General features: G+C 39.3%; 4 protein-coding genes, 1 long non-coding RNA gene and 1 other non-coding gene across 11 annotated transcripts; 2 read left to right on the forward strand and 4 right to left on the reverse strand.

Moving 5' to 3' along the window:
- Nucleotides 1-5,203: 5,203 nt before the first annotated feature.
- On the reverse strand, nt 5,204-5,276 carry TRNAR-CCU (transfer RNA arginine (anticodon CCU)). The gene has a single exon. It is a non-coding gene; the product is annotated as a tRNA-Arg (tRNA).
- Nucleotides 5,277-5,383: 107 nt separating this feature from the next.
- On the forward strand, nt 5,384-8,026 carry LOC126600880 (uncharacterized). The gene is made up of 7 exons (XM_050267582.1): nt 5,384-5,701; nt 5,782-5,875; nt 5,961-6,022; nt 6,175-6,294; nt 6,401-6,513; nt 7,253-7,352; nt 7,576-8,026. Exons 1-7 carry the CDS (start codon nt 5,392-5,394, stop codon nt 7,668-7,670), a joined length of 894 nt encoding a protein of 297 aa, XP_050123539.1. The 5' UTR covers nt 5,384-5,391; the 3' UTR covers nt 7,671-8,026.
- A 378-nt stretch (nt 8,027-8,404) lies between these two features.
- On the reverse strand, nt 8,405-19,275 carry LOC126600873 (ubiquitin C-terminal hydrolase 12-like). Of its 6 annotated transcripts, none has more exons than XM_050267574.1 (32): nt 19,045-19,275; nt 18,745-18,811; nt 18,375-18,519; nt 18,116-18,273; nt 17,029-17,294; nt 16,710-16,928; nt 16,523-16,631; nt 16,313-16,428; nt 15,913-16,011; nt 15,305-15,414; nt 14,429-14,503; nt 13,949-14,027; nt 13,707-13,853; nt 13,554-13,634; nt 13,324-13,443; nt 13,095-13,217; nt 12,566-12,643; nt 12,363-12,451; nt 12,170-12,278; nt 11,934-12,002; nt 11,704-11,814; nt 11,559-11,614; nt 11,283-11,460; nt 11,084-11,185; nt 10,921-10,992; nt 10,551-10,616; nt 10,072-10,137; nt 9,750-9,836; nt 9,467-9,583; nt 9,275-9,349; nt 9,089-9,175; nt 8,405-8,972 (listed from the first exon to the last, which is right to left on the reverse strand). In XM_050267574.1, exons 1-32 carry the CDS (start codon nt 19,072-19,074, stop codon nt 8,931-8,933), a joined length of 3,348 nt encoding a protein of 1,115 aa, XP_050123531.1. In that variant the 5' UTR covers nt 19,075-19,275; the 3' UTR covers nt 8,405-8,930. The 6 variants fall into 6 exon arrangements, with proteins under 6 accessions (XP_050123531.1, XP_050123528.1, XP_050123530.1 ...); XM_050267571.1 differs by having other exon boundaries at nt 18,375-18,522; XM_050267573.1 differs by having other exon boundaries at nt 18,745-18,814.
- A 1,296-nt stretch (nt 19,276-20,571) lies between these two features.
- On the reverse strand, nt 20,572-21,128 carry LOC126600893 (uncharacterized). The gene is made up of 2 exons (XR_007615618.1): nt 21,071-21,128; nt 20,572-20,905 (listed from the first exon to the last, which is right to left on the reverse strand). It is a non-coding gene; the product is annotated as an uncharacterized LOC126600893 (long non-coding RNA).
- Nucleotides 21,129-28,629: 7,501 nt separating this feature from the next.
- On the reverse strand, nt 28,630-30,671 carry LOC126600876 (cytochrome P450 82A4-like). Its single transcript, XM_050267577.1, has 2 exons — nt 29,672-30,671; nt 28,630-29,297 (listed from the first exon to the last, which is right to left on the reverse strand). Exons 1-2 carry the CDS (start codon nt 30,641-30,643, stop codon nt 28,674-28,676), a joined length of 1,596 nt encoding a protein of 531 aa, XP_050123534.1. The 5' UTR covers nt 30,644-30,671; the 3' UTR covers nt 28,630-28,673.
- Nucleotides 30,672-35,936: 5,265 nt separating this feature from the next.
- LOC126600883 (interactor of constitutive active ROPs 1-like) lies at nt 35,937-36,942 on the forward strand. The gene has a single exon (XM_050267589.1). The coding sequence runs from the start codon at nt 36,165-36,167 to the stop codon at nt 36,810-36,812; it is 648 nt and encodes a 215-aa protein (XP_050123546.1). The 5' UTR covers nt 35,937-36,164; the 3' UTR covers nt 36,813-36,942.
- Nucleotides 36,943-71,466: the final 34,524 nt, after the last annotated feature.

Consider the following 71,466-nt stretch of genomic DNA (forward strand, 5'->3'; position numbering starts at 1 on the left):
AATCCCTTGAGGAGTTGTGTTGAGGTCTAAGGAGTCTTCTTCAGAGAAATCTTTGCCCGAATATAGTTTTGGCATGCCTAGTGGGACTCCATTAGTCTTGTATGCCAAGAAGAAAGAGGAAGGAGAAAACCTTCAGGTGGAACACAGAATACGGGCCACCCTAGTGTTTACCAAGATCTAGCATGACAGATCATCTAGAAGATTGCCCCTCTTTACAAGGACCAGCTATTGTGGGAAACCTAACTTCATCTGAGAAATCAGGAGGGAAGGTGACCAATGAAGACTTGCAAACCACCATGGTGCAAGTGTTGAAAAGTATGGAGAAGATCTCTCTGAAGACTAGAGGAAAAGTGAGCAGACTTTGCTCCCTAACAAGAAGTTTGCATATAAGACTAGATCTAGTGTACTCTACTCCAAAAGACATTTATGCTTGAGAAATGATGAAAGAGTCAAGTCTTGAGAAGGAACCAACTATTCACCTATTTCCCTTACTCGAGGAGGAGAAGGAAAAAGAAAAAGAGAAAGTAAGGTCTAAGGCTAGCCTGCCAATACTAAAAGAAATCCTGGAGACAGTGTTGCCCGACCCATTATTATCTTTACTAGACAGTATGGGGCAGACCGAGCTAGAAAGGAAGAAGTATGGGATGCCCTATTTAATTGGAGAATCCAGCAGGAAATGTGAGCTCACAATTATGGACAAACCTTTCCTTTATAGGCCACCACCATTGGCTAATAAGGGAGGAGGGGCTAGATGGAGGAAGCCCGAACGAAAAAGGAAACTTTCTTGGGCAATGATCGTAGCCCGAAGTGGCTCCTCATACGCCACCTAATAATACAGTCAACCAGCAACTCAGATAGGAGTTAGCCGAGTTAAGAAGAATGGTGCTCCAGAATGCCCAACCTTAGGCTCGCCCACTATTTAGGATCACCTACCAGAAGTCATATCCTAAGTATATTGATGAACAAAATCCTTTTTCCCTTAACTTTAAGATGCCCACGTTCCTCACTTTTAGTGGAGAACATGGCAGTGTGTCATCTAGAGATCACATTTTCAAGTTCTCCAACCAATGCGTGGCATTTAAAGACAATCCTAATTATAACTTAAGATTGTTTGGGAACTCGTTAGTTGGTCTAGCATTTCAGTGGTACTCTTTGTTGCCCCATAATTCTATTGCCAACTGGGGGCAAATGGAGATGGCTTTCCATGAACAGTTTTATAGGTAGAGCCCGAGATGACTATCAATGATCTAGTGGAGGTGAAGCAATATAAGCATGAGTCTACAGACGATTTCATAATGAGGTTTAGAAAGATAAGGATGCGGTGCCAATCCCCTATTAATCATGCCTAGCTTATATCCATTGCTCAGAAGGCATTAAGGCTGTCTTTAAGGAAAAAGTTTTATGAGGTACAATTTAGTGAATTGCAAGAGTTGGTGATTGCTGCCACAAAGTATGAGAAGCTGTTGATTGAAGAACAACAAGTGAAACACTCATACAAGGTTCCTCCTTTCTACAAAAATAAAGTTGCAATTCACCAAGTAGATTTTGAAGGAGCAGAGCCAGAAGAAAGTGATGGTCATGGAGGAGAGGGAATTGAGAGCAGAGATGAACACCCATTTTAAACCTTTAACAGTGAAGGGTTTAGTCCAGCCAGTCAAGGATCAAAATGTGGTGATGAATGATGGTGGGTTTGTCCCTATGAAGTCCCTTAAATAACAAAGTTATTCTTTTGATTTAACCAAGGCCTCAGAAATCTATGAAGAGTTGGTGCGTGCAAGAGTAATTATACCTGACAACACCAAGAAAATGCATAAGTTAGAAGAATTAAGAGGAAAAAAGTATTGCAAGCTGCACTATACCTTCAACCATTCATAACTAACTGTGTCTAATTCAAGGATTGGATACAAGACCTCATAGTCAAGGGGAAATTGTTCTTGGAGAAACCCCAAGCTAATATGATGATTAATACATATCCCTTCCCAAAAGCCCAAATAAACATGATCAACCTGACTTGGGCTGAGAAATAAAAGGGAAAAGCCATTTAGGATGTGAAAGTAGAAATAATGCAAGTTGATAGACCAACAGAAGGAACTATCAAGTTGCCTGAGAAACCCAAAGCATCTATAATTAAAAGGTTGGTATTGTGTAACAAGTGTCAATGTGAATGTGAGCTAGAATTGCTAGCATTAGGAGCTATTATTGATCAAGAATTGATCAGAAAAAGAGAGAAAGAAGAGCAAGAAACTTGCAGAAGCATCATGCAGGTAGCTGAGAATGAGACCTCCAGAAATGTTTTCCAAAGGTTAGAAGGAGATTCTGAGCCAAAAAACTTGTCTGAGGTATTCAGAAACCACAAAGCCTCAAAAGAGGTGGAAGATAAATAAACCAAAATACCAAGAAGGGTGGATGTTAGGCCTTCCGAGCCAAGTTATGAAGGTAGTAGTGTCAGGATGAAGGGAAAAACAAGGACCTTAGTATCCCCAGTCACCAAGAAGGATTCTGCCCGACTTAGGTGGAAATGGTAAGTAGTTGGAAATGATGGGAGACCTATCAAGGAAATATGAGCTTCTATGATTAGGAGAGTCCAGAGGTAGCACAAAGCTCATATGAACTCACTGAAAGTTCCTACTACATCAGAAACCTCTGAAAATGTGAAGTTTGAGAAAGTACCTTATGAGGGAAGAAATCAACTTTATTGGAGAAACAAGAATGAGGTAGAAAAGGCTAATAACAAGACTGAAGGAGAAGGAAATCATGTGCCACAAAGCTCACATCCGAGAAAATACAGAATCTTGAGGAGATCTCAAAAGGATATGGTAATGATGCCTACCCTAAAATGGAGCCCAGAACCAATTTGTTTTGGAACTATCTCGCCTGAAGAGAGAATGCCCTCACCGTTGTTGGTTGATACTCTTTGCAAAGTCTCAGAGCAGGTGCATGACTTTGGTATAACTCGAGAAGAAAAGTTGCCTGAGCTAATGTTCTTAAAAGAAGCACATGCCTGGTTAGATGAATTCATAGACCACATTTGGGGCAAGAATGAGGATTTACCTGAACCTAGCAACTTCCACGTAAACATGATATATGTTCTATGTGCCATGTTTTGAGCTGAGCCTGATCAACCTGCCACGATGGAAGGTGATTACTTGGCAACCAAACCTATAATGGCACATGTTAGTATTGAGGAAGCAGGAAGAGGAGAATTGGGCAGAACAGACTTGCCCGAGCTTGCAAAGAAAAAGTCTGAAACGGTGCATTCAGATAAGATAATCTTCAGCAGCCCGAGTTTAGCCCTAGCTAACCATTTCAAGCCCATATATGTAACTGCTAATTTGGAGAGAGTACCCTTCAAGAGGATCTTAATTGATGGAGAAGCTGCGGTTAATGTAATACCATTAAAACAGATGAAGAAATTAGGAAGAATTGAAAAAGATCTTAGTCTTTATCTTTTCTGAAGCCATTACTAGAACTTATGGAATATTGCCTTTGGAGGTTGACTTGGATTCCAAGCAAATCATGTTAGCTTTCTTTGTGGTGGACAATAGTTCTACTTATAGAGCTTTGCTTGGTAGAGATTGAATTCATCAGAGTCTCTCTATACCATCCACTTTGCGTCAACAAGTAGCTGTTTACCACGAGGAAGGGATTATGAGACCAGGATTTTGGAAAATGGTGGAGGCCGAGTCACGACCTTTCCTTCCTACAACCAATGTTGCAGAAGTTAGTTTCTACAATCCCAATGTTGGGATTATCCAGTGCTTAAGAGCTGATGAGAACGACCGCTCGGCTAAGGTAACGACACAAAAGCTCTTGGAACAAGGATTGTTTCTCACAAAGGAGGAATGGGATATACCCCAAATTATCCCAACTTCCCAACATCAGTAATGTCAGAATAAAGAAGAAAGGACCAAGTAGTTGCAATAAGGTCCTTAATCAAAAGACTGTTGGTGTATGGGAGAGAGAAAACAAGAAAGGGAAAGCTCGGCCAAAGAAGAAGATAAATGGAAGGAATAAGCTTCAAGCAGCTAGAACAAGGGTGAAAAAAAGTTTTTTAGGAAGGAGTTGGAAGCAGCTATACAAATGGCTGAATGTATATATGACTTGGATTGGCCCGAAGACACGCCTGATAGTCCAGAGCTGGTTGAATTTTGGTGTGCAGAACCTGACAAGCCACCACCAGAGGTGCAAGATCCCTTAGAAACCATTGATTTGGGAACTAAGGAAGATCCAAGGCCTATACAGATCAGTGGCCTGTTGGAAGCTAAAGATCGGGCAAAGATAGTCAGTCTTCTACACGAGTTTAAAGATTGTTTTGTTTAGCATTATACTGAGATGCCAGGTTTTGATTGCGAACCTTAAGACCTATACCTAAGGCCCCACAAAGGCACATTTTAGAACTAACTTTGTTCTCTTCTTGTAGCACATCAACAAGTAAGAGCCCGATTACACGTATAAAGTGTCAATCCCTTGGGGAGCTGTGCTGAGGTCCAAGGAACCTTCTTCAGAGAAATCTTTGCCCGAACACTGGCCATGAGGTTTTATTGCATGAACGGATGATGAGCGTAATATGGAAATTTAATTCCTTTTAATTATGGCAGTAGCACAATTACTTGAACATACAGAAATGAAAGGGATGGTTTCTTGTGATATCTGTGTCCATATGGATTATAGCTCAGTGTAAAAAAATGATGTGATGCTTGCCAGAAATAACAACTCCTTGAACATCCTAGTGTAAACTATAAAGACGGGGACTCTTGCGAGAAACACATAATTGGTGTTTTTTGCACGAAACATTTCAAAGTGCTTTTGGAGCTTAAAAATATTCTTTAAAAATGTTTTCAGTCATTTAAAAAAATACTTCCACTACGAGCCGTAGTTGATCCAGAGGAAAACACTAATCAGCATAGCAAATCTAATCCAATTACCTATTTCTAAAGTTACAATAAACTAGAAAGATTTTTCGGTTTGTTCGAACGCTTGTAAATGGGTAAAAAGGCGAATGATGTGTGTTTTAGTGTGTGTGTGTGTGGTCGAAAGGCCACGTAGTATCACCGTACGACATAAATTGTTTGTAAAAAATCACATGAATGTGTTTTAGTATTTGTGTGTGTTGTCGGCTGTTGACGTGGTATCACCGTACGACATAACTTGTTTGTAAAAAATGGCATAAAAAGCTAAAAAAAAGGGAAAATAAAAATTAGTTCGCGCCAGGTAGGGGTCGAACCTACGGCCTTCTGCTTAGGAAACAGACGCTCTATCCACTGAGCTACAGGCGCTGGTTAATACGACATACCCTATAAAACTTTATAACCACTACTACATTTACTTCCCGCCCATTTAATTCGAAATGAAATATAAGGGAGCCAAACAGGAGTTGAGAACTAGAGAGGGATGGAGGAATCGATTCGGAGCTTGTGCAAGGGCGTGGCGTCCTTCTGCAACCACCTCCAGAGCAGCTGCGACGCCCTCAAAACTTCCGTCGACCGCCGCCCCATCCCTCTGGATACGGCGTCGTCCACCTTCCTCCAATCACTCAACCGCCGCGTCTCCGCCGCCAGCACCCAACTCAACCTCCTCGAAACGATGTCGTTCGGCACCGTCTCCTTCGAGGAGCTCTTGGGACACTGCTCCGAGGTCTACAAGGACAACCAAACCCGCCTCCTCCACCTCCAACATCGTCTCTCCCCCTCCTCCGTCGCCGGTACTAATTTTCTAGCCAGCCAAACACGCCTTTAGATTGTAATTTTTCATAATTTCTAATTAGTTATGGTTTTATTGCAGAACTTGAGATGGACGACGATGAAGATTTTACATCGACGCCGGTTGATGAGGAGGACGGATTCGATGCACCTGTCATTGATGAAGAAGAAGATTTGTATCCTTATTTAAGAATTGAAAATTGAAATTTATAAAATTGGGAATTGGAATTTCGATTTGTGTTTTCTTAGTGTTTCGATTAGATTGGATGAGTCTCTGAGTTTGAAGAAGCTTGGGCTTTCGGATGCATCTCTTGCATCTTTAGGTGAGAAATTTGAAGTCAAAACCCTAAATCTCTGTTTGTTTGTGATTTCTAGTTCACAATGCTTGAATTTCGGTTTCTTTATCTTCGTAGTTTCTGTTTAATTTTCGTCTTTGCAATTGACATTTTCAGTTCTATCACTCATTATCTTGCAGCAAATGATAAAAATGAGGACACTGATGTATCTATGCATGTGTTGAAATCCTTAAAGGGGTCATATGATCCTTCCACGAAGACCTCAGGAGCTTCCGGAGATAGATTGCTATCTGATTTTGGTATTTAACTGTGTCTTTTATAGTATGTTTCCATTGAAAACCATCGATTTAGCTTGGAACAACATCTTGCGAGTATTGCCCATTGATGTCGGCATTGCTAATGTAGGTGAAGTTGAGGATAAACCAAAGCTAGCTGAACTTCCTTTGCCTCTTGTAAAGGTGTCCCGGGATGATTACGAGAGCCTTCCTTCCTACATGAAAAGTTTAGCACCTTGGGAGGTATGAAATTGCTACATGTTTCTTGATATTGCATTCTTGTTTTTTTGCAAGTAATGCATCCTGTCCGCATTTGGAATCCCCACGTTGATAAAATATAGAGAGGTATATCTATCTTAGGAATGGACTAAATGAAGTTTTTTAAGAAAAGACAAGAAGATAATGATAGGAATTTATATCATTCCGAAAGCTGTAAGATGTTGGATATCGAATTTTACAGTTTCAGCTCTTAAGATTTACTTTCAGTGTTAATTGTGCTTGAGTGTTAAGAATGATATCCTAAAGATTTCGACTTTAGCAACCCCAAAGGTGATAGAGCACGAGAGATCTCAGTGTTGTCATTGTTCATCTTCAGGTGTTGAAACGTTATTTGAGGATGTTGCATGCAGATTTAGGCATTGTTCATCGAGTTCATGAGTATGTATGATGCACTGTGTAACCCAGATGATTTCGATATAGTGTCTTCATATATTCATCTAGCTCTTGCTGTGTCTTCATCGAGCAAGAAAAATGAAAGGAAATAAGAATGACATTAGGGTAGAATAAGATCCGTGGTGAGTTGCTGACAAACTGACCGTGCTTTCATGTGCATGTAGAAACTTACGAGTTTTAGTCTTAAATGAATACATCAATCCTCGATAATTATCGCAATTTGCTTTATAGTTTATGCATAATGTCAATTTTTCTGTTCATTTTGTTTCCAATTTCTGATAATTTGTGTTGTGTTGAACTCGACTTTAAGGACCTGCTTGCCGCTGTCGAGAAGATTAACTCAAGCCTGAAACAGAAAGCGAGGGGGACTAATTTCTTCCATCAAGATGAAATTTCATCCTTGGGCTTAGGCAAGTTCTTTCTTTCACTTCTTCGTAGGATGATTTCACGCAAGAACTATAGCATTCCTTCTGTGCATCCATACTTGTTGGCATATGCGCACATATTTCATTTGAAATCTCTTTACCACCAAACTTTCATGAGGCAATCCGACTACTTTTCGTAACTCCAAAAGGTAGATTTTTACAGATGTCAAATTCAGTGACCTGATTTGGTGCTGTTTCATTGATATAGGGCCGAAAGCGAGATCTTACTTGCTGCTGCTTGTACGCATGAATCGATTGGTTGTTGAGACCGTAAATGGTTTAATCTCATACCGAGTTTTGTAATGAGATGTGTATTATATCAGATGGAGTTCATACACACGAATATAGTCCAATGGAAAGGGGCAAAAAAAACGCCAGCAATCTTGCTGACAGAACTGGGTGAGCCGTTTACGCACTTACGCAAGGAATCGGCGGATTAGTTGTTTAATTTCTTTTTAAGGCCCGTCTGAGAACCGTTTCATTTTTAGTTTTTGGTTTTCACTTTTTGTGTTAGTGATGGTGAGAGAGCATTAACATACTAGTACATTTTACTTACTGGTCCTGCACCCGCATTTCTTTAACGAGCGGTTCCGTTTACTCCCAATTCTCGTCTTTGGACACTCCTGGAAACTCACTCAATTGAATTAATTTTCTTTGTACATCCATCTTCTCATCTCCTTTCTTCGGGTTATTCCACATATGGGCATGTAGGGATGGGCAATGGGTATGGTAGCGGGCAACCGCAATTAATTACCTATAACCGTTAAAGAGCTATAACCATGTACCCGTATAACTGTTAAGAGCTATAACCATGTACCTGTATATCCGTTAAGTAATCGTAACCTCAACTGTCCCTATAGGCATTGCCTGCTATGACTAGTGGATTGATCCTAACCTGATATAAATTTGTTTTGGCGTTGTATAAAAGATGAAATACGCGTGCTCATTTACTTTGGTATGTAAAGCAACACGTCATACACTGCATAGATGAACTGTAAAACGGAAAATAAACAGATCGATACATACAAACACGCCAATGTGAAATCGTAAATCTTATACAATCTGAGAGCCAGAATTCTGAACATGCCAACCATGCTAATACAAACCCGTTTCGCAGTTTTTTGTTTCCCAAGGCCTTCACGAAAATGAGAGAGAATTAATTGAACATGAAAAATAATATTACGGAACAATCCTACATGCAAATGCAGCCAACTGTACCCGATATACATGCCCTCAAAATCTCCTTATGTACTCTGCTAAAACTACAACGGAGCTGTATAAGGAAAGCAACCAACCTCCGAAAGCAAGGCGGTGCCTTCAATAAGGAGGTAAAGAAAACAAACAACAGAAACAGAGCACATCTCTAGCAGGGGGAGATGATCTTCCCCTTCCCCAACCACGTGAATGAATATTTGATCCCAAACGACAACAATCGATTGCTGACCAAATCACCCCTATATGAGCTACATCTCGTTTGCATCCTGGCTATTTTCCGACTGCCTCCGTGGCACTGAGGGATGCTAAGTACAAGCTGATGCACCAGTCGAGGACCATCAGCTCTTATTAGTTGTATATTTTAACCGGCTTCTCATATGTGTGACGGTTCTGCAAAATATTGTGAGGTGAATCAAAACCAAGAAATGGGAGGTATCCATTTATTTGATAACACTATTTTGGCATAAGAATGTGAAATTTGTATAACACCAAGAGGCAGCACTTACCTGATTTGCTGCATAAGCTCTCTTAGGAGCATTATCAGAGTGCTCCAACCCAAGGTACTGCTCCCATGCACCATAAACATCTCTTCTCTGAGAAAAAACAAAAACCATAACAGTGGAATTAAAGAACCGGCAAAGCAATAACGGCAATATCCATAAGCGCAAAATTACAATAGACCATAGACATACCTGAAAACGGCTGGAAACAACATCAGAATCCTGCAAGTACTCTGGACGACCAAGTGACAAGAATGCAAACTTCCACTGCACAACCACAAGGGAAATAGATGAGGAACAAAATAAAGAACTATTAATTCTAGCGGTAAAACAAATCTTTTCCTCCAGCAATGTTTGAATGTATATAAGGTGTGGATCAAGTACCTTGGTGAACTCCTCATCGGGGACCTGCAATTTTTTTTGTATCCGTTCTTTAACTTCAGCTAAAGTTTCACCTTCATGGATGACCAAGAAGAAAGGTTCCCCAAAATTTTGTACTTGCTGTTGAAATGTACAAAGAACAACATTGTTACTAAAATCTTAAAAGTTTTTGAATGAATCACTCTTCATCTTTAACTGAAATAGTAATCAAATGGTTCTACCAAGAAAATATCAATTAATAAGCGAAAATTCCACTTTCAAAAATTTTTATTAAAATTTCCCATACCATCTGGTTCTGTGCAGTGTCCTTTGTAAAGTGGTAAACATGAATCAAGCGATCATGGAGACCCAAGTTTTTCTCTTCTTCTGGAATCTGATGCACAAGAAACAAAGAAAAACAAAAAGTCAGCTGCATAAAGAGCACTGGTAAAAAAATATCAATCCAATTCAGTCCTATAAAGTAGTAAGGATGCTAATCCAGAAAGGGAAAACCAATTAATTACAGATCATGCCCATAAAACTACATCCGCAGTCTAAAAATTTTCAATTGAATAAAGAAACTTCGCAAAATAAAACTAAATAAAGAAAAGGGGGCGAAAGGAACTTGCCTCCTCTGCACGCAAAGTCCAGTACTGGTCATTTATATTCTCAATTTTCTCACCATGTGGGAAGATCTGAAAACAAACGGAAGGAACTGAGTGCGACTACAGACTAAACTATATACATTAAATTGGAGGGAATAATTTCTGATCTCAATTTTCTCACTATGTGGGAAGATCTGAAAACAAACAGAAGGAACTGAGTGCAACTACAGACTAAACTATATACATCAAATTGGAGGGAATAATTTCTGATCTCAATTTTCTCACTATGTGGGAAGATCTGAAATCAAACAGAAGGAACTGAGTGCAACTACAGACTAAACTATATACATTAAATTGGAGGGAATAATTTCTGATACAATAAGATCCTTTAAAACATGCCAAACATTACAAATGGGGCCAAGCTAGATGCATATCATTTCTGGGAAAAGTGACCCAAAAAAATTTTACCTACACGCCAATACAGCTGATATACAAGTAATTACCTTGTAGATCTTGTGATAGAAAACCTCAAGCAGTCGGAGTTCTGCGTTTGGATGAGACAGTTCTACCTGTTTCAAGTGCACCATTGAGTAAAATCTATTATACTGAACTTTTAAAGAAGGCAAAGATAATTATTTGAGCATCTAAATATTTTTTCAAGTTATGATTATCAGTGGAAGCTGAGTGAAATCCATTATAGACAGCTTTAAGGACTTAAAGTACAAAAACCTGTAGGAAAAAGGACACAAATTTTTAATGAAAGGTAATATAATATGTAGTGCACTGCATCGGTGCTACAGATACATCAGGCTAGTAACTCTAAAACGAAAAGAAAACACATAAAATTTCCAATATGATTGACAGAAACCATACCTTCGTTTTAAGTACATTAATCACATCCCCTACAGTGCTCTGTTTGGGCAATCTAATATTGTGAATCACCACCTGTAAACATATCACTCAAGATTATGATCTGCACAGTGATGTAATCGCCGTCCATAGCCAGAAGGTGTTGAAAAAAAAGTCTCACTCATACCTCATCTTTTGTAGCATGATGAAAAGCAACTTTTAGATTTTTTAGGCCTTGCAATTCTGGCAGGGGGATGTCCAAGACTTCATAATACAAAATATCAGAGCTCTGAAAAAGGAAACAATAGGCATAATTAGTAGCCACACCACATGATGCTTATGAGAGTGAAAATTAAACAGAGGAAGGTCAACAAAGTGCCACTTACTTGATTGTAATGAACTAACATATCAGTTAAATGCTCTACTCCCCGAAATTTAATTGGTTGAGGCTTAGGTTGCTGAGAATAGCAGTTATGTGCAGTGAGTCTGATTTTGGTGGGATCATCCAAACCAATTTGGCGAGCCAACTTCTCCACCACATCATCGTAAGTGTGTTGCTTTGACCTAAAAAATAACAAGAAAAAAAAACAATTAGGGCACTGAATAATAAAACGATGATGGGCTGTTCAACTATGAGGGACAATGGTTCAGGAAGTACTTACAATTCTAAACTGAAATCCTCCTCCTTAGGTTTCTCCAAAGAACGGAAATGAACAACCTGTAAAGTATCAAATCATTCAACATGGTTAGGTTTAACATTCAACAAAATACAGCTATAAACAAATTAAATGTTTCGACAGCTTGTACCTGGCGATTGTGTACATATTCCAAAAACGAAGGAACATCAGGATATTTACATTCTTCTTCACTTTTAAGAGGAGTAGACTTCTGAAAGCAAATAATATCCCCATCTTCAATCTGGAAAAGGAAAGCATCCAATGGTTAACTAAAAAATACCTAGAAAAGCATCAAAATGTTAATTCCTACACCAGACACATACTTACAATAGACCAAGCATGCAATATAGCAACAGTTACCTGACTTAATCGAAATGAGGTCTTCTTGTCAAGGTGTTCGCACATGATACAAGGCTCAAACTTAATTTCCTGAATTTTAGCACAAATACATACATAAAGTTTGCTTAAAGTTCGATAGCAAAGAATGCAACAAATTATATAGTAAATGTAAACATACATATATAGTCTACATGTATGTATATATATGTGTGTGTGAGTTAGGACACAACAATGCTACAAAATTAAGTGAAACAAACCTCATAAAGTTCAATTTCTTCCTCAGGGGCAAAACCAGCCAGTTGATTTAATTTTCCTAAAATCTCTGCTGGCTTACTAGAACTCTTCACGAAAAACCTACCAACAAAACTGGAAACAGAAAAGAAACTTAAGTTAGCAAACAAAAGTCAACAGAAAAAAAAAATTTAGCTAAGCAGAAAGGGCAGGAGGTACCGTAGTTCTCGTTTCTCAGGCTCATAAAGCTTAAAGAAAAGAAGAATATCTTCCTTGGTTTTGTCAAGCGGAGGAATAGGACGTAGATCCTGGAGAATTTATAGAAATAATAAAATGGAAGAAAAGATCCCTTTCATACACAATTAGAACTGCAATAAGCCTCACTACACAGGTAGTAACAAGAATAGAGTAAGACTGGTTACCAGCCCAAATGCTACTTCCAAAAACAGCTTTAGCTCTGCATTGTTTGTTTTATTTGATACCTCTCTCAATTGTCCAACCTGAAAAACGCAAGCCGTCATCAATAACTTGGCATAAGGCACCTGGACCAAGCTCTTCTTGGCACCGAAGTGCAGTTAAAAACACTCCAATCAATGGTTTATCACTGACCAACATAATTTTTTTTGTAGTTGAATAACTTCATTTGAAACTGCCTCAAACAGTACTGAAATAAGAATTATTATCCGAATTCCAAAAAACCCATACATTAAGCACTTAAGTAAAAGAGAGAACAATTATAATCATGCACCATTCGTTCATAAACTTGAGCAGTTCAGTGTTAGACTCTACAAAGACAACATTTGCCAATAAATCCAAGTGGGAGAAAAGTAAGAATAATAAGAAATTAAGAATTGGGAATTACAAAGAAAGCAAAAAATAATGTACTTAGGCAAGGAGCAAGGCATCTTGAATTGAAAATCTATTCAAAGGTTGGAAGTGCAAAGTACATACCGATTGTGTTTCTTCCTGAGGTGTCAATGGTCGATTGGGGCGATATGTGTGGTTTTGTCTCTTGGCCCAAATCCAGAAACGCTGAAACTGCACTGGTATGCCAAACGCTTTTGCAACCTCCTCCTGTTAACCATGTCAAATTTAGGAATTCCCATACTACATAACCCCAAATAGGTAGAAAAGAATAAAGAAGACATGAATGCACAAAAGTCAGCCTGTACTGGTGTACCTTGAAAAGATTAAAGGGCATTTGTTTCTGAATACGGAAACTATGAACTTTGTCATGGTCCACAAGGTCAAAATAAATATCCCTTCCAATTTGTTCTGTCAGATCCTCATCTCGAGCAACCTAAACACATCATTAGACTTTGCTATAATTTTTTTGTTCCACACCAAATATCTGTACTACCACACCTGAACAAGCAATGGTGAAAACAGGGATAAATTAGAAATCTTTACCTTAATAATTGTATAGAGGTGTGCTTGTGCCTTATATCTCCTTTTGTCCTCTTTCTCTTCTTGTTCTTTCTTCAACCTTATCTGAAATAAAACTAGAATGTCAGTTTAGTTTCTTAGTTGGACACTGGAATCCAGAATTATGTTTGATGTTACCCTTAGATGTTCGGCTATGTCTTTCTCATCCACGTTACATATTATTTTGTCCTTATCACTATCCCGTATATACACAAGCATGTATGCATTTGAGTACTTTGTAAATTTGAAAGGAGTATTATTGAAGCCAGGATTGGTCTGTGGCAACTGTTGGAAAGAAACAACATTAGGTCAGTTGACAATTAAGAACTCCAAAGTTAAGGAGAATTATAGCAGTTGAGATACAGCCAAAAATAAACTACCTCTTCCTCACCACCATACTGCTCTTCTAAAGCCCTCTTCACATCCTCTTTTGTCACACGTTCATCATCAAATTTGTACCTAAAACAAGACATGACAAATTACATCATCAACATATATGAAATGCATGCACAAGAACACTCAGTCATGCATAAAAATCCAAATAAAGAAATACTAACATCAAAGTAATAGTTGAAAAAAAAAAAAGCATATAAGTTATAGCAAAACAGTTGCTTTCTTTAAAGTTCTCAATCAGGCAGTCAGGTAACCAAGTTATGGTGCCAGAATCCATTGGAAAACCAATGTAAGAAACATAGATTCCAATAAAGCCTACTTATTTGATCAAGGAGTAACAAAAAAAAGTAAGAAGCAAAGCAAAAGAGAAGCGTTAGAGAATGTCTGTCTGTGCACGTGCTCATGTGTTTTTCTATGTGAGAAACTGTAAACAATTACAGAGAGAATCAATTCCAGGAGATCAGTACCACTGGTCAGAGAGGGTTGGTCTGATGAAAGCGTAGTAATGTCCACCATGCACCCCACCACTATGAACCAAGACACTGCAACAGTAGTTAATAATCATAGTAAGTAACCAATTACAAAGTAAAAATTACAAAGCTCCACATAACATGAACCTAACACGCAGATGCAAAAGCAGGTTCGAATAACCGTCTTCATATATGTCAGGATTTTTTTTCAATTCTATAATCACTATTGGGCACAATTGACAAATTAAACCTGAAACTTTTCTCATAATCCCGCCCAATCAACTAATAGTACACAGGCACAATGCCTCAATAGTCGTAGGCATGAAGGAACTTTGATAAATAAGGAGACTCCTAGACATCATGAATGACCATGGATCAGATAGTTATTCAACGCAGCTTCAACTTCAATGGAAAAGATTTGATTTATCCACTGGGGGATTATATGTCAAGGTGAAGTAAAATTGAGTATGCTACACTCGGTTAATCACTATAATCACTATTGGGCACAATTGACAAATTAAACCTGAAACTTTCATAATCCCGCCCAATCAACTAATAATACACAGGCACAATGCCTCAATAGTCGTAGGCATGAAGGAACTTTGATAAATAAGGAGACTCCTAGACATCATGAATGACCATGGATCAGATAGTTATTCACCGCAGCTTCAACTTCAATGGAAAAGATTTGATTTATCCACTGGGGGATTATATGTCAAGGTGAAGTAAAATTGAGTATGCTACACTCGGTTAAAAAAAAAAAAAACATGCAGAGTGCATGCAAAGGTCTGGAAAGTAAAATTCATTGAAATAACATGCCAAATTTAGGAAACAGACGAATATTATATCAATAGTACATGGCAAAATAGATACCTATGAAGGGTGTAGAGGTTGCGAACACTCTTATCTGAGTCAGGTGATAGATATTTTCCATTCTCCCTATCAAGGTCAAGTTGGAGAGGAAATTCATAGCGATCATTTATCTGCCAAAAACAAATAATACAACATTCTTACCATGATAATTTATTTGCTTTCCATTTAAAAAATGTTATTATCACACCAAACAAACATAACCCAAGGGGTAAAACGAATTTCATTAGTATATAACTTCGAAATTCACTAGATTGAGAAAGTTCAACTAAATGGGGGGATCACTTCTTTTCCAAAAAGAAAGGCAAAAAAAAAAAAAACCAATTAGTGGGATAAGACTTGGTTGTTGTTAAAAAGGCAAAATAAGAACCACATAGATTGGGTTTAATCGATCTTTCAGCATTCAGTCATAAAGCAAAAATTAAAATCAACATTAGAACCATTAGGCAAAGGCAAGTCGTTCACCTGAACTTATACAAAATTTGAAGATATATATTTGACATGCTACAGTTTTGTTTTCAACTAAAAAGCTGTTCATTACAATTCCAATGCTTCATGTAATAAAACAAATAGATGAAGCTGAAGGAGGAAGATAAACTTCCAGTACAAACCTTAACCATTGTGTCCCGCATAAAATCATACTCAAATCGCTTTAACTGAAGTTGAAGAACGGGAGGGAAGTCAATAAATAGGACACCCTTCTTAGCATCCTGGAATAACATCCAAATTATTTGTTTAGAAAAACATTTAGAATAAATAAGAATACTGCCTTCAGCAGGTGATTTAATGGAAAGAAAAAACTAAGGACGGCATCCAATCAGAATTTAGAATATAACATGCATGATGCCACCCACAAATGTTTTGAGAACCACATTAAAAATTTCACTGGCAACAGGAAATAATGTAAACCACTAGTTTTAGAAAGAGGTTTGTCAAAGGAAGCAACTAAGAGCAGCTTCAGATCATAATTACAGCATAACTGCAGTCACCGATAGTGATTCAGTAATTAACCTGCAAACCATGTTCTTCGGCGTGGTATTTATTGTCACCCTCTAGACGTTCAACTTCCACATACTTGTCAAATGAAGCATAAACATCCCGGCAGCCTTTCACATCAAGCTGGAGGTCTACAAAGTAAAAAGAAGAAACCAGTGGCATACACTGACATTCACAAAATATTTCCAACTCTTAACAATTGAAATTTGTGCAAGAAAATATTACCATAAAATGATTCTTTTCTTGTAGATTTGTAGTCCACGTTGATGCATTCAATGTAATTCATGTGATGTCCTTCAAACAACTGCTGTATTGTACCCTCCACAACAGTTCCCTGCACCCACGGAACAATTTTCACGATGAAAAGGAAACAAAAACTACAATCATCGTCAAAACTCAAAGCTTCGCATACCTTCATTTTATCTTCAAGCTTTTCACAAAGAACTCTATTAAGTTCCTGCACATCATGTTGCATAAAAGAATCATATGTATCCCATCCAAAGGACTTGGTCAATTCTTTGGTTGCAACACTGCTGTCATTGTATTGAAGCTTATAGAACAAACTTTGTAGTGCCAAAGGAATGCTTCCTGAAGGCATGTCATTCTCAGTTGTTGGCATATGATACACGGCCTGGTCAGTAAGTCCAAAATTGAGGTAATTCTTTTCATATAAAATTCACAAGAAAATTCATGTTTAGCTTACAACGAAAACAGGAGATCACGTAAACTACCTTTCTGAAGTACGGTATATGGTACAAAGTCTGGAGAAGAGAATTCATATAACAAGTTGCTCCCTGATTCTTGAGCCCAACATAACCAGTTTCCTTTTTCGAGTCATATGACCAGTAATCAAGAACCTTACGGACAGCAACCTCAGCTTCAACCACAACTGTATCGTTCACCAGATATCCCCTACTCAGGTCATAGAGATCACCAAGAAGCATGAAGGAAGTGAATCCCCAGTCACTTTCTCTTGCGTTGAACTGGTGTTGTGTGTCTGCAACATCATACAACAATTAAGGACAAAAGTCTTCAAAAGGTCTAGAATATGATTAAAGTTCGTTCAGTTTTGGTTAAATGCATTTCATATCATTGTTCTGCAACATAGGCCACACCAACAAAATACAATTCGTTATCATTTTTTAACTTCACTGCTCCAATTTAATAAGGTCACCAGACCACCTCAAGCTCATCTCTTAAGAAATGGAAACCCTTGATTTAGTTAGCATTTTCATCCTAGAATTCTTGCTTAATTGCACACAGTTTCCAAGTAAATTCTTCCTGTTTTTACTTTTACTGTTAATCTATATTTGACAGCCAGATACCTAAAAGGTCCAATCTATTTGGTTTTCAATTAACTTCGAACATCTGCTGGTACATTGTACTCCATAATTTTTCTTTTCCCTTTTTCTCGAACTTCAAAAATCCCAAAACAAAATCCCCATGGGCACATGGTCAGTCCATGGTGCTGCTGCCATCAGCCAAGATGTTATTGAGAATGGGGTGGAAGAATTTTCTTTACTCTATAGTTCTGATATTTAGAGGAGTAAAATTAGAATTAAAAGTTCACAATATCTAGATTAGGGTGATCAACTAGATATTGAATGCGTTTAAATGACATCACCTCAGAAAAATGAAGTTGAAAACCAGTACAACCAGTTCAAAGATAAAAAGTTCTAATTAAAAGCCTTGGGTGTCCATGACTACCCAACGACAAGCAAAGCTCTTATTGAAAAAAAATTGAAAACGGAACACGACAACCAGGCAAAAGCACAAACTTGAATGCTAAAAGGAAATAAGCCTAGTAAAGGAATATACCCTTTCTTATTGAGTACTTGGTATGGATCTGATTAACTACAGCCAAGCTGAAGTGCGCATATCTACTCCATCCATATGGCAATGTCCCAGAATCTGCCACATCCAAATACATTGACAAGTAGTCCACATTGTTTCCCTTGGGAAATATCAATATCCGCCTGATCAAACAAACCAAAAGCAAGTCAAAATCCATACAAATATAAGCCAAACTTAAGCTGTAAAATCAGTTTTTGACATCTGGTAGACAGGTGAAAAATACCATTTATAGCCGCCAACAACGAATGTGTCAGAGTAGTGCTTCTTGGTGTTCAACCTAGTAAAATTCTCAATTGTCCAAGTGAATTTCATCGTTGGAGGATCCTCCACTGGCTGACTATCAACTGTACTAGCTGGCTCCACTTGGGCTACTACCAACACACCAAATACCATAATTTCAAACAACATAACCAAAAACCTACGGAAAATGCAATCACTTGCACTCTAATCAAACCCCGTGATGCCAAATTCGCACAAAAATCAATTCTTTCAAATCAATTACGAAACAACTAACGCTTCGAAACCACACCAAAAACACAAACTCAAGAAATTCAAACAGTAAATCGTCGAAAAATTGCTAAAAAAAATTAAACCTTCCATAGGCTGAGGGCCTTCGACCACATCCGAGTGCGGCACAAGCATCTCTTCGTCCTCTTGCTGCTGCTGCTAACAAAAGACACAGAAATCAGAGCTCTGATCGACAAAAACCTAACCCTATCCTACTGAATCATAACCCTAGCAGCAAATCCATAAGTAGGTGAATTCCCAAAACTCAACCAATTCGACACCGACGATCGAGCCAAGAATCGTAGGCGATCAGAAACGAAGAACGAAGCCGAAACCGAACGAAATTAAACCGAGAGTGGAAATGTAGAGGAGGAGTCGGTACTCACATCTAATGGTGCAGGGGTCATCATAGTCATTGCTGCCGCGCAATGAACCGTCCGATCGACGAATCAGAGAGACGAACGATAACAGTAGAGAGAGAGAGAGAGAGAGAGAGAGAGAGAGAGAGAAGCGGGGCTTCGTTTTGAGAGGATTCCCGAAAGAAACTGGCTCCGAGACAAGCCGCTCGCTGAGTGCAAACTCCAGGGAGGGGAGGGGCGTATCGGGGATTTCGTGAAAGTACGGGGGCAGTTTGGGATATGAAGGACGGAGAGCCGTGCGTTTATGTGCAAGAGGAGTGAGATCTTGAGCGTGTGCGAGGACCAGTGGGAAGCCGACAGCTGGGGTGGGATGGGTTGGGTGGGGTACAAAATAGATTACGTGGCAGTATCCGGAGGGTCACTTGCGTGCGCACAGGCAAATGGCGGTTCATGATCTTTCCTCGTACACTGGTATTTTAAAGCTTTTGTTCAAGTGGTGATGTCATAAATTCATAAATAATTGGAAGCTTTACACAATTGGCACTGGACTTCTCCACTTTTATACAATCCACCAACTTTAATTTTTTTGTTCACATTAAATTTATTTAAATTTAAATTACAGAAACGAGGATACAAACTTTGATGCCAAGGGTGAAGCATACTACTGAACTTAGGTGATATATTATTAATTTATTATTGTCACAATTTTAAGTTTAAGGGATTTTACATGTAATAATTTTTATAAAATTTTGACGATAAATGCACAAAACTGGTGGTGGAGGTGGTATTATTTTGAAGAATGATGAAGGTGAATTTGTGGCAGCTGTTGCCTACAGATTCAATGATGTTTTTTTTTCTCCGGTGCAAGCAGAGGCACTCGCGGTGAGAGTTGAATTGGCTTTAATGGTGGATAAGGAGTTTCATAAGAAGAAAAAACTTGAGAGCGATCGCTTCAGATCATAACGGCATTGCACAAGAGTTATGCTACAATGTATGTCATAGGACCTATTATGGAAGTCTCAAATGTGCTGCAAAACTTTATCACTGAGGCCACTTCTTCCCACATTTGTCGACTTGGCAATGAAGTTCCCATTGTAATATGTGATTTGATTAAGGAGATCTCCCTCTCTTATACTTCTTAGCATTTGAGCATTTTCTATGAAATTATGCCGCTTGAATATATAAAAAAGAATCTTTTATGTTATTTATGACTTTTCACGTTTAGTTTTAATGAAAATTAGGTAAAATTTTAATCATGTTAACTAGTAAACAGGTTATTCGTGTCATCTAGTGTTACGTACATAATAATCACGTTACATTAGTGTTTTTAGAATTGAAACTCTCGTGTTCGCTTTTTACCTTAATCGTGTTTCGTATACAATATTAATTACATTAGTTATAACCGTTCGAATAATTCATACTTTAGCTTCCAAATTCTATGTTGATTCGATATCATTTCACCTTGATGATAAACTTAGTCTAGTAATAGTATAGCGGAGGAAGGATGACGATGAAAAGATATGCAGAAGAAATGGATAAGGAAATACGCACAAATGAAAGCAAATTGAATGGTTAGTAAACTACGTTGAGTACTAAGCAAGCAAAGCTACCTTACGACAAAATCCAAAGTTTCTAACCAAAGTTTTATTCACACTTAAAAGCAATTTTTCAGTATATCTACAGAACAAGCCTGGCAGTGAAGCATTCAAATTTGGAAAAGCTATCTGCAAAGCTTTGTTAAGAAGCTCCATTTCATCCGCTGCAGTTTTTGGATTCGCGGTTGCCTCTGCTTGCTTTCCTTAACTCGGGCCAGTTCAGCCTCAAGTTTTGCAGCCTTGGCATCATAACAAGATTTTACCACGGCCGCGGCCTTAGGGAGATTACTTGCCTACATAAAGGTGGATGGTTAGCACGAGAGGTTGGTTTGGTAGAAGGGATAACTTCACAATACGGGAAACTTTTTCCACGACATCCTCGGCTGTTCTAGGGGGCTGAGAATGCCGAGATAAACAACAGAGAAGCACTTCAGTAATACTTGTAAAGCAGAAGTTACCTGTCAGAGTTACTGCAGAAGCCCTCTTAGGAGCATTATCTGAGTACTCCAACACAATACTGCAAACTTCCGCTGCACAACCGAAGGGGAAATAAACGAGGAAGCAAAATAAGAATCGATATTCATGTAATCAACCTTTCAATATATATAAGGTTTGAGTCAAGCGCCTTTGAAAACTCCTCATCGGGGACCTGCAATTTCCTTTGTACGCATACCTTAACTTCAGTTAAAGTTTCACCTTCGTGGATGACGAGGAAGAAAGGTTCCCCGAAATTTTTTACTTGCTATTTGAAATGTATAAAGAGCAGTGACGAAGATCATTAATAAGAATAACAACTATTTTCGTGCAACCATTCTTCATATTTAATTGAGATGGCAGGCCAATTTCTGATTTGGAAAAGAAAAACGCGCATTAAAATTATCCAAATTTCCTTCTTAGAAAAATGAATTTGAATACCATCTGATTCTTCTGTGCAATCTCTTTCGTTAAGTTTTTTGGATGAATCAAGCGATCATAAAGACCCGAGTTTCTCTCTCCTTTTGCAAAGTGGTAAACTTGAATCAAGCGATCACAAACACCCAAGTTTTTCTCTTCTTCTGAAATATGATACGCACAAAAATAGAAACAATTGACACTGGCATCAAGCCAATTGAGTCCGACACAATAAGTTCGTTTGGTATGTAGGATCGGATTGGAATGGATGAGTTTTCTTCATGAGTAATCCATCTTCTGCGATCTATCCGATCCTACGTACCAAACGAAGCCTAAAGAAATGCAAATCCAAAGTGGAAAACCAAGTAAATATTACAATTCTTGCCTACAAGACTATACTCTTTTACAGTCTATTAAGTGTTCAACTGAATAAAAGAAGAAAACTGTACAAGTGAGAAAAGGAACTTGCCTCCTCTGCACGCAAAGTCCAGAACTGGTTATTTATATTCTCAATTTTTTCATTGCATGGTATGGTCTGAAAAGTGAACACGAAATTATGAACGCTCCAGATTAAAACACATAAATCAGAGAACGAAGTTTCTGATACAATCGCTGGAATCATGCATAATCAACACTAACAGGAAAAGCCGCCCACTTCTGGGGAAATTATGAACGGAAAAAATAGCTTACATGCTGATACATCTGACATACAAGAACAAGCAAATTACCTTGTAGATCCTGTGTTTGAAAACCTCAAGTAGTCTGAGCTCTGCATTTGGATGCGATAACCGTACCTATTTCAGATACATCACACATTGACAAAGTTATGCGCAAGTATAACAGAAAAAATGAGGAGGGGGTGAGCCGCTGAGGGGTGTGTGGACGATTTTTCGTTGAGCATCTATCGTATATTCTTGACATATGATTATCACAGCCACATTGTTACAGATATATCATGCTAGTAGGCCTCCACTCTTAAAGCATGTCAAAGCGATCACGCTGTTCCATAAGAATTGTGTCATAAAAAATTAAAAAAAAATTCAAAACACGAATGGGACTGATCGTATCATATGGTTGGCAGATATATTTAGATGAAAATTGATGGATAGTCAATAGTAACAATGCCGAAATAAAGAGACATCTAACCTTCCTTTGAAGTTCGTTAATCACATCCCCGACAGTACTCCATTTGGGCAATCTAATACTGTGAATCTCCGACCGTGAACAAATTACAAAAGATTATAAAAAGGTCGTACCCAGTGCACAAGGCTCCCGCTTTACGCAGGGTCTGGGAGAGGTGAATGTCGGCTACATAACTGTCCATAAGCAGGGAATCTGACCAAATATTTCACACAGACCTCATCTTTTGTAGCATTAAGAAAAGAAACTTTCAGACTTTTAGGGCTTGCATCTCTGGCAGCGGGATGTCCAAGACTTCATAATACAGTATATCAGATCCCTGAATACGGACGACAATCATAATGAGTGCCAATGATACATGACGCTTATACAAGTGACAGATGACAGAGCAAACTCAATATAACGGTACCTACTTGATCATGAGGGATGAGCATTTCTTGTAAATACTTTACTCCCCGATAATTGATCGGTTGGGGGTTAGGTTGTTGAGAATACCAGCAATGAGCAGCGAGTCTGATTATGGTAGGATATTCTAAACCAATTTGGCAAATCACCTTCTTCACCACATCATCATAAGTGTCTAGCTTTGACCTAGAAAACACGAAAAAAAAGTATTAGCACTGAAGACAACAATGGACACTCCAACTATAAGAGACAGTGGTTCCAGGCAGAACTACTTACAACTCTAAAATAAAATCCTCCTCCTTCGGTTTCTCCAAAGAATGGAAATGAACAATCTATAGAGTGTTAAATCGTTTAATATAGTTAGGTTTTTCTTAAAAAAAGAACCTACGCGTACTCTTATAATAAAGTAACAAAATAATGACCGTCGACAGTAAAACCAAGTAAAAGGAGGGACAAAAACCATTCAAAAGCTTCCGTAGCCTGTACCTTGCGACTGTTTATATACTCCATAAGCGAGGGGACATCAAAGTATTTAAGTTCTTCTTAGCATACAAAACGATTTCCCTACATGAATACTCAACGCCCCAAATTAACCGTGAATTGCATTAATTAACCCTCAGTTTTTCCACAAGTTATTGGGTTGGATGATTGCATACGACAACCCAAAACATTCCCTACAAGTTCCCTACATGAATTCCATAATAGAGACACAAGCAAGAATCATTAAGTTCTATGAAAAACATAAGCATTGACGAGGCACTCGTTACTATGATTTGCATGAAACTTATGCCAAGAATTTACTTAACGTGATTGTGACTAGCAACCTTCACTACTTGTGAATATAAGTTCATAACGATTAGGTGAAACTCCCTTATATTCTAGCGTCAAATTCATGCGTGAAAATTAAGCGTGCACTCTCAACCAACATACACAAATCAGTTTTTATACGAACGGATAAGTAAATTGAATTCACAACTTATGAATCACAACTGGATGTAATCAAATCATATTGCAAGCATGAACATAGTTTCGAATCACCCCCTAACTAAGAGGGGTTTAGTTCCTCATGCTCGCAATTACACAAAGATAACTTAAATTAAACATTGAAATCAAAGATAGAAAACACCTAGAAATGCTCCAACACTCCCAAGGCTTGGGCATAGGCACGGCACAAGATGTTCCTTCTCCTTCCTTCCTTGCAATAGTCACAGCATAAGAGATTTAGAACAGGTTTTGGGTGGTTTTTATGGTGTAGAATGGATGGGGAATGGTATGGAAAGGTTTAGGGTTGATGGGTGGTGTGGCTAGGGGTGGTGTTTGGCTGAATTTTTAGAGAATGGTGATGGAGAGGTGCTGCTAAGGTAAGGGATCAAAATCTGTTATCTTTGATGAATATGGGAGGTGGTATTTATAGGCTTGAGAGAGGACTACTCCATTTCCTTTGCATGTGCAGCTTGTGTGGGTGTGAGTTGCCATGTTTCCCCTTTACATTTATACACACATGCTTCATCATTTCAACCACAAAACACACCATTTTTCTGCCCATGCCGTGTGCTCCCATGTGTGTGCTGCAATGTTCTTCTCTTTGCCATGTGTTTGCTGCCATGTTATCATCCTAGCTGTTACACTTGCACACACACATGTTCTTTGCATCATTTCAACCACAAAACACACACATTTTCTGCCATGTTTTCCCCTTTACATTTACACACACATGCTTCATCATTTCAACCATAAAACACACCATTTTTCTGCCCATGCCGTGTGCTCCCATGTGTGTGCTGCAATGTTCTTCTCTTTGCCATGTGTTTGCTGCAACAAGGGGTTTATTTAAAGGGATAAAGGAAATAAAATCCTAGGCTAACTAGGTAAACAGAAATTAAGTCTAAAGCTTCTACAATTTAGGGAAACAAATTAGAAATTTAAAGGAAATAAGCTAAAAGGTGTGGCAAGGCTTTAAAGTAGATTAGGAAAGTGTTTAAATGCAAGATTTAGGAAAGAATGACTCTTCCTTGCACGGCAAGGAAGAGTAATGGCAAGGGTGGAGCACACGGCTGGTTGCTTATTTTTGAACACTTCGTTCTTTATTTGTCTTGAATCCAATTCTCACATCATCATTCAATCCTATGCTCATTTGATCTTCAATTTCGTCCATCTTCTTACTTCCAAGTATATGCAATCCATTTGATGCACAAAAACTGCTCAAAATGACTCCAAAATGCACATGTATGCATTCTTTGTCCTTAAAACCTGAAAACATATAAAAGTGACTTTAAACACTAAAATAACTAAAGAAACACATCGTAAACGTACGAGAACAAGCCAATTAAGTCGCATAAAAATGCTCCTATCATCAAGTAGCAGCAAATGGCTTCATACCGCGTGCTTCATGGCTCGAAGTAGCAACCCTCGAACCCTTTTCAATTCAACACAAATTACAGCAACAAAAACCTACAAAAAAGTTATATAAGGCAATTAATAAAAATATTAAAAGAAAAAAAAAAGAATCACCAAATCCATTTTTCAATCACTTAAAATAATACAGCTGCAATTCCTAAAACAAAAAATAATTTGCAGAAAGAAAATTAGAAAAATTGAACTTGATAACAGTCTACCTTAAGAAACCCCATTACTGAGTAACAAACAATATTGAGACATAATTTGGTGAATGTATATGGTGGACAAATTTAACAACTCTAGTATTGTTAACAAAGCTTCAACCAATACAACAGAAATCAAATCAATATATACCTGCATATCCCTAGTCCGAATTGTACCCTTGTTGTAACAACCCGAAATTTCTAATTTAGAAGCCAAACACACAGGTAGGCCACAATAAAATAATGGTTAATTGTAATTCTAACTAACTACACTAAAAAAAATAATCATTTTGTTTAATTTATGGCTGCATCTAACATCTTGGTTAGACTGCCTACGTACACTAAATGAAGGGATCAAGCCATTCATAGTTCACCTTATTCTTCTAGAACAACATACTAAAATTTCATTCCGATCCAACAGTCGGATCTCCGCCAATCACGAAATCAAGTGGCGGTCAACGTTTTATTTTACAAACTTGCAAATCTAATTTGGGAAGATCCTTATGTAGGATTTCTGATCCGTAAGTTCCTAAGGTCCTCAAATATTACGTATGATAAGGTCTCAAATTTTGGTGACGATCCAACGGTCGGATCGCCAATTCATAAATTGATCAAGTAAGGTATCATAGTGAATTTAGGTTCAAACAATCAACCTACGTCATACGAATATCAAAACAATCAACCTACATCATACGAATATCAAAACAGAAATCAAGGCATCCAATTTATCCTAAAAATGGCATCGACGGCCCTTTGGCCACGCACCGCCGCAGGTGGCGGTCGGCCACCCCGACTCACCTGAAAATTTCAACTATTTCCAAAAATTCTCAAATTTTATAGAAATGAAGATCTCAAAGAATAGAGCAAACTTTATACTTATGGCCAAGTCCAATTTGGTCGGAAAGGGCTCCAAATTGACTCGAACCCACCGGAAACCCTTGATTTGGGTAGTTGTCTATTTGTCACCAAAACGAACTTCGTCACCTCATCAAAGGCTTGGGCCTTGCTCCTGGGGTTGAGAGGAGTCTTTTGGTGGTGGTCATCGATGGTGAATCTCACCAGAGCCACCGGAAAAAGATTAAAGCTGCCGGAAAAGTCATGGACTTTGTGGCTTTGAACTAGAAAAATGGGAAAGAAATTGGGAAATCTAACACTACAGAGATGTAGGGCTCGTCAAGGGCTTTCCATGGACACCAAGATCACCCAAAATGGAGTTCGTATGGGAGATATGAGCAGGTCAATTTGGCGGGTCAGGTGGAGAAACCGGGTTGGCCGGTTCTCTCATTCTCCCTTCCCTTCTTTCCCTCCTTTCCTTTCTCCCTCATTGGCCGGTGCCATTCCTCCTTTTTATCATTTCTCTTCTCTCCTTTTCATACCAACCATCCATGTGTCATCACAGATAATGGCTTCAGAGATCTGGTGCCATCCAGATCAAGCCAAAATTACAAAAATGTCCCTAACTTTAAACGTTAGTAACTCTTTCATTATAACTCCGTTTCACGAACGGTTTCGCCTACGAAAACATTTTTGATAAAATATATGAGGATAAAATACATCCTCGTATAATTATGTTTAGTTAACGAGAAACATTTTTGTCATTTCACTTTTCGAAAAAAAAAAATTTCACATAATCATAGATTTTAAAATTTTCAGGGTATTACATTTGTGCCCTGCAATGTCTTGGTGAGTGATTCTTGCCTGAAATCCAAACAAAACAAAATTTGTAATTTTAGTTTCCAACACAAAACCTTCACAACACACAAAAAATCAAAACTCTCATCAATAGAAAATCAAAAGGAAAACTTGAAATTATATACCTGAAGCACAAATGGTTTGCAAACGCGTAGACTGAGATGAGTGCCAAACTTGCTTCAAGGCGCCTAAGGACTTGTGCCTTCATTTCCTTTGTGGGCTGGGGTGAATACTACCAATGGATCTGGTGAATCCTTGAATAGTCGTCCCTCTGCTAACCAAAAAGAAGCCACTGGTGCGGATAAAACAACGACAGGGTGGAAGGTTCCTAGGAGAGATTTGGCAAGTTGTGCAGAGATGGAGATGGAAAAGGAGAAGACAGCACGTCCCAAATTGAAAAAAAAAATGTGAGAGAGAGAAAGAGCGAGAGACGAACCTGATTTGCTTGCTGATGACAGACGCGAGGACGAGAAGGACAAAACTGACTTTTTCCTGTAGCAAAGTGTAAACAGTACGGGAACCAAAGCAGAAATCGAGGGCATTTCCACCCCTTTAACGGTTGGTGAACAGTACTCGCTCTCACATGATGAACAGTGCTAATCTGCTGAGCTTTAGCCTTTAGTACATATAAATTTTTATACCAAAGTTTTAAGAATTGTTTGGTTTCGATAACAAATAATTTGGAATTTTCAGGTTTGGCTTTTCTCAAGTTGGGCTTAAATTTTTCGGATCGAATTCGGTTTACTTGGATTTCTTTTCTGCCCTACAAATAATGCTAGAAATATCACATTACTGATATGCAAAGTGATTTAAGCAGTAAACATATCATTGCTATGCAAATTTTGCACTTCAGAGCAGTTTAGACCCAAGTTAATGTAATGAAAATCTCTCGGTTTTTCAATCAATAATAAGAAAAACCTAATCAAAATTCGCTTTTTGATAATAATCGCAGATGGACTATTTTAATTTGTCCTGTTTGTGTACTGGCAAATGGGTGGGTTCTTAACAAACAAATTGAAAAACAAAAAATCCGGAGGCAACTGACCCAAAAGATAGCCCAATTGAAAATGTAAATAGAGCCTTTTTTGGGGTACTTTTTTATTGCTAAATATACCCATTCTCAAACACTCATTATTGCTAGGTTTTGTATCTTACATGGGCAGTTGATTTATTGATTTTACGATTACAAAGATGGACACATAATTATACACTAGCCTCTCCGCACGCACTAACGTGTGTGCGAGAGGCATTTTTACATCATAATTATACATAACTTATAACAACGAAAATCTCTTATTCATATCTTACACATAATATTCTGTATTTTCTTCTTTTATCCATAAAGTTCAGAAGATAAGCGAGGTTTGATGAGAACATTGAGTGGAGTTGCCTTAACGTTGGTTATTCCAAAACTCTCTGTCATATCAATTGGTGCACTCGACGGGTTTGAGATTTCAAACGCATGAAGAAAACTAGCCAATGTAAATTGCACCAGTTGAAGACCAAATGTCAAACCAGGACATGATCTTCTACCACTTGAAAAAGGAAGAAACTGAAAATGCCGACCCTTCAGATCAACATCCTTGTGTGTGGTAAGAAATCTCTCTGGCTTGAACTCGAATGGCTCAGGCCAATTTTTCGGGTCAGTTTGGATCTTCCAGAAGTTCGGGATCAACCGGGTGCCCTTTCGGATATGGTAGCCAGCAATGGTGCAATCTTCGGTGAATAAACGCGGCCCTGATAATGGTCCTACTGGATACAAACGTAACGTCTCCTTTACAATAGCTTGGATGTAGACCAAGTTGCTTATATCTTCCTCACTCACAACTCTTTGTTTGCCTATTTTGGTGTCCAGTTCGTTTACAGCTTTTTTCAAAACTTGAGGGTTGTTCACCAATAATGATATTGCCCATATCAATGGCACCATGGTGGTGTCGCCACCTCCTGCAATAATATTCTGCCCAAGGAATATTTGCTTGATTAACATTTATACATTCGACGAAAATGTTAGAGTGATTATCTTTTTAAATCACATCTTGTAAATCAAAGAATGTGACGATTGATGGTTAGATTTCATTATTAAAGATTTAAAGAAAGAATCTAACCATCGCCACACCATGTGGTCTACAGATACAGTCTAAGAAGATAATCTCTCTACCATCACCCATTGGTGAGCCGACAAATAGGTCACATGAGTCATATATAAAATTGGACATAATTTGTTTAGAAAAAAAAAAAATTCTTGTCTAATGTTTTCATTTTCTTTTTGTAGACCATGCAATTAGCTTATAAGTATTGAAAAGTAAAAATAAAATCTTTATGTGTACGTACCAGGCTTGTGGCTTTGGTGATCGTATCAGCATCGAAACTGCCAAGGTCTGCACCATCAAGCACAGAAAGCAACGCATCTATGAAGTCCTTTTCTCCTTTTGCATCACCTTTTGCTCTCCTCTGCTTATGCTCTTCAAGCCACTCTGCAATAATGGCGTGCATTTCCGTTGCACTTTTCTTCATTGCCTTCTCATGTCCACCCCAATCCAACCACCGCAGATAAGGAACCGCATCACCCACCAAAAACATGCCCAGATAATCAAAGAACTCCCTCAATGCAGTCTGAACCCTACGTGCTTCTTTCTTCTCATCCGCAGTGGCAGCCACCGAATACCGCTTTCCGGTCACCATTGTAAGAATAACGTTCAGCATCAAGTCCGCAAACACTTCCTTTAGCTCTACAACCATTCCATCTTTCGAGCCGTCCTTTTTCTTTGTACTCCAAAGCTCGTGCAATTCTTTTAAGAAAGTAGCCACTTCCGACACTCGAATGTGCTTGAGCAGCTCAACCTTCCGGACTGAGAGCATCTCCAAGGTAACGATCTTGCGAATTTCTCGCCAATAGGGGCCAGGTGGTGCGAACGCAAACATGGCATAGTTGTAGGTAACGTGATCTGCAACCACCATCTCTGGGCGACCGAGTATGCTCAAGTCATTGGTTGTGTAGCATTCTTTTGCGATCTCACTGCTGCTTATCACCAACGACTGTTGGACGCCAAGGCGGATAGTGAAAATGGGTCCGTACTTGTCCGCCATGGCTCCCAAAGTTATGTGAGGAGGTGTGGGGCCTCCGAACAAATGAAGGTGACCAAATATAGGCCATCCACCCTTGGCTTCTGGTGGTGATAATTTGCCCTTGTGATTGGCAGCTCTCCATCTTCGAGATAAGTAATAGAACACGATGATTACTGTGAACAGGCCAGCAGTGATAGAGTTTGAATAAGGGAGAGAATCCATTTTTGCAACTATCATTAGAAAGCTAGAGGCAAAATGATTTTTACTGAACTGGGTAAAGGCTTAAGTTGATTTATCACCTTGTCATACACACGTATATATAGGAGTAAGGGCTCGATTATTACGTATGGTTGTATTGAAATACATAACTCTTTATCTCCGAGTTGAGGGGAGAAATGAAAAAATTATGACTAACTAAAAGGTAAAAGATAGATTGTTATTTTTTTTTTTGAATAAATGATATTATCTACGTTAAAGGGGTGGAGAGTGGGCTAAGTCTCACAATGAGTTAGTAATAATGGGGTTCAAATTTACCTTTAGCAAGAATCGAACATAAGAACCCACATAGAATTAATTGTGTACATCAAACATGCAATAGGAACATTTTAAGAATTCGAAAATGTAAAATTTGTAAAGTATAATTAATGAATTTGCTTATGGGGATCTTAATTATTAAGAGAAAAAATTATGTTGGGTTATACGCAGAACATAGGGCTGGGCATTTAAAAAAAAAACCGACTAAACCGCTTGAATCCCACCCGAAGCTTGGTTTGGTTTTTTTTTTTTTTAATTTTCGATGGCTAAACCAAACCGTACCAACCTTAATCGGTTTGGCAATCGGTTATCAAAATTTTTAGGGTGCGGTTAACCAAACTGACCCACATATATTTAATTTTATTTTTGAATCATAATTAATACATGTAATAATATAAATGATTAGTTATTTACGAGTTATCATGTTTCCACTTCATGATAACAAAATCTGGTTAGTTTAAGAGTCTCTTTGGAGAAGAACAGAGGGACCATTTAGAGAAGGCAACAACCGCTGCTTTGGTGCTCTCCTTGGGCTGCTTCATTTGTGATTTCTTTAAAGTAATTACTCATATTGGTGCTACGTTATGTGGCTTTTGGAAGACTTTTCTCGCTTGTTAATGACGTGATTGATTACTTTTCAAAAATACCTTCTTTTTTTTTATGGAAAAAACAATATTTTCTACACTAAAGGAAGGGGAATGAGTTTTAAGTTAGCAATAATGTGGTTCAAAAATACTGTTGTCTATATTCTATCTATCTATCTTTACAAAGTCAAAATATAAAAATAGTAACACATTCAAAATACTTGAAATTATGCTTTCCTTTTCTAAAACTCTTTAAAATCACAATTTAATTAAGAATGACATGGTTGCTTACTTTTCTAAAAGTAGTTTTCAGAAAATAGAAAAATGAGACATTCAAAGTACTTAAAAATGGGATTTGATTATTTAGAAGATTTTTTATTTTGTGACATGGTTGGTTTGGACCCTTTGCTTATCTGTACGTTGCAACATGCAAGTAAGAAGGGATTGTCTTCTGTGTGATGTGTGCATAATTTTAATATCATTGCCCCCACGAAAATAACCTTACAAAAAAAAACTCTACGCTGGAATTGGTCTAGCGCTCGTGATTTTATACATTGGGGACAATTCCAGTAAGGGATGACCTACTGAAAAAATATCATTGCCCTCACGCCAGGGATGACCTATTGATTGAAAACGAATTTCATACTCATATATTATACACGGTCTGTTTTGGGTTAGATTCTTAACGCGTGTGTACCACACAATAATGGTTAATGAGAGGTTGAAATGCCTCTGGGAGTCTTTTCGATCCCCAAAAGATAGACTGTTGTGGAGAAGCTACCAAGTAATTTTTTATCACACATTGATGACATACTAATCATTTTAGTCCCTTTTGTGGTGATTAAGTTTGTATCACGCCCCGATCCCGACATACATTGAGAGTTGACATGTGACAAGGGGAAATAACGTTCGTCGAATACGGCATAAATTACGGAAGGAAATACTTTAACTAATAAACCAAAATAATATGGAGATGACTAAGTTCTCCACAAGATATTTACAAATATGTACATCCCGACCCTCGCTAGACTAAGAACAAGTTCAAGGTGCTCAAAAGAAAGTCCCAAAAGATAAAGTACAAGAGAGGATATAGGGGTAACCTAACACTCCAAGTCTCTGATAACTGCACTGCTACCCCATCCACGTACCTTTCAAAAGCTACTCAGACCTGTCACCTGTAAGATCAATGCCTACACCATCGGAATGGTGCACCGAGCAAACAACAACCCGGATAAGCTGCGAAGCTCGTGTGAGTGACAATAATACAATGCATGTGATAATAATAATAAAACCAACCATCAATCACAGTTTATAAACCTCGAATATAAAATATTCATAAGAAATCAGTACCAAACCTTTGATATCTCCGAATGAGTCACCTAGACATCCAACGGCTTTTCTAAGTCAAAACTCAAGGTTCTCGAAACTATAGTTTACGAAAACACTAAAAACTAAGGCTAAAGTGACATAGTTCAGCTGAAGCCTACATAAGTAACCAAACAGGAAGTGGCCCCCTATCACGGATTAACCAAGCAGAACCACCCCTGCAGTAACCAAGTAGGCAGTGACCCCTATCGCGGATTAACCAAGCATGATCATCCTTAAGTGTGTGTATGGCCATACTAAAGATACAAGGATCGCCTATCGCGGATCAACCAAGCACGATCCTTAGAAAATATGATCCCCTATAACGGATTAACCAAGTAGGACCATTAGTGATCCCCTATCACAGATTAACCAAGCAGGATCATGGTCTCTTACTAGCCCTCAATTTAATAAACATTTCAAAATATATATTTTCAAACATTTCATAAACATTTCAATAAGCAAGTCACATAACATTTCATAAAATCGATCAATGGTAAACTTTATAAAAACAATTATTTAGCATAAAACATAACTTTAGAAATTCATGTTGTATACACAAAGTATACTAGCATGGGAGTTTTTAGGGTAATAACAATATCACATATATTAAAGTCACTCACCTGGAGTCCGCACTAATGCACCCTAACACGAGAGTCAAGGCGTCACACTCTATCACTGCCTGTGGCTAAGTCCAATTTGGCTGGGAAGGCTCCAAATTGGCTCGCACCTGTTGGAAACCCTAAGGTGGGTTTTCTTCGATTCAACTTCATCGGTGTTCCAATGCCCCTACAATTGATTGGGTCTTGCTCCTAGGTCCAAGGGAAGTTTATTAAGGGTGGTGGTGAATGGAGAAACTCGTTGGAACAGCAGAATCGCCGTGAAAAACCTCCAAGCACCTGCATAGTTTATACAGTTTTTGGGCTTAAAATTCCTTCGAAATTGGGTGGACATGGTAGATGGGAGGTAATGGAAGAGGTGGCAGGTGTGGGATGGTTGAAGATCACTTGAAAATATGGTGGAAATGGCTGGAATTAGAACCAGGTCGAAGGTGTTATCGTGGGTGTACGGTCAACAGAAATGGAAAGGGAAAAATCCCTCTTTTCTTTTCTTCCCTTTTTCTAAAATCTGATTGGTCCCTTCCCTCTTCTAACTAATTGGTCCTTTAACCCAAATATCGGTCTGGGTCTCTTACCCACAAAGTGGGAGATAAATAATTCCTAAAATCTATAGTATCACAACTTCGAACGTCCGTAACTATACTGTTATAATCCGGACTCGCAAACGGCTTTCGCCTATGTGTTCGTGGTTTCGAGATCTATTTGAAAACACTAGTTGTAACTTCGAAAGGTCGACAAATGCTAAAGATTGATTATGAAACTTCAAACTCGATAACCAATCAATTAATATTCCTAAAATAAACGGAATTAAAATTCCTAAAATAAACGGAATTAAAATTAACTAATAAAGATATCGTAATCGCGAAATACGAATTTAAACTACGAGATACATAAAGAATATTGAAATTCCGGAAACGGGATTTCATAGTTTGTGTCTAAACTTGCTTAGATAGGGTTTACCGTGATTTCACGAATTTAAACTTGCTTAGATTTGAGTTCTCTGTCACTTATTTTTTTTGTCCTTTTTCAGTCCATTTTTTCTCCCAAAATCTTCCCTCTATGGTTGTTTGGATAGTGTGGGGATGTGGCAAGAGATGGAGCTGAATTTTTATGGTGTGGGTTATCTAGGTATAATGCGGCTTTTGTCCATGTTAAATTTGCCTTTTTGAGCTTGTGTCTTTCTTTTATGTCTCATGGTGGCGTTGATAGGGTTTACCGTGATGCAACTGATAGCTTCATTGGTAGTTTTGTGTGCAGAGGTCTTATTGTACCGGTCACTATTTGTTTCTTTTGCAGTTCCTCTTTGAAGTTGGCGTTGCCTGCATATGTAAACAGTGCTCTTTACTAGTTTTGCTGGCAATTTTGTGTGTAGAGTTTCTCATGAGGCGGATTTGAAGTGATTCAATTTTTAGTTGCTGAGATTAAAGTACTTTTGGTTTTGGAGTGCTAGATGTGTTATCATGCTAGTCACACTCGAAGATCCTCCGATATGGTAGCTATTAGATTGGTCAAGTTAGCCTTATTTTTTGTTTTGAAACTGTTTGTTTAAGGATTACTCGAATTTGATCTAGGATATTCTATTTGAAGTTTGTACTGTTTTTATAAAATGCTAATCAAACCATTATCGTTTTGCCTCAAAAAATTCATTTTCTCCGTAATCTTGGTACCACACGAGGCATTGAGGCAATAACATACTTTTGATCCCAAGCAAAATGTATACCAAAGCCGAGTTGGTGGTTCGAATGAGGGAGCCCCCTTGTCATTTCTCCTCAACGAAATAGTGTGGTAGGGAAAAAAACATGCAGAGGATCAGAATTCATAAAATAATGAGTCTTGTGGGTCACACTCACACACACCGTCATTACCTTGATACATTGCAACTTAATCTAATAACTTTGTTTCAATTTTCACGTTGTTGGATCACCCTGAAAGAACCCTCAAATAATTGAGTACAAATTCTCTCTGGATTTAAAAAAAATTGAGTCTAAGGATTAAATGATTCAGACCGTTGAAATTTGATTCAACGGCTAAAAGAAAGGGATCATTTTAAAAGTTATAATAATTGTAGCCGTTAGATCAAATTTCAAGAATTCGTATCATTTGATCTTTAGACTCAGTTTTTTTAGATCCAAAGAAGATCTGTACTTCAAATAATTAACATATGAACCCGCATATGCCACGTTGTCTGATATTATAATTTGCTATTTTTAATATTATAAACTCATTTGTCAAAAGGAAATTTTATTTAAACTCATCTAACCTATTTCTACACCCAACTTACTCTTTTCACCCATTTGATTTTTAACTAAACTATTAATATCTCTTTAAACCCAAATTTAATACCTAATATACCCCCATAAATCCAATTCAATATGTTGGATTTATTTTTACACCCATTTGATTTTTAGAAGCTAAATAGACCTGGGAACTCCTCCTCGGCCACTTTATTTTCTCGTAGAAGCTCATAAGCAGCAGAGCTCACTTCAGGACTACCCTATCTTTTCACTGTAGTCATGCAAAAACACGATTCCCACGAGCTTCTAAATTTTATTTGAATGATGACCAGTTTTCATATGCATCTGGAAGGTCCATTTTGTTAAATGCAACTACATAAGGCTTTTCAGCAATTTCAGGGCTAAACAGTTCCAACTCCAGATGAACTGCATCAAACTCAAATTCTGGCTTGTGAAGGTTAAACCTAGTGAGACTGATCAAGTGGAAGATGAAACCAAACAAGTTGATAAATCAGATGAAGCAACATCGATTTTGGAAGCAGAGAAACTTTCAGCCTTACCTGACCTAGCGTTGAAGAATGATGAGATAGAAATGCTAAGAGCTGAGTTGGAAGAAAAAGCAAAGCAGTTAGAAGTGTCTGGTGAAGAAAGTCAGGGTATAAAGAATCAGCTAAACGAAGCGGCCTTAAATATTTTATCTGCCCAAGTAAAGGAAAAGGAAATGTCCTTGAAATTAAATCAGCTTGAAGAAGAGCTGGAAGTAAGTAAGGGAAATGCAGGTCAGTTGAACGAGAAACTGCAAGCAACGGAAAGAGCAAAGGAAGCACTGGAAGCGGAGATGAAGAAGATGAGAGTGCAAACAGAGCAATGGAGAAAGGCAGCATATGCTGCTGTACTTGCCGGGTGTGTGGAGATGAATGGTAGAGTAATTGAGCCATCAACTGGTGGCTACATCGGCTTTGTGGGGTCACCAGCTGATGACTTGGACGATGGATTCGGTAGTGGTAAAAGAAAGGGCTCTGGCAAAAAAATGTTCGGTGACTTGTGGAAAAAGAAAGGCCAGAGATAGAGTTCTTTTTTTTTTATCTCTCACCCACACTTGTGTTTAACTTTGAAAATTTGTTTTTCCGTTGACGTGTAGGTACAAAATTTTCATTTTCTAGGGTTTTGATTACATCTCTCTCTCATCTACCAGTCAAGGTCCTCTCTTTTGTTTTTCTATGCTGACCTACCAGCTCTGTCCTGACGGGTCTCTGACCAAAGCTTACACTGCCCCAGAAAACACAATCATCTACCAACCCCAGCCTGTAAAATAAAAGCTTCTCTCTCAAATTTATCTGCAAGGAGGAGGAAAAGAAACCCGAATTTTAAAAGAGTCAAAAGTTGATCCAAATCCTGGTACGAGAAAACCCTATTGAGAATTCAGCTAAATAGAAACCAGAACAAGAAAAGAATTTTAGGGTTTAATAACACTGATGAAGAACAGAGTGAGATTGTGAATCGTGATCTTAGAGAGAGAGAGAGAGAGGAGAGAGAGAGAGGGTTTATTGATAAATTTAGTTTTATTATTAATTTTATTTTGTACTTAATAGTAATTATGCAATAGGGTAAAATAGATAATTAACATTCAAAATTTTAAGTTGAGTGTAAAAAGAGATTGCATGTGTTTAAATAAAATTTCCGTTTGTCATATGTAGAATTAAGGAGCATCAACCTGATTCGTGAAAAGTGTGATATTTCTTCAACGACTTTCTAGATGGCTTTAAACTAATTATTTAAACTTATCCCATAATATTTTACTGTCTAGTTGAAAGGTTCTCTACATCCGCCCTTTCCCAAAACATTTCTTTAGACAATGACCCTGTTTTTTCTATACAATTTACTAAAGAACGATCAAATAGTTAAATCGCGCAGTCCCACATTTTTCTCGACGACTTCTGATTATTCTGAAGAACTTGATTATTTATACATGGTTGGTTTGGACCCTTTACTTATCTGTTCGATGTAACTTGCAATGATTTTAATATCATTACCCCCACGAAAAATCTTACAAAAAAAACTCTACACCAGAATTGGTCTAGCACTTGTGATTTTTATACATTGAATAACGGTCATCCTATAACCACTACGAAATGACTCACTGATTGAAAACGAATTATAAACTCATATTTTATTCGCGTACATTTTGGATTAGATTTTTGAAGCGTGTAATTCACACAATAATGATTAAGGGGAGGTTGAAGTGCCTCTGTAGGTCTTTTTGGTCCCCCAAAAAGTAAAGTGTTGTGTCTAAGCCACCAAGTGAATTTTTTTTATCACACATTAATGACATACTAATTTTTTTAGTCCATTTTAGGATGTTTAAGTTTGTGCCTAAGCTTGCTTATATTTGAGTTCTCAATCAATTATTTTTTTTGTCCTTTTTCAATCCAATCGTTCTCTCAAAATCTCCCATCTATGGTTGTTTTGGGTAGTGTGGGTTGAAAAGAGATCCTCTCCGGATCCCTTCCACAAATCCACCAAATCACCTAATCCGAACCCTTGAAATTTGATCTAACGGCTAAAGTTATTATAACTTTTAGGGTTATTATACAAAATGGTCCCTAAGATTTGCATGATTAATAGAAATGGTCCTTGAGATTTCAAATCAATAGAAATTGCCCCTGAGATTGTCTACCATCCATGATTTTGGTCCTTCCGTTAAAAACTCCATTAAGTGTCCCGGAGCTCTTGGTTGGAAGTTTGGGCAATTTTCAAAGCTTTGTAACTCAATCATTTCTTAACCAAATTCGACCCATAATATATCAAAATGAAGATAGGAAAGTGTCGAACAAGATTATACCTATTTGGAAGCCCAATGATTCGTGGAGATAGCCGAAAAATAGCCTGAAAGGTGACTGGTCCGCAGGAAAACTGGAAAACTCGTCGGAAACTGGGTAAACTTTAAATGTTCATAACTTCTTCAATACTCAACGAAATCAAGTGATTCAAAAACGAAACTGATACTTCTCGATGAGACAAAGAGAATGGTATATCTTTACTACTAAATCACGGTGGTTGGACCAGAAAACGGCTTGAAAGTGGCTAACTCAAAAATGGTTGGCCACTTTCGACCCGTTGTCCGACCAAACCACGGCGAGTTAGCCTTCGAAAAAGGTATAATTCTCTTCGTCTCATCAAGAACTATTATTTTCATTTTTAAATCACTCGATTTGGTTAAGTATTGAAGAAGTTATGAACGTTTAAAGTTTACCCAGTTTCCGGCAAGTTTTCCAGTTTTTCCTCGGACCAGTCACTTTTTAGGCTATTGTCCAGCCATCTCTGGCAACCATTGGACTTCTAAATAGGTATAATCTTATTCTACACTTTCCTATCTTCATTTTGATATATTATGGGTCGCATTTGGTTAAGAAATGATTGGGTTATGAAGCTTTGAAAATTGTCCAAACTTTTGGCCAAGAGCTCCGGGACACTTACCGGAGTTTTTAACGGAATGACCTAAATCATGGATGGTGGACAATCTCAGGGACCCTTTCTATTGATTTGATATCTCAGGGACCATTTCTATTGACCATGCAAATCTCAGGGCCCATTTTGTATAATAACCCTAACTTTTAAAGAGGCCCATGTTTGTAGCTGTTTGATCAAATTTCAAGGGCTCGAATTGATTGATTGGGTGGATTTGGTGGAAGGGATCCGGAAAGGATCCCTTTCCGTGTGGGTTTGGCAAGAGATGAAATTAAATTTTTATGATGTGGGTTTTCTATATTATAGGGCGGCTTTCGTCCAGTGTCATATATATTTTTGGTATTTACCATGTTTAGTTTGATATTATGTAGGAAGCTGTTTCCCTTGAGGCAAAGGGTGGATGAGATCCTAGCATTAACCATGTCTTTACCAACCACTTGGACCTTGCCAGCAACACTACCCTACCAGGAGAGGTAAGAATCTAACTGATCCACATTCAAGATGTAATTTTAATCTCTATAATTTGTACTTAGTTACGTACTATGATGCAGGTTGCCCAAGTGACCTTAGAGTCCATGGCCATAGATTTTGGGCATGGGATAGCCAGCAGAAAAATTGATACACAAAATGATGGCCACCAAGTACCCGTGACCTAGTTAGCTCTTCTTCTCCAAAGCATGATGACCTAACTCTGCGCAGACTGTCTGCTGCTGAGGAACAATTGAAGTCCATTTCAGCAATGAACCATCAGCTGAGGCTTTGGGTGCATTAAACACCGTGACCTGCCATCCAAGGAACAACCTAGCCAGTCTCTGCAAAGGTGGCGTTTATAAGGAGTTCAAAGCAGCCTTCCAACTCTTAACTGAACAAGGGATGATCCCTTCGAGGATCACTTCCATGCTTAAGGATCTTCTTATGTCTAAGTTTGTGGCTGCAGAAAAGGTGGTGAAGTGTTTGCAGCCCAACACAAAGAGATCAAAGCTCGAATGGAACTGGTCAAGCAAAAATGCAAAAGGAGCAAAGACATTGTGTCCAATTATGATACCAATGACACGTCCCGACCCCGATATTCCTTGAATACCCGGATAGGCACATGCTGGTTGACACCCGAGGGTGACGAAAGCCATTTATTGAATACAACAATAATGATTAGGAGGAAATATACGTGAATAATCATTAGAATCTAAAAGTGATAAACAAAGTTTCAGGAAATGTCTAAAGTGCACATAATACATTCTAATTTAAGATCACAAAAGGAAAGATCATTACAAGATATCACACAAGTGAATGATAGACTGCTACTGGTAAGGGAATGCCTCGTACGTTATGTCGTAGTCCTCGTTTCTAAAACCTGAATGGGGGCGCAAAACAAAGGTGAGTGTACCAAGTTCATATATACAATACTACAACAACAACAACAACAACAAAGCCTTTTCCCACTAAGTGGGGTCGGCTATATGAATCCTAGAACGCCATTGCGCTTGGTTTTGTGTCATGTCATCCGTTAGATCCAAATACTCAAGTCTTTTCTTAGGGTCTCTTCCAAAGTTTTCCTCGGTCTTCCTCTACCCCTTCGGCCCTGAACCTCTGTCCCGTAGTCACATTTTCGAACCGGAGCGTCAGTAGGCCTTCTTTGCACATGTCCAAACCACCGGAACCGATTTTCTCTCATATTTCCTTCAATTTTGGCTACTCCTACTTTACCTCGGATATCCTCATTCCCAATCTTATCCTTTCTCGTGTGCCCATACATCCCACGAAGCATCCTCATCTCCGCTACACCCATTTTGTGTACGTGTTGATGCTTCACCGCCCAACATTCTGTGCCATATAACATCGCTGGCCTTATTGCCGTCCTATAAAATTTTCCCTTGAGCTTCAGTGGCCTACGACGGTCACACAACACGCCGGATGCACTCTTACACTTCATCCATCCAGCTTGTATTCTATGGTTGAGATCTCCATCTAATTCTTCGTTCTCTTGCAAGATAGATCCTAGGTAGCGAAAACGGTCACTTTTTGTGATCTTCGCTAGATTGCTCCGGTCACTAGTGTAGATAAGTATATAAATGGATAGAGATAGGAAAGCAAACACAAGATGTACGTGGTTCACCCAGATTGGCTACGTCCACGGAATAGAGGAGTTTTCATTAATTGTGAAGGGTTTACACAAGTACATAGGTTCAAGCTCTCCTTTAGTGAGTACAACTGAATGATTTAGTACAAATGACATTAGGAAATATTGTGGGAGAATGATCTCGTAGCCACGAAACTTCTAAGTACCGGAGTGTGGTATCGTCTTGACTTGCCTTATCTGTCTCATAGGTAGATATGGCATCTTCTCTGGAAGTACTCTTCCACAATCCAAGGGTGGTATCTGTAACTGGTGGAGATGCACAAGGTAATGTATCAATTTCACTTGAAGATTACTTGTAGTTTCATGCTTGGTCAAGCGCGATACAAACCATGTAGTAGGACTCCCCCAAGTCGCCGAGCTAGGGGATCTGCTGAAAGAGGTGACAGACAAGGTAAGCAATCAGAGCTCCGACTTATTGTTCACATTCTCCCTATCTTGCAGGCAGCATGAAGGATAAAGAGAAGAAAAATGAGAAGAGATGATATGGGATACTTTTGCTTTTGAAGAAGTAACTTTCCACAGGCTTATTCTTGAACTGGGCTGGAGGGTTTTCTGGTTTCCTCCAGAGTATAAGGCCGACTGAAGAATTTGAGGGTCAAAACAAGTCCATCAAATCTAGAGTACGTTCGACCCTGCTGATATGGGATACTTTTTCTTTTGACAGAGTAGTGGATGTATCGGCACGTGTGCTGTTACGCTTGTCTCCACATGCTTCCTTGTATCCTTCTCACTTGCCCTATCTGTTCCTCAGGCAGATGCGGTATCTTCCCTGGAAGCATAAGATGTTGAAGATGAGTACTCGAGAGCAATGCCAGGTAAGTAATCAGGTAAGGGGTTCCAGGCAGTCAGTTTCTGGCTGGAAGCTTGATTCCAAGTGCTGACTGATTGCTCTCTTTCTCCTTGTCTTGCAGGTAAGAACAAGGCCAAAGGAAAAGACAGGGAAAAAGCATGATATGGGATACTCTTGCTTTTAACCCTGATGATATGAGATATTCTTGCTCTAGTATAGCTTGTTTACAGAGGTATTATCGGGGGGAAAGAAAGCTGAATATTTCGAAAGGCTTCGTTGGGAGTGCCCTCTCAGATAAGAGAAAGGGTTGAGCATTTTTGCAGGTCTGCCCTATCCGTTAGGGATGAAGGTCGACATATATAGGAGTCTCTCTAACATCAAGTAATAATGCTATTCCTTTACCCTGCTTGGTCATAGCACGGTAGTGGGAGCTGCCAGCTTCACATGTTTTAACTCTGTCAAAGCACTTTGAAAAAGTGGTCTGTGGTATCTGGAAAGCTGATGTTGCGTGTGAAGATTACATACAAGCTTTATCCAAGGAGATCCAGCTCTTGAAGTTGGGAAAGTGGTGCCTCCTCGGTTTTCGAACAAGCAATCCTGTCGGGGATCTGGCTCTCGAGATTCGGAGAACGATGCCTCTTCGATTTTTGAGAAAGCAATCCTGCTGGGGGTCTGGCTCTCGAGATTCGGAGAGCGGTGTCTCTTCGATTTTTGAGAAAGTAATCATGTTGGGAGTCTGGCTCTCGAGATTCGGAGGGCGGTGCCTTTTCGATTTTGGAGCAAGCAATCTTGTTGGGAGTGTTTTCTCGAATGTGAGTAAAGGTTGGGCATGTTTGCTAGTCTACCTTGCCACGAAGCACAGAGGTTGACACACAGGGACTTTCCAATTATCCAGCAGTGGTACTGTTCCTTTACCCTCTATTCGATTTTTGAGAAAGTAATCATGTTGGGAGTCTGGCTCTCGAGATTCGGAGGGCGGTGCCTCTTCGATTTTGGAGCAAGCAATCTTGTTGGGAGTGTTTTCTCGAATGTGAGTAAAGGTTGGGCATGTTTGCTAGTCTACCTTGCCACGAAGCACAGAGGTTGACACACAGGGACTTTCCAATTATCCAGCAGTGGTACTGTTCCTTTACCCTATCTTCGATTTTTGAGAAAGTAATCATGTTGGGAGTCTGGCTCTCGAGATTCGGAGGGCGGTGTCTCTTCGATTTTGGAGCAAGCAATCTTGTTGGGAGTGTTTTCTCAAATGTGAGTAAAGGTTGGGCATGTTTGCTAGTCTACCTTGCCACGAAGCACAGAGGTTGACACACCGGGACTTTCCAATTATCCAGCAGTGGTATTGTTCCTTTACCCTTGTGGGTAATAATATGGTAGCTAGACCTTCAAAATTTATGTGTCTAAACTTTGTTAGTGTTGTTTCTTTGCAATTCTTTTACCCTTCTTGGTCAGAGCGATGTAGTGGGAGCTGCAAGCTTCACGTGTCTTAACTTTGTGAGAGAACTTTGGTAAAGTTATTTGTGGTACTCATGAGCTACTGTTGCGTGTGGGAAGTGGGTGATTGAACAATACGATTCATGTGCTTTCTACTTCGCCAGAAATCTTCGACAGAATGCTCATAATTTCCGTAAAGCTGAGTGTGCGTGTGACAGGTGCTGACAAGGCTGGAAAAGTAGGTGCCTCTTCGATTTCTAAGATCGGCCCTCGTGGTCTCTGAGCAGCCCAGCTTTTGAGAAAGCAAGCCTCTTCGATTTCTGAGATCGGCCTTCGTGGTCTTTGAGCAGCCCAGCTTTTGAGAAAGCAAACGCCTCTTCGATTTCTGAGATCGACCCTCGTGGTCTCTGAGCAGCCCAGCTTTTGAGAAAGTAAACGCCTCTTCGATTTCTGAGCAGGTGCCTCTTCGATTTCTGAAGCTTCGTCGAGTGCAGATTTTTATAGGGGCTGACATTAAGTTCCAAAGCACACTTGAATATCCACCAGTAGAAGCTCCATTCTTGCACTTCTAAGATCTTGATTTGTCCGACCTCTTCTCTCTTCACACCTTTGAAAATGTCTGGCCCCTCCGACCGTCGTTTTGACTTGAACCTTGTTGAAGAGGCAGCCCCGCCTTCTCCAGACAACATATGGCGCCCCTCCTTCGTCTCCCCTACTGGTCCTCTTACCGTTGGGGATTCCGTGATGAAGAATGATATGACCGCTGCGGTAGTGGCCAGGAACCTTCTCACTCCCAAAGATAACAGACTACTTTCCAAACGGTCTGATGAGTTGGCTGTTAAGGATTCTCTGGCTCTCAGTGTTCAGTGTGCAGGTTCTGTGTCTAATATGGCCCAACGCCTATTTGCTCGAACCCGTCAAGTTGAATCATTGGCGGCTGAAGTGATGAGTCTCAAGCAGGAGATTAGAGGGCTCAAGCATGAGAATAAACAGTTGCACCGGCTCGCACATGACTATGCTACAAACATGAAGAGGAAGCTTGACCAGATGAATGAATCTGATGGTCAGGTTTTACTTGATCATCAGAGATTTGTGGGTTTGTTCCAAAGGCATTTATTGCCTTCGTCTTCTGGGGCTGTACCGCGTAATGAAGCTCCAAATGATCAACCTCTGATGCCTCCTCCTTATAGGGTTTTGTCCAGTACTGAGGCTCCGAATGATCCCCCTCCGGTGCCTTCTCTTTCTGGGGCTCTACCGACTGCTGAGACTTCTCCCAAGCAACCTTTGTGAAGGCTCCCTCTTGTTTGTTTATTTTGACTCAAGTATATGTACATATTTGTAACTTATTGGGGATATCAATAAATAAGCTTTCCTTCATTTCAACATATTGTGTTAAATACACCAAAGCCTTCTTCGCTAAGTTCTTTGAATTTTCTTTTGTTGAAGCTTGTATGTTGAAGCTTTGTGAGTGGAGCATATAGGTTGAGGTAGTGTTCCCTTAATTTCCCGAGTGAGGAAAACTTCTCGGTTGGAGACTTGGAAAATCCAAGTCACTGAGTGGGATCGGCTATATGAATCTTAGAACGCCATTGTGTTCTGTCCTGTGTCATGTCATCCGTTAGATCCAAGTACTCTAAGTCTTTTCTTAGGGTCTCTTCCAAAGTTTTCCTAGGTCTTCCTCTACCCCTTCGGCCCTGAACCTCTGTCCCATAGTCGTATCTTCTAATTGGAGCGTCAGTAGGCCTTCTTTGCACATGTCTAAACCACCGTAACCGATTTTCTCTCATCTTTCCTTCAATTTCGGCTACTCCTACTTTACCCCGGATATCCTCATTCCTAATCTTATCCTTTCTCGTGTGCCCACACATCCAACGAAGCATCCTCATCTCCGCTACACCCATTTTGTGTACGTGTTGATGCGTCACCGCCCAACATTCTGTGCCATACAGCATCGCCGGCCTTATTGCCGTCCTATAAAATTTTCCCTTGAGCTTCAGTGGCATACGGCGGTCACACAACACGCCGGATGCACTCTTCCACTTCATCCATCCAGCTTGTATTCTATGGTTGAGATCTCCATCTAATTCTCCGTTTTTTTGTAAGATAGATCCTAGGTAACGAAAACGGTCGATCTTTGGTATTTCTTGATCTTCGATCCTCACCCCTAACTCGTTTTGGCCTCCATTTGCACTGAACTTGCACTCCATATATTCTGTCTTTGATCGGCTTAGGCGAAGACCTTTAGATTCCAACACTTCTCTCCAAAGGTTAAGCTTTGCATTTACCCCTTCCTGAGTTTTATCTATCAACACTATATCGTCTGCGAAAAGCATACACCAAGGAATTTCACCTTGAATATGTCCTGTTAACTCATCCATTACCAACGCAAAAAGGTAAGGACTTAAGGATGAGCCTTGATGTAATCCTACAGTTATGGGAAAGCTTTCGGTTTGTCCTTCATGAGTTCTTACGGCAGTCTTTGCTCCTTCATACATATCTTGTATAGCTTGGATATATGCTACTCGTATTCCTTTCTTCTCTAAAATCCTCCAAAGAATGTCTCTTGGGACCCTATCATACGCTTTTTCCAAATCTATAAAGACCATGTGTAAATCCTTTTTCCCATCTCTATATCTTTCCATCAATCTTCGTAAGAGATAGATTGCCTCCATGGTTGAGCGCCCTGGCATGAACCCGAATTGGTTGTCCGAAACCCGTGTCTCTTGCCTCAATCTATGCTCAATGACTCTCTCCCAGAGCTTCATTGTATGACTCATTAGCTTAATACCCCTATAGTTCATGCAATTTTGTACATCGCCCTTATTCTTGTAGATAGGCACCAAAGTGCTCATTCGCCACTCATTCGGCATCTTCTTCGTTTTCAAAATCCTATTGAAAATGTCAGTGAGCCATGTTATACCTGTCTCTCCCAAAACTTTCCACACTTCGATTGGTATATCGTCTGGGCCTACTGCTTTTCTATGCTTCATCTTCTTCAAAGCTACAACCACTTCTTCCTTCCGGATTCTACGATAAAAAGAGTAGTTTCTACACTCTTCTGAGTTACTCAATTCCCCTAAAGAAGCACTCCTTTCATGTCCTTCATTGAAAAGATTATGAAAATAACCTTTCCATCTGTCTTTAACCGCGTTCTCTGTAGCAAGAACCTTTCCATCATCATCCTTGATGCACCTCACTTGGTTTAGGTCCCTTGTCTTCTTTTCCCTTGCTCTAGCTAGTTTATAGATATCAAACTCTCCTTCTTTGGTATCTAGTCGCTTATACATATCGTCATAAGCCGCTAACTTAGCTTCTCTCACTGCTTTCTTCGCCTCTTGCTTCGCTTTTCTATACCTTTCACCATTTTCATCGGTCCTATCCTTGTATAAGGCTTTCCAACATTCCTTCTTAGCCTTCACCTTTGCTTGTACCTCCTCATTCCACCACCAAGATTCCTTTTGGTGTGGGGCAAAGCCCTTGGACTCTCCTAATACCTCTTTTGCTACTTTTCGGATTATATAAAGAAAACTACTAGCATAATAAGTGATAGGTTTACTAAAAACCCTAGCATGCCAAAAACATCTCAAAATATCAATCGTTGCACAGATCATCTCGTAAGCGCGATGTGCTGCCAGTAAGATCACTGAATAAATATAACTCCCGGGCCTATGCCAGCACCGTGGTCTCTGTGCCCGTAGCAAGAGATTACCAACTCCCGGCCCAATGCCTACTCCGTGTCCCTCAGCCCGTAACTAGGGTTTATTTCTCCCGGCATAACTACCAACACTAGATCCTCACCCCAGGCGGCATAGTGTCCACGAGGTACACACAAATAGTTATGCCTCTCAAATATAACCACTTCATAGTATAAAGTCATCCATCGTCTATACTATAAAGAGGGGTTTTGAAAACATGTTCTAGCATCCTATTGTCATCCATCAGATAGTCTACCATTCATGGTTTTTATAGAAAATACGATATATTAAAATATAGCTCAATATAGGCCAACAATTAATTCCTTACAAAATAACGAGACGAGAATCAACATTTCAATAAACATGCTTAACATAAAATTAGTTCATAAACTCGTAAGGCATGAATTTCATTTATGCAAATAAACTATAAAATTATGCAAATTTTAGAAGGGGTCCCCTCACAGATACTCCCTAGCAGTAAAATTGTGCAGAAAAGGATTAGGGAGGTCCTAACTAGAAACTTCACCTAAGCATAAAAAAATGTACAATTTATCAAACTACCCAACTATAGAATTTCAAGAAATGGAAATGGGTCTTGGGTTTGGATCCAGATTAGGGTTTAGGTTTAGGTTAAATAGGGTTTGGACCTATTGGGTTTTGGGTTTGGATAGTTTAGGAACAAAAGGGTGGTTTGGGCTTGAGCCCAAACCCACACAACACACACACACACACACACACACACACACACACACACACACACACACACACACACCAGCACACACATATGCATGCACACATGCACAGTACACATGCACTCACGTACACACACACAGTACAACATACCACATAGTACACATATACACTCACATCATATACACATACACACACACACACACACACACACACACATACACACACACACGCACGCACACATTGTACACGCACACACCCATACACAACAACACACACACACTCACACGGGTGCACAGTATACACATCACACACCTACACACCACACACGTGCACACACGTGCGCTACACACACAAACCACATACACTCACACATTCACACGGACACACCCACACACACAGTTAACACACACATACATCGCAACCTACACCACACATACACTGTACTGCACACACATACACGGCACTGTCCAACAAATAACAATTATCTGGGTTCGAATTCAAAGGGGTCTGTGCACCCACATCAACAAACTCGCTGGAGTTTGTCCTTTCACACTTGCCGTGAGTTGGAAAATAGAGATTGAAGTGCATGCAGGGGTTAGGGCTTGAATAAAGGGTTCAAAACCTCATCCCAGTTATCATAGAGACAAAAAGGAAGAGATTAGATGCACTAAGACACCCACCAATTTCGAACTCGACGACATTTCACCGGAGTTTGTCATCGGAGCTGGGTTCTTAGCATAAAGAAGAGTTGAGGTCAAAACCTTCGAGTTTTGCCATAAAACCAACATCACAAATCATAAAACAACATGCATAACCCAGAAATTTGAAGAAGGAACACAAGTCTCACCTGGGTTCGAGTTTTAAAGCTTTGAAGCTATCAGCTTCAATGGCAGAACATTCCATGGTGCTCTGATGACGTATGCAAGGGTAATGTTGAGTTCGTTGAGTCTCAAGGATTCCAAATATATGAATTTTTTGTTCGATTTTGTGAGAGAGCTAAGGTGAGGGCTAGGTGAAGATCTCGAAGCAGAGAGAGAGAGAGATAGATGGATTTCAGAAAATGCAGAGGGAGAGCTCGGGAAGAGAAAAAAGTTAGGGAGCTGCCACTTGGCAGTTTAGGAGGAATGAGGTATCTAGATCGACGACTAGGATTAAATGAGATAAGGGACTAAATTGATAGACTTAAACATGTTTCAGGGAGAAATATAGAAATATAGATAAAAATGTGGGGGTGGGTATAACAGCCAAGGTTGAAGAACTCAAGGCTAAACTTGCCCGAGTAAAGGCAGAATGAGCGGAGGCAATGGGAAGTCTAAAAAGTGCAATGGATGAAATGGAGCTTCTTAAGCAAAGCTTCGCAGATAGTTCTTCAGAATTCGAAAACTTCATTGTCAGGCATGCCACCTTGACATTATTACAAAAGTGTGGCCCTGTTGGAACCTAGGTCGTCATACAAGATGTACTAAAAAAGTACTTACATTTTTAGTAACTTTTGAACAGCTCTTTAAGTTTTAGTAACTTTTGCATATGTGAATAGCCAATCTTGGCTTGAAATTATGTATAAGTGTTCAAAGAAATGAAATCTAGCCATTCGATGCTTTGATCTAAACAATACTCTTGCACAACTTTGTTAGTCCAACATTGTCTTGAACTATACTTAATGCAATGCAGGAACCAGTTTAAAAGCATATTAAGTAAAGCTTGTTAAAGTCCCACATCGGTGAGGATAAAGAAACCCAATGGGTTTAAATATGATTACCCTATTTTAATTAATATTGAGGTTTTTTGTGGTAAAACCCCATCGTCAGATTGGGCAGGTGGTAAAGTTTGGGACAATATTGGTATCCGTTAGAATGGGGCATGGGCCGTCGATCAAAAAATCCAAAATGGTATCAGAGCCCATGGGCCTGTGCAAGCTAAAGGCTTATCACCAGAAAGGGCTTGGGAATAGGATTGGACTCTTAACATAGAGCCGGCCTCTTAGCTTCTAAAAAAACACTTTCTAAAAAAGATCGAAAATAAGTTTGGACTCCATTGGAGCCGATCTTTGAGTTTTAATTGTCGATGTGTGGATCTCCACGTGTGAACCACTAAATGGGGTTACATGTGAGGGGAGTGTTAAAGTCCCACATCGGTGGGGATAAGAACAAGTTCACCCCAAGCACATAGGCTGGTCCAAAGTGGGAAAAATAGGCTAGCACCCCTTAAAAACCTCCCAGGTTGGCACCTAGCCCAAGCCAGTCCATAGGCAGGCCCAAAACGTGCTGAGCTAGAGATCGGCCTACATGATGCCAGCATAATGTCAACCACCTGATATTCTTTTTTTTTTTTTTGCGCCAGGTGTGTGGAAAACACGTGTGCGGGGTCGCGAGTGGCCGACTGCATCGCAGAGGTGGGGCCCATTATGCAGGCACAATATGTGGTTCTTCCGTGTGGATATATGGCACAATGAGGATCGTTGGATTTCCAACGGCTTTTTTTCTAGGCCATTGGATTTCAACGGTAAAAAAATTTGAAATTTAAAATTAATGGCTACTGATGTGGCACAATGAGGACCGTTCGATTTCAGATCAACGGTCCAGATTTTTTGGCCAAAATACATTTAAAAAAATGTTAGAAATTAATAATATTTTTTTATAAAGTCAAAAATTAAAAATCAGATTATTGTTTCATAATAAGAATTAATAATATTTTAATAAAATTGACTAGGCTATTTAGTTTTAGCGATGGAGATGCATTTTGCCAATTAAACTGTTCATAGGGTCTATCACTGTTCACTGAGTGGATTAAATGGGCTGGGTGCCAGGGCATTTTTTAGGGTGGACTTGCTCTAAAGAAATCCAATGGGTTTAAATATGATTACCTTACTCAAACTAATACTAAGGCCTTTTGTGGTAAATCCCCACACTTGATAGATTGGGCAGGTGGTAAAATTGGGGACAATATTGTATCGTTAAAGTGGAGCCCAACGGGCCCGTCGATCCAAAAACCCAACATGGTATCAGAGCCCATGATTACGAACCCGTGCAAGCTAAAGACTTGTCACCAGGAAGGGCTTGGAAACAATATTGAACTTTTAACATAGAGCCGACCTCTAAGTTCCTAAAAAGACATTTCCTTAAAAAGATTGAAACAAGTTTGGACTCTATTAGAGCCAACCTATGAGTTTCAATTGTCGATGTGTGGATCTCCACGTGTGAACCACTAAATGGGATTACAAGTGAGGGGGAGTGTTAAAGTCCCACATCGGTGGTGGGAAGAAAACCAAAGGGGTTAAAATATGATTACCCCACTCTAACTAATACCGAAGCCTTTTATGGTAAAACTCCACACCTGACGGATTGGACAGGTGTTAAAGTAGGGGACAGTATCAATGTCATTAGAGTGGGGCCCAACGGGCCCGTTGATCCAAAAATCCAACAAAACATGGGGGTAAAATGAAGGGAAAAAAACCCTACTTTCATTTCGGTTACATTCATAAATTTTCCCCCGTATATACTTGTCTTAATATTATCAAAGTGTGTTTCAGCATGCTCTAGTAAGAAGCACGTTTACTACTAAATGCTTTCAGTTAGAAGCAGTTTTGTTACAACCACAATGAACTTTTCACTAATCGAAGTTGTGACAACCCGTCCCAGAAATTTCGGAACGATGGGATACTTTTGTAATTTCACTAAGTTTAGGATTTTTATTTTAAAAATTCTTTTGGGTCTTAATGTGTGTGCTCGTGGGGCCCATTTGTTTTGGTTTTGTCCTTTGGAACCCAAGTCTCTCTCTCTATCTCTCTTTCTCTCTTGATTCCATTTTTAGTCTCTCTCATTCGTCTTCACTCTTCTCTCCCCCCCCTCGGGCTCTTACACACACATGGCATGCAGGCAACAACAACGGTGATGACATCATTACCTCAAAACCTTCCCATGCACAATCTTAAACCAGGCTAAGGCCCTAGCATAACCCAATGGCAAAGGCCATTGGCCTCCTCCCTCCCCTGACGAACCCCGACGAGCTTCCACAACCTCCAACATGGAAACGCCTTGGAAAGGCTTTCCTAGATTCTGGCGAGGTATGTCGTGCCTTCCAGCCAACTTTCCGGCCATCTCCAACCACCTATGCTACTCGAGTGAGGTGCATTTAATGTGAGTGGACCCTTTCTAAAATGCATGTTTTAATAGTAGAAATGCATACATGAAAAGCATGATTTATTGATTATGTTTTGTGAAAACGTTTTATAAGCAATTTGGATTTACACTTATGGATTATCATGCTATACTGAGAATAGTTTGGAATACCATATTTTATTGAACTAATGTTCTTTATAGTATATATGATGGATGACTATATACTACTTATGAACATGTTTTCTTTACACTTCTTTGTAGTATATATGATGGATGACTATATGCTATGAAGATGATTTTGTGATATATGTACCTATGTTTTGGGAAAGAATATATTCAATGTTTTTGTGCGTATCTAGTGATCACTATTCTGCCTACGGGCGATGATACTTATATTGGCTTTGGCTGGGCATAGGTTGGTGCCTGTTTGGCTACGGCCGGGAGTAGGTAGGTGCCTGTTTGGCAAATGAAGTGTTCTGAAGGAAGTGTTCTAAATGAAGAGTTCTCTATGCCTTTCGGGCGATACTGATACCACTAGTTAGCACATTATATACGAGATATGTTTCATGAAAGGTTTTATGGCATGCTAGGATTTTTGGAAAACCTATTATATATTATACTATTGAGTTTTTCATTAAAACTTTTGGGGTTAGTATGTTAATAACTATTTTAGTATTATGTATGTGTGTGTGTGTGTGTGTGTATATATATATATATTAGTATGTTAATAACTGTTTTAGTATTATATATATATATATATATATATATATATATATATATATATATATATCTTCGAGTCCTCTCAGTGTAGGACCCACATCCTTTTATTCATTCAATTTTATATTCTTTCTTTTTAGTGTTCTAGTTAGTTGTATGCTTTGATAAAGGTCCCAAGTTGCATAATCATTACCTTTAAATTTATAAGTCATATTTATTTCATATTAACATGCATTCTAATATGGCTTCGTCACCTTCGGGTGTCGGCCAACACGTGCCTACCTTGGTGTTTGAGATAATATCAGGGTTAGGCGTGTCAGTTTGGTTTCAGAGTGTGGTTTGTTCAGAGCATACCTAGGATTTTCTGTTACGGTAGTAGTGTGTCAGTCATGACATCATTTGGATGTCACGACTTTCAGATTTGTTGTCTTTCAGCATGGTTGTGCAACTTTCAACATCGGATTGATACTCTGTAGAGTACATTCCCTAGAAATTATAAGTGGGACTGAATCTACGTAGGAGTTTCGGGAAACAGAAAAATCATAGTGGTATGAGTTCGTTAAGACCAACTGGAAATCTGAAACGGTGATGTTACTCGGCGACATGCGTTCCTTAGGAATGGCGGGCAAAGTTATATCTCTTTTGAAATTACTCAAAACTTTTGAAATACATGTTAGAGAATACGATTAAGCGTTAGTTGTTACGAAGTTTAGTAACTGGTAGTTGGTAGGATCGAATCAATGATCTCGGACTCGTTCTCACTGAGAAAATTCATGTGGATCTTTAGAATAAAATCCTCAACGATTATTCTATTGATAACCTTCTTGCTTATTCCAACGACGAAGTCAAGTTCTCTAACTATTGACTGTTAGCTTTACACCAAATTCTTTGAGCGTTGACTTCGTTTAGACTGAATACTTTTTGGAGACTCTTCGGTAGCTGATGATATTCTCATCAACTTCCAAAAGGGGGTTACGACCCTTCGGAATTGAAAATCCTCACAAGGTGTTGTGAAATGTGAAATATCCATAGACTTGTTTTGACCCTCAAATCCTAGAGTGTTCTTATAACCTTCTCGCGAGCCTACTAGACTTATCCAGAAAAGCTTCATGTGGCCTTGAGGTTTGAGCTGTCTTGATGAAGGTTGTAGTGTAGGTGTTCAACAGATTGCATCACCAATTACTATCTTCAAGCAGAAATGAATGGTCACATCTCATTATCTTGCTACAATTAATATGCATCATATCGTACTCTAGTAGTTATTTTCCAACGATATGTGTTCGCCTCAACACGTTTTTCCACTGATTCATTCCAGGACCTTATTGTTCGTGAGTACATGCATGTCGAAACACCTTTAGCAGATTTGTTTGGTGCATTCTGGAAAAGTACGACACCACGATTGAGGCAAGAATCAGACGATCTATGCATACTCTCACGTTTCGGGGCAAAAATGGTACTTGTGCACCATTGGGAAATTACTGCTTGTTTATCGAGACAACAATGTGTTGTCAATATTGTGGGCCGCCGACTATAATATCGATAGCTTATTCGTTTGGTTCGTTAAGTAACCAAGTGGACCCGTTTATGGTAGATGTTACTGAGTAGTCATTGTTGAGGCTTAACCTAAAGGCAACTTTTTGTAGTACATGACATTACATATGTTTGCGGTGAGACCCACTTTTGTTTTTCGGTTTTGACTTTTAGTACGAGTTTTTTTTTACCTATATGTTAGTACATTATTTTGACGTTATCATATTTTTGTGTACTTCATTTTGACCTTAGGTCATTATATGTTTTTATAAAGTATGTTTTCTACTTTTACACTAACGGGGGGAGGTGTGAGCCTAGAGGCATGAAAAGATGGAATCATTGCAACCCGATCGTGACGTGGTGGCATTTTCCCTTTTGTACAACCGCTCTAACTTGATTTCTTCGTTACGTATATATATTTCTCCCATTTTTGAGTTTTTTAGTGTAACAAGTTATTTCAAATTTCGGGACTAAATTTTATTTAACCAGGGTAGATTGTGACAACTCATCCCGGAAATTTCAGAACGAAGGGACATTTTTGTAATTTCACTAAGTTTTAGATTTTATTTTAAAAATTGTTTTAGGTCTTAATGTCTGTGCCTGTGGGACCCATTTGTTTTGGTTTTGTCCCCTAGAGCCCAAGTCTCTTTCTCTCTCTCTCTATCTATCTCTCTCTCTCTCTCTCAATTCCATTTTCAGTCTCTCTCCCTCGTCTTCGCGTTTCTCTCCTCCCCCGAGCCTTTACACATGCATGGCACGCAAGCAACAACAACGGCAACGACATCACCACTTCAAAACCTTCCCATGTCATGATCTTAAACCAAGCTAAGGCCGTAGCGCAACCCAATGGTAAAGGCCACTGTCCTCCTCCCTCCCCCTACACTGATGAGCTTCCACAACCTCCGACATGGAAACGCCTCGGGAAGGCTTTCCTAGATTCCGGCGAGGTATGCCGTGCCTTCTAGCCAACTTTCCGGCCATCTCCGGCCACCTATGCTACTCAAGTGAGGTGCATTTATTATGAAGTTTCTGTGGACGCTAGTTTGCGTGGCTCTTCGATGACAAAATATTTGTGAGTAGACCCCTTCTAAAATGCATGTTTTAATAGTAGAAATGCATACATGAAAAGCATGATTTAATGATTACGTTTTGTGAAAATGTTTTATAAGCAATTTGGATTTACACTTATGGATTATCATGCTATATTGAGAATATTTTCGAATACCATATTTTATCGAACTAATATTCTTTATAGTATATATGATGGATGACTATATGCTATGAAGATGATTTTGAGATATATGTACTTATGTTTTGGGAAAGACTATATTTAATATTTTTGTGCGTATCTAGTGGTCATTGTTTTGCCTACGGGCGATGATACTTATATTGGCTTCAACCGGGAGTAGGTTGGTGCTTGTTTGGAAAATGATACTTATATTGGCTACGACCGGGCATAGGCAGGTGCCTGTTTGGCAAATGATATTTATATTGGCTTCAGTCGGGGGGTGGTGCCTGTTTGGCAAATGAAGTGTTATGAAGGAACAGTTATAAATGAGGAGTTCTCTATGCCTTTGGGTGATATTGATACCACTAGCTAGCACATTATATACAAAATATGTTTCATGAAAGGTTTTATGGCATGCTAGGATTTTCGGAAAACCTATTGTATATTATACTATTGAGTTTTTCATTAAAACTTTGGGGGTTAGCATGTTAATAATTGTTTCACTCTCGCATCGGCATCTTCGAGTCCTCTCGGTATAGGACCCACATCCTTTTATTCATTCAATTTTATATTCTCTCTAATTAGTTGTATGCTCTGAAAAAGGTTGCAAGTTGCATAATCATTACCTTTAAATTCATAAGTCCTATTTATTTCTTATTAAAATGCATTCTAATATGGCTTCGTCACCTTCGGGCGTCGGCCAACATGTGCCTACCCTGGTATTTGGGATACTATCAGGGTCGGGTGTGTCACAAATGATTAATAAAAAACCACATGAAAGTGTTGTATGTAGATGCATCTGTCGCATGTTCCAGTCCCCCTCATTGGGACCCTAAAGACCTCTACCATGAGGCAGATTGGATGCTACTACTCCCCAAGAGAGAATCGAACAGGGAGAGGTAGGGGCGTAATAAAAAATGACCCATCAACGCAACCATGTTGCTTCTTACTCAAGAGTCAAAACTCAAGGGCTGTAACAAAACAAACTACCTCATTTTAACAAAATCCAAATTTTGCACGACTTGTTCAGTTTTTGTATGTTCATACACGCTTTCGAGCCAAGAATGGCTATTCGCGAAAGCAAATACTTCTAAAAATTAATGTATTTCTTCAGTATATCGTGTACGACTGCCCATGTTCCAAGAGGGCCACCATTCTGTAATGCCAAGGTAATTTTGAAGAGCTACCTACGAAGCTTTACTTTAGATGTTCTAGTTCATCCATCGCAGTTTTTAAATTTGCCATTACCTCAGCCCGTTTTGGCACTCGTGCCGGTCTTGCCTTGAGTTTTGTAACATTGGCATCATAATTGGCCAAAATTTCCCTTCTCTCATGGCATTTCTGCATGGCCAATTCCATTTTAGCATTAATCACTTCAAGTTGAGCAGCAAACTCTCTGCGGCCTTAAGCAAGTTCTTTTTCTGTAGCCATATACTTAGGCATGTCACCCTTCAAAGACAAAATGAGATCCTTGACCAATGAAGTGATCATTGAATGGATCATCCGTTGTTCAGTCGAGAGTTCCAAGGCTACTTTGAACTCTTCATAAGCCTCATTCGTGCAGAGAGTGTCTAGACTGCTCCTTACATAGTGGCTCACAGTGTCTAATGCAGCTAAAGCCTTTGCTGACAGTTCCTTGGCTGAAGTGCACTTCAATAAATCCTCATAAAGGTTTTCAATGTTTCTGCTTGTTGTCTCATGGCCGAAATTAGAAGCCATGGCCTCCAAGGTTACTTGGGCAGCTTGTATCAGAGTCCATAGATCAGTACGAAGGTGAAATTATAAAAAAAAAAGAAAAAAAATGAATGTGGACTCGGTTGGATTCTTATGTCTTCTGGTGGAGTTGGCTCTGCCTAGCCCAGAAAGGTTGGAAAAGAGAGATTTATAGCTGGACTGTCACTTACCTTGCCTGAGTTCCCAGCCTGTTCTTGGGGATAAGAAGTTTCCATGATCGTTAGAATGAGATCAGTAGATATTTATTGAAATTCTGTTCAATAAAACTGTTTGTATATTTCATCATGTATTAGTATTACAAGTGAGGGCTCTTATAGACAGACCGAGCCTGTCACGCGCCGATCCCAACATACATCCAGGATCGACACGCGATGTCACTAAATACTCATATATCTAACATACCTTGCCTCCTAGATATGGATAAAGCACCACTCAAGGTCCAAATTGCGTAGTAATTTCCATATATTTTATGGCTGCATCTAACCTTCGCGTTAGACTGCCTACATACCCTCAACAGGGATCAAGCCATTCGTAGGTCATCACTCATTACCCATCTACATTTACCATAGTACATTTAAGCCGAAAGATATAACATTCCTCAATCAATCATTGGAACTTGACAAGTATGGAAGTACTAGATTCAAGGCTACATAACAATCCAATATGACAATCAAGGTTTCCATTCCACCCATCATATAAGTCACTATGTTTTCAACATAATATCGCAATCCAGTCATGTAACATATCAAGGATCAACCAAGCACAATATTTTTCTCTACTCATATTCATTAACTAATCTAATCGTATTAATAGCAATTATATCCAACATCATTCCACAATCTCGTCAATTAATCAATTCATGAATCAAAGATGCAGGATTTTAGCTTTTAACTATATTAATCAACCAATGAGATAACATACCATTTCACCAATTCAATTAGAGAACTCTGTATAATTCTCTACTTAGGTTATGAGTAATAACATGGTATATAAATTCACAAGGTCTATTGTGGGTAATCCCATTCACTCGAGTCTAGGGTTCTAGACTAATCTTATGGGAATGAGCGAAAGCAAGGATTTCAGACCACTCAACGAAATCCAACAACATCGGGTTCTGGACCCCTCAATGGAAAAAAATATCAAGTATAGAATCATGCTTTATGAAATCATAATCAAGTCGCTGAAAACTGCGAAGGAGTCACCTAGACATCTAACGGCTTTTCTAATTCAAACCACAAGATTCCTAAAAACCATTGTTCATATGTACATTAAAAACTAGGCTAAAGGGATGCAGTTCGGCCGAAGCCTACATCTTGGAAGCTATCTCAATCCAACTCAATGAAACTCGAGGTGGATACGATCCAGGACGGAATCGTAGAGTAGGAAGTATTCCGAACCATCTCTCAACGGAATCTGAGTGGATACGATTCCGGACCATCACTCAATGGAATTACGGAAGGCCAACAACCATATATACAACGGCTCAAAGAAATGAGACAAACACAAGTTACTTAATTTACAAAAGCTCAACCAAGGGAAATAAGGCACAAATACTAAATTTAGAACGACTCAACGAAGTAGGAGATGAAATCATATCAAAGCAACAAATCACCATCACCACGGGTTAACGGTCTACGACTAGTCCTCACATTGCATCACAACATGTCAATCAAACCAATCAAACCCTATTTCAATCTATACATGTCAAATCTCATTTCATAAACTTAAATCATTGGCTAAACATTAAAAATAACAATTCAATAGAAAACATATTTATAAGACTAAGTCATATCCACATAGGATAACAATTACGAAAACAGGGTAATCACCAATATCACATATATTATAGTCACTCACCTGAGGTCCACATTAACGCACTCTAGCATGGAATTCAAGGCATCAAGCTCTATCACTGCAAAAAACAAAGCACAAGTCCACATTTAGATTTCTCTCAATAAATTCACATACCCAAAACTCTCAAAAGTCTCCCACAACGACATTTAATGAGAATCAAACCATCGATCAAAGGTATGGTCCATGATCTTACATCACTTGCTCCATAAGATCCAACCACTAGATTTTCACTAGTAAGTTCCTAAGGTCCAACAATTGATAACTGGGGTGCTCACAAAATTGTACGACGATCCAACGATCGGATTGTCGTTAATCGTGCAAACAAATGGTGGTCCAATTTGATCACCACACCAAACAATTGAATTTCAGGAAACCGAGCAAGACTTAGGTTCATAGGGTCACTAGAAGGTATTTGGTACTTAGACAACACTTGTGGACGAACCCACACACCGCCACACACGATGCTAGTCATGGTGAAGGGTTTGAAAATCTAAATTTTCAACATTAACTAGATGAGCTAAAATTTACGTGATAACTAGAGCTCAACAAGGGAAACATTAATCACAACTAGACCAACGACAAATTCTAACCGGAAACCATCCAAATTCATCGGGGAAAACCGAGTTTCTAGGGTTCTAACACCCAACGATAAAACGAATACGAAAGCACAAACCAAGCATACCAACTTGAAGATTATGAAGAGTAGATGAAGTTTCATACCTCACTCGAAGGAAATGATTGCAGGAATCACCGGAAAAATGATAAAATCGCCGGAAAACCCACGGAACTTTGCTGCCTCTAACTGGAAAAATGGATAAGAAAATGAAAAATTTAACACTACAAAGATGTAGGGCTCGTCAAGAGCTTTCCATGGACACCAAGATCACCCAAAACGGAGCTCGGATGAAGGAGATACAAGTGGGTCAAGTTTGTGGATTAAAGGGTCGAAAACGCCCCAAAAACGGGTCAAAACCAGACCCCTCCTTCCTTTTTCTGAAAACTTTCCTCTTTCTAATTGGTCCCTCACTCTTTTATTAAGCTCACTTAACCTTTAACCAACATGTGGGAATTAAATAGTTCCCACAATCTATAGTTCACAACTTCAAACATCTGTAACTATACCGTTATAACTCGGACTCGCAAACAGCTTTCTCCTATGCGCTCGTGACTTCGAGACCTATTCGAAAATGTTACTTGTGACCTCAAAAGGTCAACGAATTTTAAATAATTATTTTTCAAGAGATTTAAAATAAATTCTCGAGAAATAATATAAAATCTCAATAGTACAAATACGTAGATTATAACAATGAAATCCAGGAACGAGATTTCACAGAGCCAGGTAAAGAACCCTTTGAACAGTTACAAAACAGCTACAAGGAAGAAACCAAAAGATAAAAAGGCTAGCCCTAGTTGCAAGTTACAAGAAATCTAGAGCTAAAATACTAGAAGACATAAACCTTAGAATTAAGGGATAGTTGGTAACAAAAAATGACGGATTAGTAGTAGCTGCAACTCTACCCGAGAATGAGGGCTAGAGTTGCAGTTGAAACTTTAACTTTTATGAGTTGTGATGTGCCTTGAGCAACCTTCCAAGATAGACCCAAGTAGACTCTAGCATGGTCATACTCGGTCAGTTCAGTTTCAATACTCCCTCTTAAGTTGGATTAAGAGGATTAATTGATCCAAGCTTGCTCAGCAATCTTTGCAAATGAGTAAAGTCGAGAGCTTTAGTGAACAAGTTAGCAAGTTGATCGAAACTTCGAGTGTACATTATGTTGATGACTTTGGATTGGACTTGGGCACGGATGTAATGACAATCAACCTCAATATGCTTTGTCCTCTAGTGAAAAACTAGGTTCGAAGCTATGTACATGGTAGCTTGGTTGTCACTATTGATGCACAAAATCAGTGTGGACTTTGGTACAACAGAAAGTGTCAAGTTTGTGACCTTCGCTAGATTACTCCGGTCACTAGTGTGGATAAGTATGTAAATGGATAGAGCCAGGGAAGCAAACACAAGATGTATGTGGTACGTGGTTCACTCAGATTGGCTACGTCCACGGAGTAGAGGAGTTCTCATTAATTGTGAAGGGTTTACACAAGGACATAGGTTCAAGCTCTCCTTTAGTGAGTACAAGTGAATGATTTAGTACAAATGACATTCTGAAATATTGTGGGAGAATGATCTCATTTTATAGAAGAGTTTCTAGCTTTGTTCTAACATTGACACGTGTCGTGTTGTGATTGGCTTCTGATGTTGACAAGTGTTGCGCTGTGATTGGCTTCCGACGTCGACACGTGTCGCATTGTGATTAGCCTTCTGGTTGGAGGGAAACTCTTCTGGGTCCTTGATGGTATAACATTGATCGGTGCTCAGTAGTTTCGGGATTGGTCAAGTAGGGTAGAAACAGTGTTTCCCTAAGTTCCCGAGTGAGGGAAGCTCCTCGGTAGGGGACTTGTAAGATGCAAGCCGCTAAGTGATCACGAAACTTCTAAGTACCGAAGTGTGGTATCGGTTTCACTTGCCTTATATGTCTCATAGGTAGATGTGGCATCTTCTCTGGAAGTACTCTTCCTCCATCCAGGCGTGGTATCTTTAACTGGTGGAGATGCACAAGGTAATGTATCAATTTCACTTGAAGCTTTCTGGTAGTTTCAGGCTTGGTCAAGCGTGATACAAACTATGTAGTATGAGTCCCCCAAGTCGCCGAGCTAGGAGATCTATTGAAAAAGGTGACAGACAAGGTAAGCAATCAGAGCTCCAAGAAGGTGAAAGACAAGGTAAGCAATCAGAGCTCCAAGCAATCAGTCCCAGATCAGAAGTTTAATTTCGAGTTCCGGCTGATTGTTCTCATTCTCCCTATCTTGCAAGCAGCATGAAGGATAAAGAGAAGAAAAATGAGAAGAGATTATATGAGATACTTTTGCTTTTGAAGAAGTAACTTTCCACATGCTTATTCTTGAACTGAGCTGGAGGGTTTTCTGGTTTCCTTCAGAGTATAAGGTCGACTTAAGAATTTGAGGGTCAAAACAAGTCCATCAAATCTAGAGTACGTTCGACCCTGATGATATGGGATACTTTTGCTGTTGAGAAAGTAGTGGATGTATCGGCACGTGTTTTGTTACGCTTGTCTCCACATGGTTTCTTGTATCCTTCTCACTTGCCTTATCTGTTCCTCAGGCAGATGTGGTATCTTCTCTGGAAGCATAAGATGTTGAAAATGAGTATTCGAGAGCAATGCCAGGTAAGTGATCAGGCAAGGGGTTCCAGGCAGTCAGTTCTTAACTAGAAGCTTGATTCCAAGTGCTGACTGATTGCTCTCTTTCTCCTTGTCTTGTAGGTAAGAACAAAGGCAAAGGAAAAGGCAGGGAAAAAGCATGATATGGGATACTCTTACTTTTGACCCTAATGATATAAGATACTCTTACTCTGGTATGGCTGGTTTGCATATGTATTATTTGGGGGGAAGAAAACTGAGTATTTCGAGAGGCTTCGTTAGGAGTGCCCTCTCAAATATGAGGAAGGGTTGAGCATTTTTGCAGGTCTGTCTGTCCGTGGAGGATGGAGGTCGACATATATAGAAGTTTCCCTAACAATAAGTAGTAATGTTATTCCTTTACCCTTCTTGGTCATAGCAATGTAGTGGAAGCTGCAAGCTTCACGTGTTTTAACTTTGTCAGAGCACTTTGAAAAAATGGTATGTGGTATCTGGAAAGTTGATGTTGCGTGTGAAGATTGCAGATAAGCTTTATCCAAGGAAATCTGGCTCTCAAAGTTCAAAGAGCAGTGCCTCTTGGGTTTCCGAACAAGCAATCCTGTTGGGGATATGGCTCTCGAGATTCGAAGAACGGTGCCTCTTCGATTTTTGAGAAAGAAATCATGTTGGGAGTCTGGCTCTTGAGATTCGGAGAGTAGTGTCTCTTCGATTTTTGAAAAAGTAATCCTGTTGGGAGTCTGGCTCTCGAGATTTGAAGGGCGGTGCCTCTTCGATTTTTGAGCAAGTAATCATGTTGGGAGCCTGGCTCTTGAGATTATGATAGCGGTGTCCCTTCGATTTTTTAGAAAGTAATCCTGTTGGGAGTCTAGCTCTCGAGATTCGGAGGGTGGTGCCTCTTTGATTTTTGAGCAAGTAATCATGTTGGGAGTCTGGCTCTCGAGATTCAGAGAGCGGTGCATCTTCAATGTTTGAGCAAGCAATCTTGTTGGGAGTGTGAGTAAAGGTTGGGCATTTTTCCAGTCTTCCTTGCCACGGAGCACGGAGGTTGACACACATAGGGACTTTCCAGTTATCAAGCAGTGGTGCTGTTCCTTTATCCTTATGGGTAATAGTAAGGTAGCTGGACCTTCAAACTTTATGTGTCTAAACTTTGTCAGAGATCTTTGGCAAAGTTATCTGTGGTACCTGAAGAGCTGATGTTGCATGTGGAAAGTGGTGCCTCTTCGAAATACGGAGAGTGGTGCCTCTTCGAAATCCAGAGAGTGGTGCCTCTTCGATTTTTGAACCAACGGCCATGTTACCCTTTTTTTTATAAGGGCACCAATTGTGTGCAAGAAGTACATTAAGAGAGTTATTGCTTGTAGGAATTTTCCCCTTATTTTTGTACTTTAGAGATTTATTGGACCTCATTTCTCCTTCATCATTTCTGAAAATGTATAACCTATCCGATCGTCGTTTTGACTTGAACTTTGGTGAAGAGGCAACTATGTCACCTCAAGACAACATATGGCGCCCATCATTCTTATCCCCTACTGGTCTTCTTACCATTGGAGACTTTGTGATGAAGAATGATATGACCGCTGCGGTGGTGGCCAGGAACCTTCTCACTCTTAAAGATAATAGACTACTTTCCCAACGGTCTAATGATTTAGCTGTTAAGGATTCCCTGGCTTTCAGTGTTTAGTGTGAAGGTTTTGTGTCTAATATAGCCCAACGCCTATTTGCTCGAACCCGCCAAGTTGAATCATTGGCCGCTGAAGTGATAAGTCTCAAACAGGAGATTAGAGGGCTCAAGCATGAGAATAAACAGTTGCACAGGCTCGCACATGACTATGCTACAAACATGATGAGGAAGCTTGACCAGATGCAACAATCTGATGGTCAAATTTTACTTGATTATCAGTGGTTTGTGGGTTTGTTCCAAAGGCATTTATTGCTTTCGTCTTCTGGGGCTGTACCGCGTAATGAAGCTCCAAATGATTAACCTCTGATGCCTCCTCCTTCTGGGGTTCTATCCAGTACTGAGGCTCCAAATGATCACCTTCCGGTGCCTTCTCTTTCTAGGGCTCTGCCGACTGCTGAAACTTCTCCTAAGCAATCTTTATGAAGGCTCCCTCTTGTTTGTTTATTTTGACTCATAGATATGTACATATTTGTAACTTATCAAAGATATCAATAAATAAGTTTTGCTTCATTTCAACGTATTGTGTTAAATACACCAAAGTCTTCTTCACTAAGTTTTTTGAATTTTTTCTTTTGTTGAAGCTTGTATGTTGAAGCTTTGTGAGTAAAGCATGTAGGTTGAGGTAGTGTTCCCTTAATTTCCCGAGTGAGGAAAACTTCTCGGTTGGAGACTTGAAAAATCCAAGTCACTGAGTGGTCCTCAGACTTTTGAGTATCAAGGTGCAGTAGCATATGGTAGGAGTCCCTCAAGTCTCCAGTCGAGAGAGTTGACAAATGAGGTGTCTTGCTAGTAGCCAAACTTCTAAAGTAACAAAACTTCACCATTTTCCTTTCTAAGTGGTAACCCAAAACTCCTCCTTCATATATATTTGTTATGAAAGTTGTTAGGCCCAAAAAAGAGGATGCCTAGGCAATTTTTTTTTTCCAATTTTTGAATTTTTGAATTTTTGAATTTTTGAATTTTTGAATTTTTGAATTTTTGAATTTTTGAATTTTTGAATTTTTGAATTTTTGAATTTTTGAATTTTTGAATTTTTGAATTTTTGAATTTTTGAATTTTTGAATTTTCGAATTTTCAAATTTCCAAAAAAAGAAAGATATGTATATATATATTAAGCTTTGTAAGTGAAGCTTTGGTGTTGAAGCTTTGTAGGTGAAGCTTTGCGCTTGAATCTTTGTTGGATACCATGAATTGGTTTTGCTTCACACTATCTTGATCAAGATAGTGTGAAGCTTTTGAGAATTTATAGTTGTCCTCCATTGATGAAGCTTTGTTGAATTTCCCAATTTCCTTTTTTTTTTATTTTTTTTTTATTTTTTGGGAAAATTATAAATTTGAAAATGTGGGAGAGACAACATAAACAAATTTTGCTTCCACACTATTGAGCAAGAGATTGTGATGCAAGCCACACCTTGTAGTAGTCAAAGGTTTGGATGAACCATATAAATTGAATTTGCTTCGAACAGTCTTGATCAAGAATCAAGAGTGTGCGAAGATTTTTACGAGTTGTAGTTGCCCTTCATTGATGAAGCTTTTGTTGGCACCATAAATTGGTTTTGCTTCACACTGTCTTGATCAAGAGTATGTGAAGTTTTTGAGAATTGTGGTTGAACTCCTTTGATGAAGCTCTTGTTGGCACCATAAATTGGTTTTACTTCACACTATCTTAATCGAGAGTGTGTGAAGCTTTTGAAAATTGCGGTTGCCTTCCATTGATGAAGCTCTTGTTGGCACCATAGATTGGTTTTGCTTTACACTGTCTTGATCAAGAGTGTGTGAAGCTTTTGAGAATTATGGTTGAACTCCTTTGATGACAACATATAAAAATTTTGCTTCCACATTGTTGAGCAAGAGATTGTGATGCAAGCCACACCTTGTAGTGTTTGCATTGTTACAAAGGAGAAATGTTTGAAGCAAATGCAAGAGGGCTGAATAGCTTGATCTTCATATGCTATGCACTGAAGTTATTGTTGGCTTGCAATAAGACTTTGTTGGTGACTATAACTTTGTTGGGCATAAGTGCTCCCTTAGTTGAGTTGTAAAACATGATGGTTTTTTATTATTTATGAATGCTTGGAGTTCATATGTACAAGTTGTACCACTCGTCTTCTGGTTGGTGGAATGAATGATGAGTTGCTTTCATCACTTGGTTGGTGGCACGAAGATGAGTTCCTTCTTCACCTGGTTGGTGGCATGAGTGGCAAGTTGCCAAATGATATTAGAGTACAGGTTGTACATTTCATCACCTGGTTGGTGGCATGAAGAAGAGTATGGGTTGTACATTTCATCACCTGGTTTGTGGCATGAAGATGAGTTCCTTCTTCACCTGGTTGGTGACATGAGTGGCAAGTTGCCAAATGATATTAGAGTACGGGTTGTACATTTCATCACCTGGTTGGTGGTATGAATGAGAGTACAAGTTATACATTTCATCATCTGGTTTGTGGCATGAAGATGAGTTCCTTCTTCACATTTCATCACTTGGTTGGTGAGAATAAGGGCAAGGTGTCGAGGCACATTGTAGCAAGTGTCGAAGACACAAAGCATGTTGAACCCTTTCAAAGCACAGTTGGCTTATGTATGGATGTGTTGGAATGTATGATGTTTATGTATGAATGTGTTGGAATGTATGATGTTTATGTTGATTGATATGAGTGATTTTTATAAATGTTTTACTATGCATGAAGGGATCCATGCTTTTGATATGTGAACCATGTTGGTTGTAAAACTTAGTATCACATACTTTGTGTCAAAGTACGCATGTTGAAGCTCTGAGTTGGAGTATAAAGGTAGGTCAGCGTAGACCAAGTGTTCCAGTGCTAGGAACGCAAAAGATTCAGAAGAAGTTGTTTGAATTCCCTCTTCTTTAAATATTTGCCGAATGGCTTGTGTGACAAAAGATCTCAAGCGGTTGAGAGTTAAAACATTTGTAATGTGTATGCCTTCTTATAATAGCATTTCCTTTAGTACCTAGTCCTCCACTTTGAAAGAGTGAGGTTTAGCCCTATAGTCATAATAGTCGATGATACGTTCACCCCTGGTTATCTTGATACGAACTTTTATCCCTCTTGTTGTAATGGGCTTGCTGAGAGTAAAAATCCTTCCTCTTACCAAGAGACAGATACGTTTGGTGACTTAGCGAGTAGCTAAATGAGGTAGGAGATGATGCAATGGGTGTCTGAATGGCCAAGATCTCCTCACTTGGTAGAACTTGACTTCCACTTCCCACTTGTTGATAGGGGTTAACCATATGGGGGTTCCCTTGGTATGTCCTTGCTTCGGCGGAAGCGTGGTTGTAAGCCTATGCCATCACCTCAAAGTAAGTCTTTCAAGTATTGGCATTGATCATGTACTTGAAGAAACAATCACATAAGCTTGCCGTGAAGGCCTTGAGGACGGTCTTGTCATCTGCCTCAGCGCAACGAGAATACTCATGGCTAAAGTGACCGGCATACTCTCGTAGTGACTCGTCTTGCTTCTGGCGAATAGTATACAAGTCATCTGTAGAATGCAAGCGATCGGTCTGGAAGATGTGTTGAGAGACAAACAATTTCCTCAGTTCCTCAAATGAGTCTACTATCTCAGGTGGAAGATGGCAATACCAGTTTAGAGCTCTGCCAGAGAGGGTGGAGGGGAAGAGAAGACATCGCTCTTCATCGGTGTGCATCTGATATGCCATGGTGGACTCAAAGAGGTTAAGGTGTTCAATTGGGTCCTCCCTTCCAGTATAGAGTTGTAAACCAAGCTTTTGTTTTGTCTTCGCTTGAAGGGGGGTGTCAAGGATCCTCCTTGTGAGTGGGCCAGGCCTGGGTTGGTTCCAGTCAGGTATCTCGGCCTGACGTTCGACCTTCAACTTGTTTACTTCTTCAATGAGCTATAGGACAAGGGGGTCCTGAATCGAGTCATGTACCACTGGAATTTTCTTTCGTAAGTCTCCATCGCCTCTTAGAAGTAAGAAAGTTTGAGCAAGGGCGTGTGGTTTTTTTTTGGACTCGCCGTACTAACTTCTAGGGTGAGTCTGTCGAAATACCTCAGAGTCCTCTGTACCTTCATGTTCCTCTGGGACCTGTTGTTCCTTCCTTAGATTGGCAGCTGGACTGGGTCGTGGAAGGGGATCGAGTTTTTCAAAAACCCTTGGGTCATTGATCTTCAAGCATATGTGGAGGGAATTCTCTCGACGTTGCTTTAGGAAGTCTCGGCAGTCACGATAAATGGCTTTCGATCCTTCCAACCCTTCTGCAAAGAGGTGTCTTCCTCCACTTCTCCTGCTTCAGGTCGAAGCATATGGGTTAAGAGAAGTCTCATGTTGATCAATGTTTTGATGATTAGCTCGCTCCTCATCAAGGATACCCATGTCGATGGGAGGTGACCCTCCGTGTTGGGGGGTACCCAGATAATGGTTGATGTCCACAGGGGCAACGAGTTCGCGTGTTGGAGTACACCTAATTTTGTAGAGCGTCTCAAAGAGCTTCTCATAATGCTCCTGGAAGGCCTCATTCTTCATTGCTATCTTGTTGTTTTGAGCTTCTAGCTTATCGACTTTAGTTTAAGGAGTAACCCTTTTTCCTTCCTTCTTTCGTTGCTTGACACTAGGTGCAAGAGGGGTGTCATTATGTGTGTTGTGGCTTCCTTCGCTTCCCATGTTGGAGAGGGATGCCTGGTCAAAAGAGAGTGTACGAATGGTGGAAACCAGCTTGGCAAAGCTGAAAAGAGTGGGAATAAGTGTCGTTCCCACAGACAGTGCCAAATGTTGATGCACAAAATCAGTGTGGACTTTGGTATAACAGAAAGTGTCAAGTTTGTAACATTCGCTAGATTTCTTTGGTCACTAGTGTGGATAAGTATGTAAATGGATAGAGACAAGGAAGCAAACATAAGATGTACGTGGTTCACCCAGATTGGCTACGTCCACGAAGTAGAAGAGTTCTCATTAATTGTGAAGGGTTTACACAAGTACATAGGTTCAAGCTCTCCTTTAGTGAGTACAAGTGAATGATTTAGTACAAATGACATTCGGATCTATTGGATGGAAACTCTTATGGGTCCTTGACCGTATAACATTGACCGGTGCTCAATAGTTTCGGGATTGGTCAAGGATGGTACAAATAGTCACAAAATAGAGACATAGGTTCCATGTCAACTCTTGGGTCTACACTATGAAGCACAAGAGTGAGGTGTTGAGCATTTACTTGAGTTGGAAGAAAATGGTTGAGAACCAGACTGGAAGAAAGATTAAGATTTTGAGATCGGATAATGGTGGTGAATACACATCCGACCATTTCTTTAAAGTTTGCAAAGAGGAAGGGATTGTGAGGCATTTCAATGTCCAGGGAACTCCACAACAACATGGAGTTGCAGAAAGATTGAATCGAACATTGCTTGATAAGGTTAGATGTATGTTGTCTCAATAAGGTTTAAGCAAGTCATTTTGGGCAAAGGCAATTGCTTATACATGTCACATCATCAACCGATTACCCTCAGCTGTTGTTCAGGGCAAGACACCAAAGGAGGTATGGACTGGAAAACCTTCTTTTGATTATGACTATATCCGTATTTTTGGTTCACCTGCTTATCTTCATGTAACTAAAAATAAACTTGATCCTAGAGCCAAAAAAGTTATCTTTCTTGGTTTTAGTAGTGGTGTCAAAGGTTACAGGTTGTGGTGCCTAGAGATGAAGAAACTTGTAATCAGTAGAGATGTGACATTTAATGAAGAAAGTATGTTCAAAGACTCTGAGAAGAATGTGAAAGATGTCCAACAGGTGGAGCTTGAGAAAGTTGTCTCTAGTACTTCAAATCCTATTTCCGCTGATGTCGAAGCCACTACAAGTGAAGAAGTTGGAGACCATGAGGATGTTGAAGAAGTTGAACTTGAAGATTCTATTCAAGTAGAAGAGCAAGTTTCACCTTAAGAGTCTATTGCCAAGAACAAAGGAAAGAGACAAATTACCAAGCCAACTAGGTATAGTGACTATGTTGCTTTTGCTCTTCCTATTATCATTGATGATATTCCATCCAATTTCGAGGAAGCCATTAAGAGTGGGGAGAAGGAGAAGTGGTGCAATGCCATGGGTGATAAGATGAATTCTCTCTTGAAGAACAAGACTTGGGAGTTAGCTAAATTGCCTAAAGGCAAGAAAGCTATCGGTTGCAAATGGGTGTATGTCAAGAAGGAAGGTGCTGATGAGAAAAACAATGTGAGATTCAAAGCAAGATTAGTTGCTAAACGGTATGCATAAAAGGAGAGCATTGACTACAATGAAATCTTTTCTCCGGTTGTGAAGCACTTGCATTATGTTAGCTCTTGTTGTACAGTATGATCTTGAGCTTGTGCAACTTGATGTGAAGACGGTTTTCCTACATGGTGATTTGAATGAAGAGATCTATATTTGTCAACCGGATGGGTATACAATGAAAGGGAAGGAGAATTTGTTTTGCAAATTGAAGAAATCACTTTATGGCTTGAAGCAATCTCCAAGGCAATGGTATTTGAGATTTGATAAATTTATGAGAGGCCAAAATTATTCTAGAAGTCAATATGATCATTGTGTGTACTTTAAAAAGTTGCAAGATGGGTCTTTCATTTATTTGTTGATATATGTTGATTGCCTCAAAGAATGTCGAAGAGATTAAGAAATTGAAGAAGCAAATGAAGAATGAGTTTAAGATAAAGGATCTTGGTGAAGCGAAGAAGATCCTTGGTATGGAGATCAGTAGAGATAGAGAGAAGGGTTTGGTCAGTTTGAATCAAAGACAATACCTTGAGAAGTTGATCCGGAAGTTTAGAGTTCATCATTCAACCAAACCGGTTAGTACCCCTTTGGCTCCTCATTTTAAATTAAGTTCTCTACAATGTCCTAAAACTGATAAAGATAAGCTGCAAATGAAAAATATACCATATGCAAATTTGGTTGGTAGTTTGATGTATGCAATGGTATGCTCTAGACCGGATATTGCTCATGCAGTTGGCATGGTGAGTCGATATATGCATAATGCAGGTAAAGAGCATTGGCAAGCAGCTAAGTGGATATTGAGGTATCTCCATGGTACTCGAGATGTTGGTTTATGCTTTGAGAGAGATGACTCTGGTATTGGTCATTTTGCAGTTGTTGATTCAGATTATGCAGGTGATCTGGATGGAAGGAAGTCTACTACAGGCTATGTGTTTAATATGGCTAAAAGGCCAGTTTGTTGGAGGTCCATTTTGCAGTTGTCGGTTGCCTTGTCTACTACAGAGGCTAAATATATGGCAGTTGCTGAAGTTATAAAGGAGGCCATTTGGATACATGGGCTTATTAGAGATTTGGGGGTTGATCAGAAGCAAGTGGAGGTACATTGTGATAGTCAGAGTGCCATTTATTTGGCTAAGTATCAGGTTCATCATACGAGGACCAAGCACATAAATGTGCGTTATCACTTTGTTCGT

The sequence above is a fragment of the Malus sylvestris genome, chromosome 14 (genome assembly GCF_916048215.2).
Source record: "Malus sylvestris chromosome 14, drMalSylv7.2, whole genome shotgun sequence".
Taxonomy (NCBI): domain Eukaryota; kingdom Viridiplantae; phylum Streptophyta; class Magnoliopsida; order Rosales; family Rosaceae; genus Malus; species Malus sylvestris.

Coding starts and splice junctions, on each gene's coding strand:
- LOC126600876 (XM_050267577.1), bottom strand. CDS start 30,643: ATGATAGTTGCAAAAATGGATTCTCTCCCTTATTCAAACTCTATCACT. Junction 29,298..29,671: donor TCACCAAAGCCACAAGCCTG/GTACGTACACAT, acceptor TTCCTTGGGCAG/AATATTATTGCAGGAGGTGG.
- LOC126600873 (XM_050267568.1), bottom strand. CDS start 19,074: ATGACTATGATGACCCCTGCACCATTAGAT. Junction 18,523..18,744: donor AGGCCCTCAGCCTATGGAAG/GTTTAATTTTTT, acceptor GTGTGTTGGTAG/TAGCCCAAGTGGAGCCAGCT. Junction 8,973..9,088: donor GAGCTTATGCAGCAAATCAG/GTAAGTGCTGCC, acceptor AATATTTTGCAG/AACCGTCACACATATGAGAA.
- LOC126600880 (XM_050267582.1), top strand. CDS start 5,392: ATGGAGGAATCGATTCGGAGCTTGTGCAAGGGCGTGGCGTCCTTCTGC. Junction 5,876..5,960: donor ATTGATGAAGAAGAAGATTT/GTATCCTTATTT, acceptor TGTTTCGATTAG/ATTGGATGAGTCTCTGAGTT. Junction 6,514..7,252: donor AAAGTTTAGCACCTTGGGAG/GTATGAAATTGC, acceptor CTCGACTTTAAG/GACCTGCTTGCCGCTGTCGA.
- LOC126600883 (XM_050267589.1), top strand. CDS start 36,165: ATGAACTGCATCAAACTCAAATTCTGGCTTGTGAAGGTTAAACCTAGT.